Source organism: Hemicordylus capensis, chromosome 4 (assembly GCF_027244095.1).
Source record: "Hemicordylus capensis ecotype Gifberg chromosome 4, rHemCap1.1.pri, whole genome shotgun sequence".
Classification (NCBI taxonomy): Eukaryota; Metazoa; Chordata; class Lepidosauria; order Squamata; family Cordylidae; genus Hemicordylus; species Hemicordylus capensis.
Genome location: NC_069660.1, coordinates 121,696,108 through 121,768,196, shown reverse-complemented (window position 1 = coordinate 121,768,196; position 72,089 = coordinate 121,696,108). Strand labels below are relative to the sequence as shown.

Genomic DNA, 72,089 nt, shown 5'->3' with positions numbered 1-72,089 from the left:
ATTCTTGCCTTGGTCTGGGTTAACGTGCTAATGGCAGTTACCTATTTTAAACCTAGATCCAAATGATTAGATATGCTTCTGTGCTAAAGAGGCATGCCTCCAACTGGAAATGCCTCTCCTTCAGTCAACAAAATAGCTGTGGGGCCAGGGGTATAGGTATAATTTAGCAGATGGGGTCAAAGAAACTGGGCCCCCGAGCTCCTGAGGGCTCCCCCAGCTCCACCCCTCCCTATTTTCTTCATTATCTCCCTCAGTCCAAGGGGTCGCTGGAGAGAGGGGCAAACACAGGCCCCCCTCTCCCCTAGCTACATTCCTCTGTGGGGCCTGGTCTTGATTGGTACTGTGATGCATGGGAACGGGGAGGTTCACTCCTTCCCCTCACATGGTTTTTGTGCTGAAAATCATCCCTGCAAGGAATTCTGCAGAAAATAGCCACTTTGGGAGCAGACAACTGGAGAAAAGAGTGTAAGGGGGGAAAGAGTGTGAGGGGGGAAAGTTAACTTCCCACTCTCCTGTGCACTTTAGTCTCAATTAGAATTGTCCCCATGGTTGTTTGAGTGAAAGAAGAGGAATTTCTAGTTGAAAGTATGCCTCATTCACACACATTTGTGAATAAGTCTAGTTCAATCCTTAGCGACGCAGCTATGGTTCAGCAAACGGAAACTCTCTAGGTGGCCTTAGGCAAGCCATTCCCTCTCAGACCCAGCTGCAATATGGGGGAAATAGTACTCAGATTACAGGGTTTTTGTCAGTATTATACATGAAAGCACAATACAAATGCTAAGTATTATTTATTAATCTCCAGTTAACCCCTGGCCACAATTCTGCAGAGGTTTTCTAATCATTTGACAATTTCCCCTTTAAAGTCATGTGATCATTTGGTGCATTTGGAAGGGGGCTGTTAACATGAGAACTGTCGAGTTATCAATCCCTGACATCTCTAGGTAGGACTGGGAAAGACACCTGCCTGAAACCTTGGAGGAGCTGCTGCCAGTCAGTGTAGACAATAATGAGCTAGATGGACCAATGGTCTGACTCAGTATAAGGCAGCTTCCTATATTCCTGTGGTCAATAGATCTTATGTACAGAAAGACATCTTTCAAAAAAACTGCACTTGCAACTAACTTGTCCTTCATAAAGTTGAGTGATAATCCTCTTTCCATTCTGAGTGATGAAGAGTTCTGTGATGCTTAAAAGCTTGCATGCTACTACATTACTGTTGGGAGTTGGACCAAGAAATGCTATCACTTTACCTCTTCCCTGTCTCATCTTCAGGGGCCAACATGGCTGCCACTGTCTCTGGCTTTCTTCAGGCTGTGCTACCTGTCTCTGCAGCTGAATTTGCTCCTTTCATCTTTCAGTAATATAATGGCGCTGTTTTGCAACCTGCCCTGTAAATAGGTGGAATTCTACCAGGACCTTGGCTAGCCCAGGATCAGATTGCAACACTTATTTATAAGAAATTCTGTCAAGAATCAATAATAGTCTTGGGTCTCAAGTTCCTTCTTTAATAATACTTTGATATGATTTGTCACAAGCTAGCCCAGAGTCTCCACCAGATTTTATTACTTAGCTTGCAGCACAGTGTCTCATCTTTGAGTCATGAGATCAGCCATGGGGAGACCTTTAAAAAGCTATATTCTTTACTCTTTGGTTATTACAGAAAGTCTATATTACTCAATAATATCTTTTATAAGGTGTGCTGTCACATCTTCACACAGATGTTTAACCTCGATGTAGATATAGTGAATGGCCAGGGGCCATTTGGGTGACACGGACATTGTCTTTCATGATTGGATGCCAGATGTATCAACAATAATAATAACAACAACAACAAAAGTTAGGCCTTATTTTCACAGCTTGGAATTTCTGACTGGGATTTCATACCAACTGTCAACAGCAACTATGATTTTATTTAGAGTGCAAGGGTGTAACATTTTTATTACTTGGAAATATGTCAGGCTTCTCTACAGGTAATTTAGACTCATTTCCACTGCAATACGACTTCCTTAGGTTGCTAGTGTATATCTCAATAAACAGAGTTCTCCTTCGCCACTAGCGTACTTTGGCTCCCCATATATATAAGATCTCACTCCAGATCTATAATTCAAGGAGTTACAGCTGATGCTGGCATTATATAGAATGGCTTTCAATGTCATGGACTAGAGATCATTGGCTTAAAGTATAATAATTCAATTTTCTATTTAAATTTCTACATTTCCATGTGGAAATCTGCCCTTGGAATATCTACAGATCCAGATAATTAGGATTTTCTTAATCTGTTTTTATTTAATTGGGAGATGAACTTTATATCTGCGGTGATTGCGTCTAGTACAGTTAAAATAAGCATGAAATGAAACAATTTTCTTATAGCAAAGATTTCTGAAGCAAATTATTGAAATACTACCTCACTGTCTCTCCTCCCTGCCCCCCTTAAAAGATGAAAAGGAACACTACCGTCATCGTCCCCTCACAGCTCTGCCTCTCCTCTACCTCCTTCCCCTCATCAGACTCACCATGACAAAACAAGGGAAATATAGCATTTGGTTAAACCCTTTGTGATGCAATTGTTCATATGCTCCAGGCACAGCCCATATATGGGTGTGCTGTAGAGACCATGAAGAATAACTGGAGAGATACGTGGATGCTATTCAGGAGCTTCACTCATACTATGGCACACGTCATTTATTTAATATTGAATAGCTCCAAGAGTCTGTGGTATTCACAGACCTAGAAGCTCAGGTGATGCTCACATCTAGTGATGCTCACACCTAGAAGCACCAGCTGGATCTGCCCTGTCAACACCCCATCCAAGCCCCACACCCCAATTTACCCCTTCACAACAGTCATGGTAGGCAACCCTACCCCTTTCCCTGGTGGAATAGACTATAGCAGGTCACTTTGGTGGGCAGTGTCCTGCTTCCTGCAACACATGGGGAGCAACTTGCTCACAGCGACTTGCAGGGAACAGCCAAAGGAGGAGGAGCCAGAGGGACAACTATTTACCATGTATCTCTGAATGCACCGGAAGATCCCTTGGAGGTCCAGCAGCATCAAAGGAAAGACACTCAATTTCTTGCAAGCCTTTTCTGAAACCCAACTCTGTGAGGGTTGGAGAGGCAAAGAGCACAGCATCTCACCCAGACCCTCTCCGATGACTCCCTGCTCCAACTGCCTAGCCAGGGGGCAAGAAGACTGTGTAACTCTAGAATCTCAGCTCTTTTCATTTTGGTCCTTTTTACTTCAATGTTTGCAAAAGACTGCTTCCCCTATGTGAGAGATCAGATATGCCTCCCTTCACTCAGTGCAACGGCCAGAGGGAAGCTCCTTTAGTATTGTTCACCCCAAAGTAACACAGGTGTAGCTTCTATGCTCCCCTCCATCATCTGTGGAGGGGATGCCGGTATTTAGGAAAAGCCCAAGGGATCCTCTATTCACCTACAGCTCAATGGTAGAGCAGCACTTGCTGAAGAAGGCCCCAGGTTCATTCCTTTGCACCTTCTGTTAAAGGGCCTCATTTAGTGTGGGAAATCCCCTGCCAGCTAGTTAGATGGAACAGAGGTCTGGCTCAGTATGAAATGGATTAGCAGCTGGGAATCATAATCTGCCTGTGATTGATCTCTGGAAAGAGATCTTCTTCTGTCAGTGCCTTGCTCTTTCCAGGGAAACTTCCCCTTAGGCCCTTCCCCTTAAGACCCCTAGGAGTCTTACACTATTCTAGGGGTGTGCAAAACTGGTTTGAGCTCAAAACTGCCTCCCCCCTCCCAAAGGGAGGCTGGTCTGAGTTCGAACCCAACCTGGCCTGGTTTGGATTGAACTGGTATGACCTGGTTCAACTGGTTCATGATGCTTGTAAAGGGGAATCCAGTAAGGATTCTGCTTTACAAGCATTGGGGGGATCCCTAGTGACTGAATAAGGGTTCAGAAGAGTGGCAGGAGGTGGGTGGGAGGTCATCTTACCCACAGAGGATACACTACAGTGGCAGCAGGCTGGTGGCAGCTCCTTTAAGCCTCACCAGTGCTCCCCCCAATCAGTGCAGGCCATCTGGGACCCGGTTTGCATCACTACACAAATTGCATCCTCCCAGCCGGCCTGTGCTGATGGAGGGATGTGCCAGCAGGGCCTAGAGGAGCCACTGCCAACCCACCATTGCAATGGAGCCACCGTGGTTTGTTTATTTATTTATTTTTATTGATCACATGTTTATACCGCCCAAACCACGAGTTCTCTGGGAGGTTTACAAAACAATAAAAATCAATAAAAGATTAACACATCAAGATTTTAAATGTTAAAACTATTAAAACACAGTTAAAACAATGTCTAATTAAAAGTCTGGGTGAACAAATGCGTCTTGACTGCCTTTTTCAAAGTTGTCAGAGATGGGGAGGCTCTTATTTCAGCAGGAAGTGTCTCGGGTCAGCAGTGGAGAAGGTCCGTCCCCGAGTAGTCACCAGACGAGCCAGTGCCAACTGCAGACGAACCTCTCCAGATGATCTCAATGGGCGGTGTGGTTCATAGCAAAAAAGGTGCTCTCTTAAATACCCAGGGCCCAAGCTGTTTAGGACTTTATAGGTTATAACCAAAACCTTGTACTTTGCCTGGAAACCTATCGGCAGCCAGTGTAAATCTTAAGGTGACTTCCTCCCTGCCCCCGCCACACTTTTCAATCAAACCGCCCTGCTGGTTCTCATAAACCGGTTCATAGACTGGCGGTTCGGTTCAAATTTTGTTCGAATTTGAACTGCCACTGGTGGTTCTGTGCACAGTGTACACCCCTACAATATTCCAGGTGACTCAGTATATACTAAGAGATCACTTAGTGTTGTCAAAGCAAAGACTGGAATTAATTTAATTTCTGCTACTGAATTTTCTGCTTTTCTGCAGGAGTACTGAAAGTTGCAAAAATGTTGTCCTTCACTGGAGTAACATATAAGGTTTCTCCGAAGTCTTGGGCTTTGCAATCAACTTTGGAGTACTATTCTATGAAAAACTTAACACACTACATTGTTATCTGCGGGCTTCAGCTGAGAACTACCTAGACACTGAATTCAGGGTTCCTCTCCAGGATCTTTCCCTGAAGTGTGTGATCTTCCTGCACACTCCAGCCTTGTGTAAAACACTGCATCATTCAGTCCTCACAATTGCTGATGCCACTGAGCATCATTCTCTGATCAAAAAGCATGAACTCTTTTAACCAAATGGATGGAACCATATGAAACATACAACCACAACAAATATTTATATATTGCATCTCTGTATACATAGAGATGACTCTGCACTTCTTTGCTCAAAGTCAAGTCTTCAAGGTGTCTGCTAGTGAATTCTTTATTCATGTCAATGTGTCTTCTGTACATTGAGGCCATATATTCCTCCTTTTCTTTCCATTTAGCACACCTGTTAATAGGATATCACCTTTCACTGTACCGAGTTTTCCATCCCATAGCCTAATCCTGGCGCACAGTTCCCACTACTCATATTGGTACTCTAAAGAGAATATGAAACTATCAGATGCTGCAGAGCTTACAGGCACCATTTCCCTGCACTTCTTCACACGATTGATTTATGGAATTCTCTGTCATAAGTTGAGATGGTGATAGAATGGCCACTAGTTTAGATAGCTTTCAAAGGAGATTAGACACATTCATGGAGGAAACACCTCTCAACTAGTTGCGATAGCTAGATGCTCACTCGAGGTCTAGAGGCCAATGAAGGCCACTTGTTGCAGTGAGGCAACAGCATGGGATGGCCTTCATCGAGTTGGCCACAATGGGAAACAAGATGCACGACTTGATGGCCCTTTGGTCTCATCTCTCGTTCCTGCCAGGGGCAGAGCCACCATTGTGCAGAAGGGTTCAAAGAATCAGGGGCCGTCCCTGCCACCCCAGCCACACACCCTGCATTTGATGTCAGATGCAGGGGGCATGGCTTCGCTCCCAATCTGGGCCACATGGCCCCGTTTGAGAGCAATTACCGCCCAGCACTGCATTCACAGCATGGCCAGGAGCTGCTCTCCCTGCCTTTAAAGGCAGGGAGAGCATTGCTGGCTGTGCTCTGAATGTGATGCTGGCTGGAATATGCTCCCAAACGGGGCCGTGTGGTCCCATTTGGGGGTGGAGCATCTAACGTCAGATACAGGGAGTGTGGCGGGGGGCAGGTGCCAGTGGGAGGAACATGGGCCGTCAGCTAGCTTCCTCCTCCAGTGGTTCCTGTGTCACTGAGCTGTTGCTCAGATGTGGAAGCTATAGGCAGCTTAGGGTTGGTTGGATATTTGCACAGCAGTCCAGAATCTTCTTGGCCTGTAGTATCAGATGATGCAAGAGAGTTTGTCCAGTGCTACTGTTCAATGTAAAGCTCCCAAATCTGCTACAAACTCTCCATCTGGACAACTTGTTGTTAAATCCCTGTATTCCACCAGACTGCCAGGCTTCCACCTGCTTGCTTGACTTCTGACTGCCTGATTATTGCCTGCCTGTTCCAAGTACTTGCTCTGCCTTTGGTACTGAGTGCCTGAGAGAATACTAAGCAAATTTTGCTTGGCATCAGCCTGACCTCAGCCTGACAGAATCCCTGTAACCTATGAACTCCCACATAATCATACGGGCCATACAATTACTTTCTTCTTTAGAACGAGGTCCCAAATAGACCTCCCAGATTCCACACAGATCCACACCTGATTATGCTTTTTACAAAGATCTCCAAAGGTGTCAAGAAATGCAGAATTTTAAAGGAAGGAGGACCAAGAGATTTGTGCCAGGAATTGTGAAGGAATTTGCCCTCTCTCTAGAGTCCAATATCTTTTTATATGATGCCTTCTTTTTCTGTTTCGGTCTGAAATGTATACATCTCACAATACATGTGTTCCTCTCTTTAGTAAAGGGCAAAGCATATTAGAAAATAAGATTCTCTGCAAAGCAGATTTTTATTCAGCCGATTTCAAAGATGAACATATAAAGGTGAAATCTTAAATATCCATTCTGATTATCATGACACCTCTGCAGCTTATATAGCTTTAGTGTGCATTTCTGGGATACAGGCTTAGTACAAAAGTCAGAATATGGTGTTACAGAAAAGATCTGCACAATCAAAGGTGGCAGAAGGTGAAAGCTGAAGCACTCTGTGAATCTGAAAGGATTCCTTTGTTTGCTCTGTTCACAGGACTGGGCTTTTGGCAAGCAATGTTGCAGTCTGGTTTATCAGTGAAGTGAAACTGCAAGCTTTTATTGATGTGTCAGCTGATTTGACTGAGAGATTTTTTTTAAAATAATGATGCATATTTCACTTTTGTAAAAACTTTCTAGTACTTCCATAGCACAAAGAAATATAAACATATTGCATTGATTGCATTAATTCAGGATAATGGTAGACATTAACGGAAGATAGAGAGCTGGTCTTGTGGTAGCAAGCATGACTTGTCCCCTTAGCTAAGCAGGGTCTGCCCTGGTTGCATATGAAAGGGAGACTAGAAGTGTGAGCATTGTAAGATATTCCCCTCAGGGGATGGAGCTGCTCTGGGAAGAGCAAAAGGTTCCAAGTTCCCTCCCTGGCTTCTCCAAGATAGGGCTGAGAGAGATTCCTGTCTGCAACCTTGGAGAAGTTGCTGCCAGTCTGTGAAGACAATACTGAGCTAGATAGACCAATGGTCTGGTTCAGTATATGGCAGCTTCCTATGTTCCTATGTTCCTAAAAGAAAATAATGGATGGGTGACTAGATTTTCCCAGGTCTTGATTTTAACCTTACTATTGCAGATTTCTGGAATTTCCCCAGCCTACCATTAATTCCTTACCTAGTGTCAATGAAAGGTACAATGGCTACCATCTTGAAAATATGTTCAAGCATGTTCAGCCGGCTCCTGGTAATGTCCAGCTATATCCAAGATGGTGGTGACCACACATATCATTGCCAGCTGTCTCCATATGGCTGCAGAGACAATATAGCAGCAAGGATGCATCTTATTATAATAGCTTCCAAACTTCACATTTGGCTGCCCATTTATGGATGTATTTATTTATTTATTTATTCACTTATTATTAATAATATTAATATTTTACACTGCCCTTTATCCTAAGACTCCAAGGTGGTTAACAACAGGGTAAAAACAATAGTATGTCAGTTAAAAAACTTGATAAAACAAAACAAATCAGAGCTACATTAAAAAGAGGGGCAGGGAACACTCATTGGCCAAAAGCCTGTATAAAAAGAGTGGTCATCAATTTGATATATCCCTAACAACTTCCTCTTTCTGAATCTGTCCAGTGATTCTCAAGCTGTGTTGTGGAAAGCCCCGAAGTTGATCAGCTCTTCCTCGAGAAAAAGTCACTGTTAGTGGACAAGCATTCCTTTCCTGAAGCACAGCTTGTCCAGCATTACTTATCCCCCATCTGTGTGGAAAGGTTACATGAGTTCTAGGTTATACTATCAATCCAAACAGCGACTGCAACAGATCAAAGCAGCACTCCATATGAGTTGCACTCTAGAACATGTGCCAGGATCTTTTGTTACACTCAGGTTTCTTGGCAGAAGAGTTTATGTAAAAGGGGTTCCCTGGAGGTAAACTGCCTGAAAACCACTGCTCTAGTCTGTCTTTATGCAACAAAGGCTTCTGCATGCTTTCTGTTCCCTAGACTGCCCTTCTGATGTGCCTTCTCCAGATTAGCTGTCACTTAAGAATAAAACGTATAAGACAATATTTATATACCTCTTTTCAACAACAAAAGTGGTTCATTTCACACATCACAGCAACATTCATCCCTGCTTTTGGATGAACATTTTTGCTTCAGACCTTGACCAAGTCTTTGGACCTTGAGAATAGCTTCACATGCTTGGCAAGTCACCTCCTTTTCATTGATTTCAGCACCTGCCCTAGTTTTGCCTCTGCTCTGTGTTAATTAGTTCACAGTTCTGGATTCAGTCTGGGATTATGCCTATGTGGCCCTGCAAACAGTGTCATTCCCAACCTGGTACATTTCTGGAAAAGATGACCAACTTTGACATCTCCCCATCACACACACACACACACACACACACACACACACACACACACCCATTGGAGAGTATTTTAGTGTCAGGAGCCTTGGCACAAAATTCACTTATCTCTTCTGCAGAGCAGTGTGAACAATAAAGGTTTATTGCTACTGTCTGCTTTGGGTAGGTTTTTCTTATCTGTACTGATGAAACCGAACTGTTTGATGCCTAGTTAGTATACTGTCTCCCTTGTTGTTTGTCAGCAGCAAGAGGGATGGCAATCTTGTAAATTTGGCTCACCATTCAACTCTGGAATTGCTAAACTAGCTGAAAGCATGCACGTTTCACATGATTGCTTAGTCTAAGACAATTGTCATAGCAGTAAGCCATTGAAAGGTCATTTACTCAGTCAATGCTGCCTCAGTTGTAGGATCAATGAAACTGTACTTGCCTCCAGGCCCAGCTAGGTAGGATTGGTCTACCCGGGTAAGTCCAGATCAGAGAGCTGGTCTACCCGCCAACTCCAGTTAGTAGACCAGCACTCCCTGTAAAGGAGGTCTTGTGGTAGCAAGCATGGATTGTCCCCTTTGCTAAGCATGGTCTGCCTTGGTTAGCATTTGAATGGGAGATATATGTGAACACTGTAAAATATTCCCCTCAGGGGATGGGCCCTCTCTGGGAAGAACATTTGCATGCTTGCATGCAGAAGGTTCCATGTTCCCTTCCTGGTATCTCCAAGATAGGACTGAGAGAGACTCCTGCCTGCAACCTTGGAGAAGCCACTGCCACTCTCTGTGTGTAGACAATACTGAGCTAGATGAAACAATGTTCTGACTTGGTATAAGGCAGCTTCCTATGTTCCTATTTACCTGCTGAACCCAATCAGTAGACCAGCTCTCCTGGTTTTTCTCCTGCTTTTTCAAGGAGAGCTGCTCTCAGGACTTGGCATGTCTGCCTGCCTCAGAGAACTGGTCTACCTGCCGATCCCACTTAGTAGACTAAAATGGGCCTCAAAATGATGCTCAAATCACCTGAATTGATTTGGAAGATTCAAGGGTGATTCGTCAAAAACAGCTTTGGAGGACTGGTCTACCCACTAACCCCAACTGGTAGACCAGCTCTCCTTGGGGAAAACCACAATTTTGAGGCCCATTTCCTATCAAAACAGGCCTCAAAAAGGCACCTGAATCACTTGAATCAATTTGGATTGAATCTGGGTGATTCACTTCAACCCCAAATCAGGCGTTCTATTTAGAGGGCAATTTGATTCAAGGTTGAATCTGTGAATTGCCCCCAATTTGACCCAAATCAATTTGACCTTGAATCAAATCACACACCCCCTAGTTGAAACAATAGTGTGTAAGTAAATTTCAAGTCATTTCCATCTGTGCAATCATGAGGAGCATGAGGAGTTTTGCCTTATTTACTTATTCAGGACAGAACAGCAATATTAGCTGAAGAAGTTTGCCTACTCCCATGAACTCCTTGACTCCTTGAACTCTATCATCTTGACCACCAGAAAGTTTCTGGCTCTCTAGTCTGCCTACATTCCCTTACCTCCCTTATGTGTAGAACTGCCTCCCTGGATTGGTATGTAGTGCCATCTCTCCCCCTAAGACTTTTTATGTAATTCTTTAGTCCTCATTTCCAGCTGTAGCCAGCTTTATGTGTATGTACCTGCAAATAGCAGATTAGTCCTTTGCTATCTTTGTCCCTCTCTCCCTTCCTCTATAGTTTTCTCAGCTGGCGGTTTTAGATGTAAGTTCCTTAGGGATTGGGACCTCTCTCTCTCTCTCTGTTTGTTATTAAGTTATAGTAATATGCAACAATGGGAGCTGTTTCCCTCTTTCTGCTGATGTAGCACTATCCTCTGTCCTGAATCAGCAAGCTCTGAATGTGAAGGATAAAGCATTTTTGTAGTGAATAGCCTTATTCTGGGTTGAATCACCACCTTTTTCCTAAGGGCAACTCTAGTGTTGGGGAGAAGGTGAGAATGTGCTCGTCAGGGAAAAATGTTATAGGAAAGCATTTGAAATGGAAAATCTGTAAGGAAATTAGTAGCTCTGTACTTAAAAACAAAATTTTAAGGTCTACATGAGTGCCCATTGTAACTGAGTAAGAACTCTCTGTCAGGATTTGAAAGGATTTCAAAAAGTCTAAAAACTGCACCAAAACTGCCAAAGGAGAAGGTGGGAAAATTGTTACCCAGTTTGTTTCTGTTTTAATTAATTATTTAGGTATTTGTTTGATTTTTTATTAATTGAATTTTTATTTTATAAAATGGATAAGTTAGATGGATTTTGAGCCACTGTGAGCCACCTTTTAAGGACTGAATGGCAAGTATAAATAACTTAATTAATTAAAATATTTGTCATTTATTAATCTGTGTTTGGTACCAGCCTATTATATTGCAGTATGAAGTTGATCTGTTGCCAACATGACCTGAATGTGACATAACCTGAAGCTGATTTGAAGTCAGTGAAAATCTACTTCTAGGAACTAGGAATTCTGAATTTAGAACTTCGGAGGTGCACCCACTGGGCTTTTATGAAGAACATGACCGTGTAGCATTGTTCACTTTATGACCTATGGATCAAAGGCAGTTGTTACACATTTTATGCCATGAAGCAATCTACCATATAACTTGAAAAACTGACATGCAATTTTGTGATATGGTGAGATACATATGTCAGTAAGAAAAGGCTGATCTTTGCTCCATGTTCCTGTTCTCCGGATTGTGTCCTCTGCATAAAGTCAACCGCACTTTATTTATGACTACTCGCAGGCCTTTTCTGACAATCTTCAATATGAGAGCACTAACCACAAGTAGTTAGAATCTCTATTATGGAAGTACTTCTAGGCAAGGGTGTAGTTTTAAGCAGCAATCTCCTGAGGAGCTGCAAAAAACAACACCACAAACCCCAAATCCAATTTGCCAGTGTGATGATCATGCAACAAGGGGAAGAATTATACAACACTAGTAGGTGAAGCACACTGTTGACTGGGAAAAGTCATTTTCTGAAGATTACACTTATAAGCAAGTTCAATAAATTAAATATATGTAATAGAAATTTTAATTAATGTGCTTGCAAATGGAAAGCAAAAGAACAGCTTGACATTTGTAGGATTTCAACGTCAAACATTATTGATATTGATACATGATAAATTTGAATCATAATAAATTTGAAACTGAAAGAAAATGTTCGCTTCTCTTGGGCATGATGTCATTTTGGAATTATTGATCTGATTATTGAGAGTTAAAAGTCTGTTAAAATGTGATGATTATATTCAAAATTTCTTCTTAAAAATATATTTTAAAATGATTTAAACTTCCCCTGCCACCAGCATGTTCTGGTGAACAAAGTAGGAAGTATTATTTTATTGATTGATTTGATTTGATTTAATTTTTATACAGCCCTTCCAAAATGGCTCAGGGCGGTTAACAACTAAAACAAAACCATTAAAATCAGTTAACAATTAAAACAAAAATTATAAAACAGCATAAAACAATAATTAACAATTAAAACATCATAAAACAGCAATTAAACTCTCATAACAATTAAAACACCCCTGAAAATCAGGTTACAAAATTAAAACCAATTACAACTATTTAAAAACCCTGGAAGGCCAGGCCAAACAGACAGGTTTTAAGGGCTCTCCTGAAAGCCAGTAAAGAATTCAAATTGCGGATTTCTGCCAGGAGTGCATTCCGCAGCCTAGGAGGAGCTACAGAGAAGGCCCGCCTCTGAGTCGCCACCAGACAAACCGGTGTTAACTGGAGATGGACCTCCTCAGATGACCTTAATGTGCGGTGGGGATCATGCAGAAGAAGGCACTCTCTAAGATAACTCAGACCTAAGCTGTTCAGGGCTTTAAAGATAATAACCAGCACTTTGTATTTTGCCTGGAAATATATTGGCAGCCAGCGTAACTGTTTCAAAACAGGCATAAAATGGTCCCTCCGGGTTGCTCCAGAGACCAATCTGGCTGCCGCATTCTGAACTAACTGAAGTTTCCGAACTACGTACAAAGGCAGCCCCATGTAGACCGCATTGCAAAAGTCAAGCCAGGAGGGGACCAGCTGATGCACCACTGTTTTGAGGTCATCCTCTTCAAGGAATGGGCGCAGCTGTCAAATTGGCCAGAGCTGATAGAAAGCACTCCTGGCCATGGCCTCCACCTGAGATACTAGGGTGAGGCCTGGGTCCAGCAGTACCTCAAAGCTGCGCACCTGCTCCTTCCGGGGAGTTCAACCCCATCCAACACAGGAAGATCTAACCCGCCCCCCCCCCAGATTCTGAGCCCCCACAATGAGCACCTCTGTCTTGCTTGGATTCAGCTTCAATATGTTATCCCTCATCCAGCCCATTACTGCCTGTAGGCAGGCATTTAGAGAATAAGTGCCATTTCCTGAAGATGAAAAGTGGAAGTAGATTTGGGTGTCAAAAACATACTGATAAGACCCAGCACCAAAACTCCTGATAACCTCACCCAGCGGTTTCATGTAGATGTTGAAAAGCATTGGTGACAGAATAGAGCCCTGAGCGACTCCATATAACAGCTCGTGTTTTGAGGAACAACTGTCACCAAGCTCCACCATCTGGAATCTACCCGAGAGATAGAACCACTGCAAAGCAGTGCCCCCTATCCCCAACTCCCCCAGGTCATCCAGAAGGATACCATGGTCGATGGTAATGAATGCTGCTGAGAGATCCAGAAGAACCAGCAGAGTCACACTCCCTCTGTTGATTCCCCGGTGAAGGTCATCCATCAGGCTGACCAAGGCTGTCTCAACTCCATAGCCAGCTCTAAAGCCAGTTTGAAATGGGTCTAGATAATCAGTTTCCACCAAGACTGCCTGGAGCTGGTCAGCCACCGCCCTCTCAATCACCTTGCCCAACCAAGGGAGATTGGAGATTGGCCTGTAACTATCCATCGCTAAGGGGTCCAGGAAAGGCTTCTTTAAGAGTGGTCTAACGATTGCCTTCTTTAGACAAGGAGGCATCCTATCCTCCCTCAACAATGCATTTATGACATTAACTAGGCCACCTCCAACAATCTCCCTGCTAGATAGAAGCAGCAAAGTTGGGCAAGGATCCAGAGAACAGGTGGTAGGCTGCACTGCCCCAGGCAGCTTGTCCACATCCTCAGGAATCACAGATTGAAACTGATCCAATCTAATACTGCAAGAGGGATCGCTGGACACCTCCTCCATAGACCGTGAAGAAATAATGGAGTCCAAATCAGCCCGAATACAGGAGATCTTGTTCACTAGAATTTTTCTAAGAAATAAAATTTTAAAAATTTTCATCAAGCATAATCCAGTGTAAAAAGTAGTGCATTCAGCTAATTGCAGAGGCAGGATTGTGTATGCAACATTTGGTATCTCTAGGTCATAGGGAAGCATGACTTTATTTCACACCAACCAACCAACCAACTAACCAATTATTCAAAATATGTAACAGAAATAACAAGTGTAGGACAGGAATACTGCTGCATCTCCAAAAATGTATCATTTGTACTAGCTTTTTGGCTTTTCCATCAGTATATGCTCTCCAACTTGTACTCTGAGCAGGGAATAGCACAGGAAAGCTTGCTATGAATGGGGAAAGAGCTAACTCTGCAGAGACAGAGTTGACCTTCACTGGGGCAGGTTGGCTTGAGGGTCCAGTATAGTGCTACAAGTTATGTGGGCAGCAACATATATTTGAGGGTGAGCATTTTAACATTTTGTGTGAACTGGTCCATAGCTGTATCAGTGACAACTGCTGCATGGCTCAATTGAGCATCTGATAGGGAGGCAATGTAAAGCATTACCTCAAGCTTTGATCTTATCAGTTTCAATCATGTCCATAAATCTGTGTTCAGGAAAAGCATCTAACTTTGCTCTAACTTTCCCGTGAAGCCCATATTTCCCTCTAGTCCCATCAAAGTTCACTATATTAACCCAGGAGTTATAGGTTTCTACAGAAATAAATTCTTCTAGCAGTAGCAAAATGTACTTGTCAGACTTTCCACGGGTCTCTCAAAATCTCATTCTCTTGTCGAGGAGGCTCATTTTGAATGCTAACATCCAGAAGCGGCTCAACTCAGGCACCCACCAACAGAACTTTAATATTCATTGAGATATTCACTTATGACCAATCCTTGACACTTCTAGCGGGCATTTAAATCTTGTGCATTGGATAAATCCATGACAAAAGGAAGAGGCAAGGGAAGGGCACTTAAGAGAACAGAAAGGCCAGGATTTCAATTTTCAGTATAGTACTAGCTTTGAAGAGGTGGGATCAGGGCTGACTCCATTGTTAAGCAGGTTGAAGTGGGCAGCTTTGGGTGGCAAAGCATGCACCCATTTTCAGGGCGACATATTCTGCCACCTGAAGCAGCCTGCTCCACCTTGCTTAGTCATAGGGCTGGCCCTAACCCCACCGTTTTTCATGGTTACTAATTACTATGCAGGAAATCCAAAACCTTACCTTTCTGTGCACAGCAGCCCAGCAACTGACTTACCATCCCCCATGGATGGCCTGCAGAGAAAGGACAGTGAAATGGCACCACACCTTTCCTCACAGAAAACGAAGGAAGGGGCAGAGATCTGAGAGCCAGGGAGGTCTTTCACACAACCTCAGCTGGGAGGGCGGGCAGGCTGGGGGGGAGGCATGATCTCGCATGCCTTCCTTGACAACTAGCAGTGACCGACTGTGCTCTCACGGCGCTGCAAGCGGTGGCGCAGCGAAGGTGCATCAAAGGCAGGACTTCCCCCCTCCTGCATCCCAGGGTGTGCTGCACCACAAGTATGGCAGATGCATGCTCACCGCGTCTGCTCCCCCCCCCCCGGCTCTCAGTTAGAAATGGTGGCGGGCTAGGGGAAGCCTTTTAGCCGGGCAGTGATTGACCATATCAGACATTTGCTGAGGTTAAGCAAACTGCAGGTTGGCTAAACGCCCGGGTTAAAAGTTGAGTTAGGTGGGCAGGCGGCGCCGGCATGTGGTTCGATCCCAGTGCTCAACACTAGCACTAGCAGCCTAGCCCAGGCTGGGCTGCCCTAGCCTGGGCTAGGCTGCTTGTGAGAACAGACTCTCAAGGTGTAGTGGTTAGAGTGGCGACTAGGACCAGGGAGACCCAAGTTCAAATCCCTGTTCAGCCAAGAAACTCACTGGGTGACTCCAGGCCGGTCACTTATCTCTCAGCCTAACCTTCCTCACAAGGTTGTTGTGAGAATAAACATAACATGTATACTGCTCTGGCCTCCTTGGAGGAAGAGCAGTATATACATGTAGTGATAGGTAGATAGGTAGATAGGAAAAGAGTTTTAATTTTAATAGCAAAAAAAGAAAGGGGAGGGAGAGGGCATCATTTGTTACCACTTCAGGCAGCAACATTTCATAGGTTGGCACTTGATGTAATAAACAGAGAATAGATTTGCATAGGGAGAAGGGCCATGGTCATTTACTTTGATTGGCTTTTTGAACTAGACAAATAAATGAATTTCTGGTGACAAGGGACCAGTCCATTTGAGAACTGTATTTCTCTCCCCAGGAAGTTCAGTAGTGACTTTGCATTATTGGGTGGCAACAGTACATCTGGAGCTACTTTGGAAAAGGAGAGGTATCTATTGCAGAGATGTGCGGAAAGTAAATAGGTGAAAGGTCTCCAGGAAAGCATAAATTAGTCCATACTGCTAGAACTCTCCTCTGTGGACGTCAAGGAAGCAGGGGGATCAGAAGAACAGTGATTGGTGGATGGTTATATTTGGAGAAACTGTGTCCACATCTTCTGTTGGGACTGATGAGTTGCCAACTCCAATAATTTATTAAATGTGTTTTCATGTTAGCTGGTTCTTTAACATCTCTGCTTTTCAAAATGAGCTTTTCAGATATAATAGAATTTTAGCTATCATATTTGCAAAGAAAAACAGTGACCACATTTTTAGAGTTCACTGCTCAACTGTTATTCTTCAGCTGTTTTCTACAGGACAGAGAGATGTGAGAAAAGCAGTAACAAAATACTTGATTTGCACTTAAATATTCCTTTCCACTCCCACAGGAGTAGTGTGCATGAATAGTTTTTTTGCTATTTGATTTGATCTTGAATCGAATCACAAAAAATAATTGATTTGTTGCTGGCCATCACCAGCCGGATCGACAAATCAAATTGGAAATTCGCAAAAAAAATGTGACTCACGCCATAGAGAACATTGGAGAACTTGAATCACCCGATTGTTCCCCATGGGTAGGTCCTACATGCACCAAAGTGGGTTGGGTATTAGGGCATGACCCAACTTACCTACCACCCAATGCACAATCGGGCACTCAGGCAATTTTTAGTGAATTTGATAATTTGATCTGGGTCAGTAGGTCAATGACTTACACCCAACCCACTTTTTTTGTCCCTAGGACTGACCCATAGGGAATAATAGGATAAATCGAGTTCTCCATTGTTCCCTATGGGAACAAGCAGAGCTCACACATTTTGCAACCCAGCCTTGAAAAACAACATTAGGGATGTGCATGGAATTGGATGGCCTGGTTTGGTTTTAGTCCAAACTGGACCCGATTTAAACCAGGCCAGTTTGGTCTGGTACCCCTTCGAAACACGCCCCCCCCGGGTTAGGTCCAGACCAGGGGGGTGTTATGGGATAATTTTTTTTCAACGTACCCCCTCCAGAAGGCTTCTCCGAGGTGGCAGTGGGGGTGTCTGTGGAGGTTACCCTTCCCCCACCAGCTTCCATTACATCACCCATGACCCAGTTTGGGTGGTCTTTGGCCCTTTTCAGGACTTTTCCCAAGCACAGTGGCCATTTTGGAGGCCAGCATGCATGCACAAATGGCCCCTGCCTGGCTGGTGAGGGGGGGGAAGGGGGAACCTCCATGGACCCTCCCCCCACCTCAGAGAAGCCTCTTGGAGGGGGTACGTTGAAAAAAAAAGATTTTTAAAAAACTATTTAGTCTGTAGACCCTCCAGATGGCCAGGGAAAGTTCAGTCCGGGGTTGAGCCGAACTGGGTGTGGTTTGGCTCAATCCGGAATTGTTGAACCAAACCAGCTCAAAGTCAAACCGGTTCAGTCCTGAACCGGTTCAGTTTGCACATCCCTAAACAACACAGCAGAACAGAAACACATACAGTCCCAACACAGAACAGAACACCACATTTTGCCAAACACACAGTCCAAAGATGGCCAGAAAAGAATCACTGACCCAGAATTCACTGCCAGCCACAGTGCCAGCCTGCACTACAGTAGCCTTATTGGCACAAGTTGCTCTCTCACACACAATTATGACTCCATCCTCATCCTCCTCAGCAGCACCCTTAGCAGCCAGCAAGCATAGCCATAAGCTTAACTAGAAGAACATCACATTTTGACTGAGCAGAACACCTTGCAATGCAGATTGCAGAGCAGACCAGAGCAGTGAGTGAAGCACAAGTTACTCTCAAAGCCAGGCATGGAGCTCATCTCACAGCAACCACCAAGAAATTATGAGAGAGAGAGAGAGAGAGAGAGAGAGAGAGAGAGAGAGAGAGAGAGAGAGAGAGAGAGAGAGAGTGCTGAGCAGCCACTGTCCATTTCTCACCACAACAACACCATCTCACAAGGCAGGCAGGCAATGCCTGCCTGTGTCTGGATAACACACCATGGCCTTAGATTGGTGCTGGGCCCCGGCTGACAGCCAGACACATGAGTCAGGGGCACAAGTCCATATATCATCATCAGCCATGGTGGTAGCATGCGTGCGTATCTGTGTTGAAAAGGGTGATTTGAGTTTCCCCTTTGTTCCCGATGCGCAAAACAAGTAGAGCACACACATTTTGCAACCTTGCCTTGAAAAACCACACTGCAAAACATAAGCACACACAGTCCCTCTCAACACAGAACAATACATTTTGCCAAACACACAGTCCACAGATGGCCAGAAAAGAATCACTGGTCCAGAATCCACTGCCAGCCACAGTGCCTGCACTGCAGTAACATCACAAGTTGCTCTCTCACACACAGTTATGACCCCTTACAGCAGCTGCCACAGCAGCACCCTTAACAGCCAGCAAGCACAGCAATAAGCACAATTAGAATGTGTTCACTCAGCCACATTTTGACGGAATGAGTACACCTTGCAATGCAGAATGCAGAACACAGAGCTCAGCAGAACAGAGCAGTGTGTGAGACACAAGTTACTCTCAAGGCCAGACATGGAGATCATCTCTTACCATGAGAAGAAGTCTTCTTTCTTCTCTTTTTCTCCAGTGTGAGAGTACACACCATGGCCTCAGATTGGTGCTGGGCTCCAGCTAACAGCCTGACACATCATCATCACTGGCCATGGCAATAGCATGCGAGCATGTCTGTGTGTATGTGTCAGCAGCACTAATGGGCAGCCTGTGACATATCTGGCTTTGGGGTTGGCCAGGGTGGGGCAAGCTGCCAGCGGTATTGCAGTGGGTGGGGGTGACAATGAGTCACTCACCCTCCATGGCCAGCAGGAGGAGGCTGGCCTTGAGGAAGTTCAGCTGCTCCACCATGTCAGCATCTAAGTGTGAGTGATGGGGTGTCATCATGCCCCCAGCCATGGAGAACACCCTCTCACTCTGGACACTGGTTGGAAAGCATGAGAGGAACCATCCAGCAACAGTTGTCAAGTCCGGACACAAACTGAATCATCTCCACCTCCCAGCCTGCCACCAGCGCTCACAAGTTCTGCAGAACACAATGCTCTGCACTGTTGCAGGGCTCAGTGGGCTCCTCCCATACCCCTATCAAGGCTTAAAGAAAGCCCTCTGTGAACCACAGTGTGGAACGTGGGGGCAGGACCACCAGCTTACTTGACTCTGCCAGGGACACCATGCTGGTGGACAGGAAAGCAGAAGTGATGGTAGTACTGATGCTAGGAGTGGTATGCACACTAGCAGCAGGTGCCCCAGCACCCTACTCCTGGTTGTGCCCCAGCCTCCTCTCCTTCGTTCACCTAACCTTTGCAACCTAACCTTTGCAACCAGGAGGCTGGTCAGGGGTGACCAATTTGTCCTTCATCCTTGGGTCACATATGCAGGGCAAAACATGCTCTGCTGGTTTATCCAAGGGTGCTCTGAGCCGCTCCACCACTCCAGTCTTCAGCCAACTGCCAAGGCAATTGCTTCCTTAGTGGTCAGCATGGTGTGGAGCTCACCCATTGCCTTCTTGAGGAGAAGAGTGGGCAAAGCCTGGCTTAGTGTTGCTGTCCTGGCAGCAGCAGGATGGAGCCCAGCGCCTGTAGTGGGTATGTCTCACCTGGCAGCAGCCCCAGAAAGGCCCAGCACATCCCACACAACCAGGTTCGGAGTGTGTACCACACAATGGATGGACACAAACTAACCCTGCTCGGCTGCCTTTGTCATGTTGGCAGCATTGTTGGTAACCATGAACCGATTCACAGTCGAATCAGCCCCACTTTTTAAAGGGGCTGCTTCAATTTGTGAATGAATCAGTTGATTGCCCCCAATTCATGGAGAATCAATTTGCTAGCGAATTGAATTGCACATCCCTACATAGGATTAGCTTTAAGTGCATTGTGGCTGGGTGAGGAATATCTATATGGGATGGTACCTAGTTTACAAATTTGGTTTCCTGGAGAAAATCTGAAGGCACTCAGATCTGAGCCAGATAAATTTATTTGTTTATTGCATACAAGTGGGTGATCCAGAAGTGCAGAGGGGTAGCCTGGTAATATCTCTCAGTGATAAGTTGCCCTGGCAGAGACAGGTTTATAACAGTAGTGGCATGGGATTGGTTCAGAGTTGCCCTGATTGCCAGGACTAAGAAGATTCAAGAGGAACTACCTGAAGTTCTGTCCTCTAACAATAAACCCTAGCAACTCACAGAGGAGGAAATTAGTTCTTAACTTTCAGAGCTGCTGGCTAAAGCATGGCACAATGGACAAGATATATCCGTGGCCTTAGGGAGCATATAGAAGAAAATCCACTCATTTTTATTATGATATTGAAGCAGGGCTTGACAAACCTAGGTCCCAGGGAGACATGGCACCTAGAAATGTAATCGTGGTACTTAGACTAGGATATTCAGAGGCAGAGTTATTTAGCAAAAAATTTATTTGTCCCAGGAAGCCTTGTTTCTGCTCTAATTATGTGAATTGTAAAAGGGATAAAGAGAAGCTCATTTATCCTCCGTATCCAAATGTCTATCACTAAGACCAGTAATTTTGTCAAGTGTCCATTGTCTGGATCCCAAATTTTGGGGTTGACTCCTAGAGCCAAAGGAAATTGGTCAAGCTCTGTTTAAAAGCATAGTGTGGCTTTGATAATTTCAGGTTGGCCAAGGGATCTGTTATAAGCGATATCTATGAAGATGAGCCTGACTGCATATGGGTCTGTCCTTGTTATCATAATAGCATGTTTATGGCCTAGATACAGAACTGGAGTGTGCAGCCCCAAAACCACATACACAGGAAATGTGCATAAACAGGTTATTCATTTGTGGTCTGAACAGCTAGTATTCAGACAGCTAGCTCACCCATTGCCTTCTTGAGGAGAAGAGTGGGCAAAGCCTGGCTCAGTGTTGCTGTCCTGGCACACAAGCTGTTAGTGACAACAAAGAACAACCTGAGTGCCAAGACAACCTCGGAAAGCAGCGCCCAGTCCTGTATGGACCTGATTGGACAGGTCACACATTTCCAAGCCACACCTCCTTGTCAGGGTGCGGATGGTTGGATGCTCCTGCAGGCGCCAGAGCAAGAGAAAGTTGGAGTTCCATGAGTTTGGACCATCCTGAGGGATCAGGTGTTCAGGTAGACCCAGCTCAAGCTGCTTCTCCACGAGCATGTGCCTACCCTTCTCACTCCGGTGGAAGCAAGCTGCTACCTTACAACACTTCTCCACAAGAGCAGCCATGACAGCTAGCACTAGAGGGTGGGGGCATCTTGAATGAGTGGTGTAAGTGCTTGAGTCAATGTTGCCCATGCCCCCTAACTGGAGTGGGGCAAGCAATTTGTAACATCTCTCTGCAACATCCAGGCATTTGTCTGGACATGACTACGGCTAGATTGCATCCTGACACCAGGATGGAAGATACAGAACCTGGAGCATTTCTCATTCCGGTAATTTGCTCTTTGCTGAGTTCTTCACCTGGCTGTGGAATTAATAATAACATGTCCATAAAGGCCATTTCAAAGACGACTAAGCTCTAATTCCATGACAAACTATGGCCCTTTGTGTACTTTGATTGTTGTTCGTGTATGCACGTACGCACACCTCTTGCCATTTTTAATAAATTTTGTTAGAGCCATACTTCGTCAATAAAGTACACCCTGTGCATTCACGTGCATATTAATCTGCTTTGTATTTTAGAAATAATGCATTGCAATCAGCTGGACTGTACTTTCAATAAAAAGATTTTGCATGTCTTTTTATCATTTTTATTATCTCTTGGTTGAGTGGATCATTATGTAGATCGATCAAGTCATTTCATTATTATCCAAATGCACTCAACAGCTAATGAAAATATTAGTCTCTAAGAAAAATTTATCCCCAAAATAAATGTTTCTCATACCTGTTGATGAAGTCACAATTCTTTGACAATCACCCTCCAATCAATTTATACATGCATTCAAAATAATAATAATAATAATAATAATAATAATCCTGCTTTAGAAAACAAAACAAAATTCCAAAAGGAAACAAAATAAAAGTAAAAACAAAACTAAAAAGTCAAGAGCGCAGAATAGGAAAAAGTCACATACAATGGAAAGTAAAATTCAAATTCAGCAGTGGCAAGAAAAGCAATACAAATAGCAACAAATCAATGTGGACCTATTAGCTGAAATATCTGCCTGCCATTTCTTTTCTCAGAGGCCACTTCAGAGCTGCACTCACTACAGCATCATGTGTGTAGCATTGCTGGATGAGGCTTTTGCAGGGCAAATGCCACCTGTCAGCTGACCGTTGCAAGAGGGAAGTCCAACAGTGTATTCCTAACCCTCCAAATTGTATTTATTTAATAATGTGTACCCCAACTTTTTTGCAGACTCAAAGTAGCTAAGAAAAATTTAAAGGATACAATAATTAAAAAAGCAGAACACCTGCAGCAATAATAAAATTCACTGGGGAGGAAAAAAAAATCATACAAACCCAGCATATAAGATAACCAGCAACTCAGGGGTATGAGGGTATTTTGCCCACAAAATACAAATATTTCCAGCATCTTTTAAAATGTTGCCAGGGAAACTACATCTGAAAATCAGGTGGCAGGGAGTTCCAGAGAGAGTGGGCCACCATTGGAAAGGCTCACTCATGCTTTCCCACAAGTGGAACTTCAGATGGTGGCAGAACACACAAGACAACCTCACTGAAAAAAAAAAATCTTATGAGGCAGGCGGATTCAAGTGGGGAAGTTCATAATATGTGCCCTTTCATGGCCAACAGAAGGGTCTATGTAATTGGGAGGGGGTTATGCATCCCTCCACTCAGTGAGATATGAAGGATGGGGATGTGGGCTCAGACCTTTTGATCTGCATTGCTGAGATTATGGAATTCACTACCTGATGAGATCCAGCCACTTTCCTCCCTAGGCACATCCCAGTATCAAGTAAAAACTTCCAGTATGAGTGCATCATTGATGGAAATGTCTGCTGATTTTTCCGCACTGCTGCTACTTTGTGTGCTATTGTTGCTAGACTGTTGTTGCGATTTTGTTTTAACATTGCTGTTTTGGTACTTGAAGAGGGATATTTTACGTGCAGATGAGAACATTTTGTATGGCAGGAAGCCCTGAATGTCTGTCAGTGAGGATCATTGCTGCCCTCCCTTTCTCTCCTGCCCCCACCACACACTTTGTGGGGTGGCTCAGGCCTCTGATGCTGAGTTCAGCACCAGGGGGCAGAGCCATCATCCGGGGGGTGGGGCATGTATGGCATGGCCAATGGCATCTTGAATGAGTGGTGCAAGTGCTTGAGTAAATGTTGCCTATGCCCCCTAGCTGGAGTGGGGCAAGCGATTTGTAACATCTCTCTGCAACATCCAGGCATTTGTCGGGGCATGACTGCGGCTAGATTGCAGACTGTGGACAGATTGCAGACTTGTACCTTCATGATAGCAGGCAGCATTTTGGGAAAGTGCTATGCCTTACAGAATTCATGAGGCAGAACTTTTCAGTTGAATCTCTAGAAATTGGGGAAGCAATGCTGGCTGAGTTTCTGCCTGGATGCATTCCACCCAACCCAGTGTCGAGCTGAAACTCCAAGGCAAACTGTGGTTGCATGGATCCTAATTTTAGACCCAGCATAGTAAATAAGACTGTACAGAGTATTTACTAAAATAGAGACATAAGAAGCTGTCTTATATTGAGTCAGGCCATGGGTCCATCTTGCTCAGTATTGTTTACACTGACAGGCAGTAGCTCTCCAAGGGACCTTCTACATGGGAAGCAGATGCTCTGCCAATGAGCTACCGGTCTGTCCCCTAAGGGGGATATCTTGCAGCAGACAGTGCTGACATGTAGTCACCCATCCGAATGCAAACCAAGGCAAATCCTGCTTAGCAAAGGGGTCAGTTCATGCCCGCTACTGCAAGACTGGCTCTAACCCACAACTTAGTACTACTTAAAGGGCACGGGAGTTGTGGTGACCCCCTTAACTTCAGGGTCTACTCTTTTCCGAGCATGAGTGGAAACTGCAAGTCCCTTGTTTCTCATCTTAAACCAAGGGTTTTTGATATTTTACTCCAAGATTAAATGCAAGCAATGACAGACAAAATAGCTCCCCTGGCTGCCAGCACTCCAATTTGAGATCAGCATTTGAAAATATCCAAGGAGAATCTTTCTCTGCTGGAAGCAGCAGCACATCCCATTGGCTTCCAACAAGGGCAATAAGTGATGGCAGTGTATATAAATTGGCTTGAGCTGATTGAGCCTCTTGATGCATTCTGGGGAGGCGAGTGGGAGCAGGTCCTTAGAACTAGTTTGTTTATGCTAGTGTAAATTCAAATAGTTTTAAGACAAAGTTTATTAAATATGTTACAGGCCTTGAGTAATTTCATAAATCTCTTCAATCACTAATGTTTACATGATGGATTCAGCTGCCATAATTATTGTATAAGCTGTGGACCAAGCCCCTTTCAAAGTTAAACCCTTCCATAAGGCCACAGAACATGCCAGGAATTATGTCAGAGGAAAGTGTATGCTTTTAACTATAAGCCACTGTTTCAACTAATAGAAACAGCAACAGCAAAAAGAGAATGCTTATGGCTCCAATCCTACTTGGGAGTAAGACCCATTTCATTCAATTGAGCTTTCTTCCAAGTAAATACACATAGGCTTGGGCTGCATAAGTGCCATGATCTCTCTTGCTACACCTTAGCCTCAAATATAAAACTATCCATACTTAAATTGCTGCTTTGGTGTTTGAAAAAGTATTCATTTTCCTCTATAAAGCTTTACTTAATTAAATGTAATTGGATTGTTAAGATATTGTAAAAACTAATACAATTTTAAAATGCATTTTCCTCTATAAAGCTGAAGATCCTCTTACAGATCCAGGCTGTCAGGATCCCATCTGGTAGCCTACATGTCTGTGTGGACTAATGTATCTAGTAGTGAGCTAATGGAGACTGCACAGTGAAGGAAAATGAGGCAGGCTTATGCTTTCTAGAACTTTATTGTTGGAATTTACTCGTATGTATATATACATTGTCTTTGTTCTTGTCACTAACGTATTGTATGTATATCTGTGTATTGGCTTGGGGTAGAGTTTAGACTGTTCATGTCAGTCATCAGTTCTGTACACTGATTGGTCAGTTAGTATTTCATACTGGATGCTTGATCATGCTATTAGGATGATCTTTCACTCAGAGTAGGACTGTTTATGATTTGGTAATAGTTAGGTAATAAACCTTAGTAACTTTGTTCAATGAACTTAACAAGCCTCAGTTTCCACTGTTGCACTCCACTACATGGCGTTATGGGCCCAGAGTGCAGGAAATAATGAAATAGGCAAAAGTTTTAAGAACAAGAAATGGCTACTTTTGGGTCTACAAAGATGCATCCGGCTGTAGAGATGCTGAGTGATACAAAGTACAAAAGTTGGTCATTTAAAGTAAAGATGTGGCTAAATACTCATGGACTGTCTTATGTACTGGAAGAACAGAGACCATTAGAGAGCAGAAGAGAGCAGCAGGCACAGGATGCTGCAAACATGCCAGCCATGGGGCATATCCCCTTAATGATAAGTGATAAATTGATGTAACATAGAGAGGATAAGAAAACTACAAGAGAAATGTGGGGGAAATTGAAGGAGGTTTTTCAATAGAAAATGATGACCAGTCAAGTCTCTCTCATGCTAAAGTTTTGCAATGAAAGATTCAAAGATGGAGAAAAATTACAGTAGCACATAGGCTCTTTCCTGGGAGTGCTGAAAAAATTAGAAGAGCAAGAGATAAGATTGCCTGAACCAGCCAAAGTTGGGCTCTTGCTAAATACTTTGCCTAAGCATTACAACAATATTATTAACTTCCTGCAAATAAAGCAGAATTTGACTTTAAGTTTTCTACAAGAACATTTGTTGGAGTTTGAACTGTGAGAACAAACAGAAAGGGGGAAAACAGTCCAAAGTTATGCTCATAAACTTACTAATGGCAGACAATGTTTTGTGTGTGGAAGTACTTCAGATTTAAAGAGTACATCTCCTAACAGAGAACAGAAAAACCATTTCCAAGAGAAGAAGAAAGATCAGGATAAATCTCAAAAAAGCACATTTTTAAATAACAGACTTCTGTATGTAAACATGAATGTAAGTGAAAGTTGTGAATAATAGAAAGGTGTCTACTGCAAGATAAATTATTTGCAGAATTAATACAAACCAGAGCAAAAACAATGTATTTGTAGACAGTGGAGCAGCTTCACATTTCTTTAATAATCTACAGGATTTATCAGACATTGATATGAACTATATCGCTGAAATATTCATGGCAAATGGTCAGTCAATTTCTGCAGAAGGAAAAGGTACAGTTCTTCTAAAATGTAATGTTTGGGTAGGTGAAATAAATGAAGTAAGCATTCCAGATGCCTATTGTGTGCCCTGTTTGCAGAATAGTGTACTGTGTGTGAAAACAGCTACGAAAAGGGGCTGCAGAATTACTTTTAGAAGAAATAATTGTTTTGTGTTTAAAGACAACAAGCTTTATGAGGTTGATTGCAGAAGAGAGTTGGCAAATGTAGCAAGTGACTGTGTACACAAGGACTGCATAACCTTATGGCATTGTAGGATGGGCCATTGAATTAAAGATAGCATCTTCAAGCTGGAAAAGGAGCAGTTGGTGAGAGATATAAAAATAAAGCCATGCAGGGTCGAAAACAGGTTCATTGAGTGTATTAAAGTGAATGCTAGCAGAAATACATACTCTTCAAACATGGAAACTCAGTCTACTGAGTTCGTGGACTTAATCCATAGTGATCCATAGTTTGTAGACCCTTCCCAGTGAAAACACCAGGGAGAAATTTGTATTTTCTGAGTTTAATTGATGGTTTCTCTCTCTCTCTCTCTCTCTCTCTCTCTCTCTCTCTCTCTCTCTCTCTGTGTGTGTGTGTGTGTGTGTGTGTTTGCTCAAGGAGAAAAGTGCAGTATTGATGAAACAGAATATGTGAGCAGAGTCATGAACAGATTTGAGAAGAAACCTAAGATTTTGCATAAAGTAGGACCTCATTATTTGTGGGGGCTAGGTTCCTGGCCTACAAACGCAAATACCAAAGCCACAAATACAGAGTCATTACACCTATGGGAAATGGGGGGTTAGGATCCAAATCCTCAGAAACTGACCTTAAAATTACCAAATCAGCACAAAACCAGCAGAAATCAGGGTGAAGCACATAACTTTTCCTTTGGCACTTCAGATCCAATGCTCTCCCACTCCTCCAACAATGCCCCCACCCCTCAGTAATGCCCCCGCCCCCCAGTAATGCAAACAGTAATTTCCCATCATACAAGGAAGAAGCTTTTTCACCCCACAGTTGAAGTCCTGGTTGGCAGGTTGTCCAGAGAGGCATCACAGGGGAAGAGGCACTTCAGGTTAGCATGCATGGAGGAATTCCTGAACCCCACAAAGCTCAAGTTGAGCACAGACTACAGCAGCACAGACCACAGGCCTGACTGGTTTGCAGGTTGTCCAGAGAGGCATCAAAGGGTTAGAGTCACTTCAAGTAAGCACGCACAGGGGAGTTCCTTCACTCTACTGCTGGAGTTAGCAGCTCTCCATCTTAACTCTTTGGTGCCAAAGAAAAAAAAAAACAAAAAAAGTAGTGGAATTACATCACTCCACTGCTGAAGTTAGCATTGTCATCCCAGTCCTCCTCCTCCTCCTCCTCCTCCTCCTCCTCCTCCCCAAATCCAATGAAAGTGTTGGTGTCACTTTCTGAAGATGTCAGCCATTCCAACTCTTTGGCTGTGATGGTAGCAGTGGATGTAGATGCCTTGGGGAAGTAGCTGGTGATGGAGGATTGCTTGGTCTTGCTTTGCATAGTCTTGTACATATCTTTGTATGGTTGCAAAGTGGCCACCAGATGTCTCTTAATATTTATGCTCCTCTCCATGAGGGGATCAATTTCAAATACCTTGTCTAACAAGGCAGTCCCCAGCTGGAGGATCTCAGAAAGGCCCTACATGATGAAGGGCTTGGGGAACATCTGTTCCTCCTTATCCTCCTCTTCTTCCTTCCTCTTAGGAGCTGCCTACATCAGCTCATCTCGCTTTTCCACTGTAAGCTTCTCCTGGTGTGACTTGAGGAGCTCCTCCACCTCATGCACCTTGATGTCTCCCAAGCCTTCACCACCGATGGCACACACAAGGTTGGCAATGTGCTAGACCTCATCTGCAACAGAGGGATGGCTGCAGTGGGTTCAGAGGTAAATGCCCTGGGCCACAACGTCCTCAACTCTGCATTCCATGTGTGGGGCTTTATCTCTGACAGAGATGCAGTTATGTTCTCAGTGCTATAGTTCTTCCAGCAACTGCTGACCATCAGAAAGGGATTTGCCTCCATTAGATCCAACAGCCTCCCAAAGATCCAGCAGATATAGTAGGACTTAAAAGTTTCTGTGAGCCCTTGGTCCATTGGCTGGAACAAAGATATGGTGTTTGGTGGCAAAAAGGCAATCTGGAGGTCTGGTGCACAAACTGCAAGGTGTTGGGGTGGCCAGGGACATTGTTCAGCACCTGGAGGACTCTGAAGACCAAGTTCTTTGTGACCACATACCTCTGCACCTTGTGGAGAAAGCAGTGGGTCACCCAGTCCAAAAAACTGCTGCCATCACCCACGTTCTTCTGTTTGCCCTCCAGAAGACAGGAAGCTGGCTCTTGTTCTTTGCTTTTAGTGTGTGAGCGTTCTGGGCGTGGTACAAGAGCATGGGGTTGGTTAAAAAGTCCCCTACAGCATTGCCGCACACCAACAGAATGAGGCGGTCCTTGGCTGCCTTGAAGCCTGGAGCAGTTAGTTCCTCCTTACTGTTGAAGGAGTGGAATGGCATCCACTTCCAGAACAGGCCCATTTCATCAGCATTGAACACTGGCTCTGGCCTGTGCCTTCTGACCTCAACCAACTGCTGGAACTTTGCTGGGTAACATTCTGCTGCCTCATGGTCTGCCGATGGTACTTCCCCCAACAGCTTGTCATTGTGGAGGCTGTAGTGGTGCTTAAACCTCTCAACAATCCCCTGCTGGCCTGCAAACTGGACTCTTACACTGCAAAGCTCCTGTAGAGCTTCAGCACTTTCTTTCAGATTGCTGGTCCTCTCAGTGGCATATTCCGTTCCATGTGCAGCTCACATGGCTGGAACACCACCTTAAAACTCCTCGAAGTGCCGGACTCCAATCTGGCATGGATGCTTGCTTCACACTTTTTGATGGAGCTGATAGTGGACTTGATACCAAAATGGTGGCCAACGGATGCTGCATTTTCCCCACAAGCCAGCATGCCCAGAAGTTTGACCTTCTCACTCAAGGACAGCACTTTGCCACCTTTTGCTGCCGCAGCAGAGCTCTCCAGTGTGCGCTCATTTATTTTGACTGTGGTGGAATAAAATTTTAACTCAATGTTTAATGGGGAAGGGAAGATTCCAAAAGGACTTCCACAGACTTGGGAAGCCTCCACAGGAAACCAGAACAAAAGAGAGCTAAAGAAGAAAACAATGGCTCCACAATATTGCCCAAAGTTCTGAAAAATTATGGCTTTTTAGGTAACAGACACAAACACAAACACTGCCACAAACTCCCACATCCTTCTCCAAGCTGCTCTCACTACCCATATAGCACGTGTAGGAGGAGGATGACCATATATGGAAATATCCATGTGCTGAACAACTGCAGATAAGCGCACTGAACAACTACTATTCCACGCATGCCAAAACAGATACCTTTTTAAAATCATCAGATATATGAAACTGTGAATAATAGGACTGTGAATAATGAGGTCCTACTTTCCTGACAATGGCGATGAATATTGCAGAAAAGACATTGAGCAGTATTTAAAAGAACTGGGAATAAAGCATAAATGAAGCACTCCCTATTGTCCAGAACAAAATGGAGTAGCTGAGAGGAAAAACAGGACTTTAAACGTGCAGAAGCATGGAGATACTGGGGCAGCGGTGAAGCTATTAAGACAGCAACTCAAACTAGAATACCTTCTAAAATTAAAGATTTAACTCCTTTAGAACTGTGGAGCAGAATAAGTCCCAGTCAAATTTGATAAAACATCAAAGTATTCAGAAGCATAAATGTACATCCCCAAGGAGCATAAAGGGACATTGGACTGTAGAAGTGAGGAAGGAATTTTTGTGGGATATGAATCGGGCAGTAAAAATTATAGAATACACAACCCTGCCACAGACACTATCAAGTTGTGCAATGCTGCTTTCTTTGATGAGAAACAGTAATCTAATATCAATACAATGTCTAATTGTGACTTCATTTTTCCAACAAGTGCTGAACAGAAACTACAATGTCAAAATAAATAAGTAATCATAAATCTTGATGTTGCAGAGACATCTGATCAATGGGTGGTTGAACGACAATTAGAGGTGAGACATTCAAATAGGAGTAATAAAGAGATTCCACCTAAAAGATTTTCTGTTGAGGCAAAAGAGGAGAAAATACCTGAATCCATAGATTCATTATACACTACAAATGTATTATTTATTAATTACATTTATATCCTGCTTTCCCTCCAAGGAACCCAGAGCAGTGCACATGGTTATGTTTGTCCTCACAACAATCCTGTGAGGTAGGTTAGTCTGAGAGATATGTGACTAGCCCAGAGTCACCCAGTGAGTTTCATGGCTGAATGGGGATTTGAACTCAGATCTCCCCAGTCCTAGTCCAACACTCTAACCACTGCATCACGATGGACATACTTTCATATATATGCAGATGATCTGATTGTTTGTCAGGATAAGAAAGATTATAATGAGATAGTGAAGAATTTAAATAAAGAAGTCAAAATTAAAGATTTGGGTGAAATATCTTATTATCTCAGGATGCAAATCAAAAGGCAAGATGATGGAATATGTACACTCAATCAGAGGCAAAAGACAATAGATTTAATTGAGTGTCTTGGGCAAATGAGATGAGTACTCCAATGGAAGTGGGTTTCTTAAAAGAGAAGGAATCCAATGAGTCCCTGGAAAATAATTAAAACTACTGAATAGGAATTGAAAAGTTACTGTTCATTAGAACTGTATCATATCTTGATATTGCATCAGCAGTTGGAATATTGTGTAGGAAAATTAATTCACCAACAAGAAGGACTGGATTGCACTTAAAAGAACTGCACAGTATATACAGGGCACAGAAGATCTGGAATTAGCACTGCCAGCATGTGAGCAACCCAAGTTAGTAGGATACATAGATGCCAACTGGACTAATGATAGAGATGACAGCAAGTCAACTAGTGGCAATGTATTTTCCTATGGAGGAGGAACAAACTCATGGTTAAGCAAGAAACAATCTATTGTAGCTTTATCTTCATTCTAAGCTGAGTATATATCCATAGCATAAGCTTGTCAAGAGGTTATTTGGTTGCATAAACGTCTAGAAGATTTTGGAGTAGTTGCATTCACTCAAAGGCAATCAAAGTTGTATTATTCTGTCACAAAGTGAGGTTACACAGAAAAGTAAACATATTGATGTGAAATATCATTTGGTTTTTACAATTACAAGAGAAAAATATTAATATTATTACTATTATTATTACATTTTATATCCCACTCTTCCTCCAAGGAGCCCAGAGTGGTGTACTACATACTTAGGTTTCTCCTCACAACAGCCCTGTGAAGTAGGTTAGGCTGAGAGAGGAGTAACTGGCCCAGAGTCACCCAGCAAGTATCATGGCTGGATGAGGATTTTAACTCGGGTCTCCCTGGTCCTAGTCCAGCACTCTAACTACTACACCACGCTGGCTCTGGCATAATAATATAAAATATTGTGGTTCAGAAGAAATGGTTGCAGACATACTGACACAACCATTGATCATAGAACAGTTTCAAAATCTGTGGATGGCAATTAGGCCAGGCTTCTAAATTAAGGAACGAGACAATGAGAAGGGGAATGTTGGGATTTATGTGTATATCCATTGTCTTTGTTCTTGCCGCTGATGTATGTATATACCTGTGTAAATTCTTGTGGCAGAGTTTAGAATGTTTGTGTCAATTATCAGTTCTTTAGACTGATTGGTCAGTCTGTATTTCTTATTGGATGCATGAGACTGGTTTTTCCTTCCTGTTAGGATTATGTTTCACTCAGAGTAGGACTGTTGTTAATGATTTGGTAACAGTTAAGTAATAAACCTTAGTAACGTTGTTCAATAAACTTAATGAGCCTCAGTTTCTGCTCTGTTACTTTTGGCCTGGCCTGGAACACATCCTTGCTTAAGTAACATGCACCTGATCTGATCTTCAAGATCCTGCTCAGTATTCATTTCACTGAGTCCCCTGCATCCCCATTTCCACTATTTCTTCCTGGCTTCTAATCCTGGCTGCTTCTGGTTCTGGCTCTGGATTACTTTGACAATACTGACTAGGAATGAACTAGTTACAACCTCAGCTATTCTTGACCTCAACTCTGGTTCTCCCAAATCCATGCCGCCATTACTAGATGTCTTACTTCAGGGATTCTCAAACTTTGGCCCCCAAATATTGTTGAACTATAACTCCCATAATCCACCACCACAATGGCCTTTGTAGAATTGTAGTCCAGAAACATTTGGTGGCCTAAGTTAGAGAACCTCTTCTTACCCAGTTCTGAACCATGGCTCACATAACAGACTCTGCAACTTCTGTGTTGGCCCTCCTGCAGACTGGGTTCCACCAAGCTCTTTTCCTTAGTCTACCAGGATTTGTGCTTCAGTGTCTGTGACCTTGGCTGTCTACAGTCCAGCACCAATAGAGGTACTGAAAAAGGATGGATTCTAAAAAGAAGCCAAGAATTGCTGAAAGAAGCATGTCTAAATAATAGATAGCACTGCATCTCCTAAAGGCCATTTTGGGGAAGCATCCTGTCAACCTTTACCCCACGCTTCTGGTGTACTGCTTTTAGGTATACTGCATCATATAAGATTGTCTTGATTCTTTGGACTAATGCTTTTTTGCATTATTCATCCTTTTTAATAATAAATTTAGGCACCAATCCTTCTAAAGCAAGCATGTCTCTGGCTCCCTTCATAGGCAAGAAGATTAGAGATGCCCCAAAATTGCCCTAAAAGTGTTTGCAGAATATTTCTATCAGTCATAACTTCATATAGGCATTGTCATAACATTCCTCTTCCCACAATTCTTTGCAAGAACCTTACAACTTTGGAAGCTCATGTTTAGTCAGGTAGACACACACAGCCATTAACATCCAGTTCCAAGTTCTTGCAATTTCAGCTCCAGACTGATTTCAATATTCTCACACAGTCTCTGCAACCATTCTGGGTCCAGGACAAAATTTGGACTCAGCCATGTCCCTGAAATTGAACACAGATCCCCATAGATCACCACATCACAAGGTTTGGGGATATGATGGGTTCCTCATCACTTCCTCATCAGAGCAGAGGATCACCCACTACAATTCACCTTATACCTGTCTAGGGGTGTGTGTGTGTGTGAGAGAGAGAGAGAGAGGGGGGTGGGTGGGTGGGGGGGGGAGAGTTTTCATTATGTTGGAGTTCCATTACTGGAACTCCCACCTCATCTTTCTACTTATAATAGTAGACACTAGCCCCAACCCACTTGGATCATGTTCATGGCAGGAGTGGGAGAGAGACCCAAACATATTCCCCAACTTAAATCACCCTCTTAAATGACTCACTATGTGTCTGAAAGGTTTTCCCTGCTCAGGGGAATTGAAGTTGAGCAATCCCTTCAGAGGGAAAGGGTGGAACACTGTCCCCCTACACACGACCCTGATCCAAATCAGCCCTCTCTCTCCATGGCTGCTTTTGCAAGAAGTTTACTTTGGGAGTTACAGTCATGGAGCTCCAATGTAATATGTAATTTAACCCTGAGTGGGCTTAAACAAATTTATTGTGCTTCTGTATTGACCCTAGGATGCAATGCAAAAATATTGCCAGAGTTGTACAATGCATACAAGTATTAGAAACCTGGGTTCAAATCCCAATTTAGACATCAAGTTAAGTGATCATCCCTCTTGTCTAAACTATGTACCAAGGTTACTGTGAGCATAAAATGGAATAAGCCCACATATGCTGCCCTGAATCCTTTGAGGGAATACAGATATGAAAAATAGATCACTAAGTGGCTAAAGACAAGCTGAGAACAACAAGTGGAGTTTGAAGGCTGACTTTCCTTCTTCAAAACAACTGGACACCATTGTGTCATAGCGTTGCTACGTGTTCATAATTGGCCTGGATACATCCAACATGGTGACTTAATTTGCTAACACTAGGCTAGTATATGTTATTTCCTAAATAAATATTATACTGAAGGGTTGTTTTTGTGTGTGTGGTATAATAATAATAATAATAATAATAATAATAATAATAATGGGAAGGACTCGATGTCTGGATAAAACAAACCAGCCAATAACACCTGTCTGACTGTGTAAACAAGAAATAATAATAATAATATACTGCTTTGAATAATAATAATAATAATAATAATAATAATAATAATAATAATAATATACTGCTTTTCCAGTTGAACAGAAAGGAAATTGCCCGAACACCAGAGGCACAAAAGACCAGCTGCTGATTGACAAAATGATTTTAGAAAACTGCAAGAGAAGAAAAACAAATCTAAGTGTTTCATGGATTGACTACAAGAAAGCCTTTGATTCATTGCCTCACACATGGATACTAAAATGTTTAGAAACAACTTGTGTCAGCAAAAATATTCAGATATTTATAAAAAATGCAATGAGCATGTGGAGTACACAGTTAACAATCAATGGCGAGACACTTGGACAGGTTAGCATTAGAAGAGGCATTTTCCAAGGGGACTCACTATCCCCTCTGTTGTTTGTAATCGCCATGACCCCACTTTCACAAATACTAAACAAAACAGGCCTCGGATACCAAACATCTAAAACATCAAGTCAAATCAACCATCTGCTGTACATGGACAATCTGAAGTTGTATGGAAAGTCCCAGTAAGAAATTGAATCACTGCTAAACACTGTCCGTATATTGAGTAGCGATATAGCAATGGAGTTTGGACTAGACAAGTGTGTTGTATTAATAATGAAAAGAGGGAAAATAACAAAAACAGAAGGAATAGAACTGCCCAATGGAAGCAAGATCAAGAACCTGGAAGAGAAAGAACATTACAAATACTTGGGCATTCTCCAGGCTGATAACATCGCACACGCTGAAGTTAAAAGAAAAATTGGAAGTGAATACATCAGGAGAGTTAGAAAAATCCTCAAGTCCAAACTCAATGGCGGGAACACCATACAAGCCATAAACACCTGGGCTATACCTGTTATTAGATACACTGCAGGAATAATAGACTGGACACAGGCAGAGCTAGAGACGCTGGATCGTAAGACCAGGAAAATCATGACCATCAATCATGCTCTGCACCCCCGCAGTGATGTAGATAGGCTACACCTCCCTCGCAGCTCAGGTGGAAGAGGAATGCTGCAAGTCCATCAAACAGTACAGGAGGAGACAAGAGGCCTTGAAGAAGATATCAAGGACAGTGAAGAAGATGCACTTAAAATGGTCAATAACGTGAAACTATTCAACACCAATGAAACAAAGCAGGCCTACAAGAAAGAACAAGTCAAGAACCGAGCAGAAAAATGGAAAAACAAGCCACTGCATGGTCAATATTTGCACAATATAAGTGGAAAATCAGACATCACCAAGACCTGGCAATGGCTTAAGAATGGTTACTTGAAGAAAGAAACAGAGGGTTTAATACTGGCTGCACAAGAACAGGCACTAAGAACAAATGCAATAAGAGCAAACGGTGAAAAATCCACAACAAACAGCAAGTGCCGCCTTTGTAAAGAAGCAGATGAAACAGTGGACCACCTAATCAGCTGTTGTAAAAAGATCACATAGACTGACTACAAACAAAGGCATGACAAGGTAGCAGGGATGATACACTGGAACATCTGCAAAAAATACAAGCTACCTGTAGCCAAACATTGGTGGGACCATAAAACTGAAAAAGTTGAAGAAAATGAAGATGTAAAAATATTATGGGACTTCCGACTACAAACAGACAAACATCTCCCACACAATACACCAGATATAACTGTAGTTGAGAAGAAAGAAAAAAAAGTCAAAATAATCGACATAGCAATACCAGGGGATAGCAGAATAGAAGAAAAAGAAATAGAAAAAATCACCAAATACAAAGATCTACAAATTGAAATTGAAAGGCTGTGGCAGAAAAAGGCCAAAATAATCCCAGTGGTAATTGGTGCCCTGGGTGCAGTTCCAAAAGACCTTGAAGAGCACCTCAACACCATAGGGGCCACAGAAATCACCATCAGCCAATTACAAAAAGCAGCTTTACTGGGAACAGCCTATATTCTGCGACGATATCTATAACAACAGCAACAACACTGACAATAAAATCCAGCCATTCTAGGTCCTTGGGAAGGACTCAACGTCTGGATAAAACAAACCAGTCAATAACACCTGTCTGACTGTGTAAATAAATATTAATAATAATATACTGCTTTTCAGCAAACAATTCTATTATGTAGCACTGAGGCTCCATGATTCTCCGTGAGAGTGTTTTCATCCTGTGAGCTTTTCAGAGGAACCTCACCCACCCAGTATATGATTTTCCTGTATCATAGCCTAGCCGGTGATCTTGAAATGCATCTACAGGGCCACAAACCTTTGCAAGCCCAGTGGTTCATGTAATATGTACCCCCCTACCCCATTTAGTACAGATGTCCCCTTCTGGAATACTTTAATTAACACTTTAATTAAAGCTAAATTATAATGAAAACACTAGAAAATTATGTTTTTTATCAACATCAGTGCAAAATGAGTTCCTCCTGGATGATATTTCTTACAATGAAGACTAAAAGGAATAGGACTAATGAGGCCATCAATTCAGATTTACCATAACTTCAAGACCATGTCACTTACTTATCTGTTCTCTAGCACAAAGCATCCACTTTTACAGCACATTTTTGCTGCATTTATTATGTCTGCAGGGCAAACAAGAAAGGGTGAATGGATCACCTTTCAGATAGCATATTCTTGGGTTCAGATATCTGAAAGTTAAACAGTGCAGACCAAAGGTAAAACTAGTAATGAGCTGTCACAGATCTTTGATGCTGATAACTTAATAACAAGAAATAACAATGCTGTCATATGTTACTAGACTTGATGCATAATTGACTTTGGTGCTGAATGTAATGGTATGCTCCATAGGTTACATGAACTGGGACACTTTCCCAACAACAGCATTTCAGGTCTTCTGTCTAAAGTGTCAGTAACTTTTCATGACTTTTATTGCTACTTGGAAAATCTACAGCGATAGTTTTTGCATAGAATTTAACTGAAAATACATGAAAATACATGAATGTTTTCTTCAACTTTATCTTCAATTCCCTGGAATGAATCTTGTAGCTGATATTTAGAGGAAAATTATGTTAAATGTCCTCAGTTCCCATGCATGCTCCATGTTCTGTACTGTAGTGTAATATTTCTTTTTCATTCTCAGTATTTTCAATGTTTTATGTAAGAAAGTGCTTCTGTAGACTAGTAGCAGTTTTAGGGGGTTTCAACAGCTTTTAAATATTATATCATAATCAACCCTTCTGTTCTGATAGCGTAAGAGCTACATCACGGTCCTATCCACAAGTCATACCTGCTAGGTGAGATAGAATATCTATATATTTATTTCTCTAAGACATACCCGTGGCTAATCCCATGTGTGGCAGCTCGTGCAAGAGTTTGTGAGCAGCTGCCAGACAGCCACGGGTATGGGGCGAGAAAATGGCGATGGCGGTGAAGGGGGCAGGCGGGCAGGGAAAGCATCAGCCAGTGAGGGAAACCACCGCCAGCGGGCGGGGAGGGAAAGTGCTGGCAGGCGGGGATGGAAAGCAGACTGAGAGAGGGAGGAAAGGAGCATGGACTGGGGCTGAAGGGAGGGGGAAAGGAGCATGGACTGGGGCTGAAGGGGGGGGAAGGAGCACAGACAGGGGCTGAAGTGCGGAGAGGATCATGGACAGGGGCTGAAGGGAGGGGGGAAAGAGCACGGACTGGGGCTGAAGTGGGGGAAAGAGAACAGATTGGGGCTGAAGGACGAGAGGAGAACAGACTGGAGTTGAACAGAGGAGGGAAAGAAGATGGGGAGGAGAGACACGGAGAACTAGGGGCACAGATGTTATGTACAAAATAAGCTAGTGTGTGTGTGTGTGTGTGTGTGTGTGTGTGTGTATTCTCTAAGGTGTACCCGTGGCTAATCCTGTGCGTGGCAGCTCTCATGTGGGGATTCCATATGCAGATGGGGGGAGGAGCCTGTGAGCACAGAAGCACCATGGTGATTGGGCAGTGGGGATTCCATATGCAGATAGGGAGCATGAGCATGTGATGGTTAAGGGCAGTTGGAATGCAACTGTTACTAGTTGGAAGATGTTCTTGATTGTAGAGGAGAGGGAGATAGATATAGATATAGATATAGATATAGATATAGATATAGATATAGATATAGATATAGATATAGATATAGATATAGATATAGATGGATAGTGAGCAGGGGTCTGTGAAGAGAGGGGTTGTGAGGGAGGAAAGAGTCCCTTCAGGAGAAGGAGGCTGCCGTTGTGTGAATTCTATGAGAAAACAAGATATGTTAACTCAGGAAGGGAGAGAGAAAGAGAGAAAGAAGAAAAAGGGAGGAGAAAGGCAGAGGGGAAGAGGGAGTGGGGGAGAGAGAAAGAGAGAAAAAGAAGGGAGGGGAAGAGAGAAAGAAGGAAGGGCAAAGGATGGACCCGAGCCTGTCAGCAGCCTGAGGGGAATGAGTGGCCGGGGTGGTGGTAGCAGCAAGGAAGGGCCCAGTCAACCACTGCTGCTGTTTGGGGCTACCAAGGCCATTGTCAGAGGGCAGGCAGGCAGGCAAGGGACGGGCCCAGGCCTGGGCCTGGGCCTGTCAGCGGCTTGAGGGGAATGAGTGGCCATGGCAGTGGCAGCAGTGAGGAAGGGCCCGGTTAACCGCTGCTGCTGCTGCTCCTATGGGGAGGAGCAGGAGCAGGCTGAGGGTGGGGAGGTATCTGGGGATAAGGGGGCTGCAGCTTGGCCAATAGGCACCAGCAACTCTGCAGCTGCAACCAAGATGGGTGAGGGGGATGGAGTAAAGGGATGGAGGAGTGACCAAAAGGGGTGAGGGGGATGGAAGCAATGGGATGATGGAGGAGGAGGAGGAGAGGAGGAGGAGGAGTACGGCTCAGGTGAGGGTGGAGAGATCTCTGAGGTGGTGGGGCTGTGGCAGGGGGTGAGGGTTACAATCAATTATTAGCACACAGATGCTCTGCACAGGTTAAGCTAGTTGTTACTAAATCCTCATGCACCTGTGACACAGAATATTGGGGGGGGGGCTGTAGCTCAGTGTTAGAGCATCTGCCTTGCAGGCAGAAGGTCCCAGGTTCAATCTCTGTCATCCCCAGGCAGGGTTGGGGGAAAGCTCCTGCCTGCAACCTTGGAGAACTGCTTCCAGTTAGTGTGGGAAGTACTGAATTCAATGGACAAATGGTCTGACTCATTATAAAGCAGCTTCCTATATTCATAGGTTTCACTGCTATAATGAATGAACATCTCAGTGGTATGATGCACTGGCAGAACACCACCAGCACAGGAGACAAAAATGGATGGAACTGGCGTATGGGAAGAAAAGAGTAAAGTGTCCTTGTGTTGCTCAGCACTCAGTTGATGATGGTGTAATTATGCCATTAAAAATGGGTGATGCAAGTAAAACGGTGGGAAACTTTGGTGAAAGGGAGCACTTTGAACATGCGGTGAGAAAGGCTAACAGTATAGGAAAAGTAGATCAACAGAGTGTTAGTTCTCATACCCTTTAATGGTAGTCTGTCTCCAGACGCAAACATCCACCAAGAATCTCAACTCCATTGCTGCAACAGGGACAACAAAGTACTCTAGCATAGGTAAGCATGGCAGGGAAACAAACCAAGAAGACTCAGGCAATCCCAGCCACAAAGTGGGACTCTCTCTCTCCTCTAAAGTACTCCAAGATGCACTTAAATACCCATGGCCCCAGAGAACATCCTGAAAAACACTGCAATATGTGTACTACAACCAAATGTAAAGACGACTAAACTAATGACAACGGGTACAGCCTTTTAGGATCGACCATCAACGGTAAAAGATCCAGCAGTCAAGAAATACGCTACAGACTAGCACTTGGTAAGGTTGCAATGAAGGCCTTGGAAAGGATATTTAGATTCCATGACTTGTCTACACCTACAAAGACTAGAATCGTTCAGACAATGGTTTTTTCCATGACTCTCTATGGATGCGAAAGCTGGACTTTGAAGAAGCAAGATAGAAGAAGCATTGACACTTTTGAACTTTGGTGCTGGAGAAGACTTTTGAGGATATCATGGACAGCCAGGAAAACAAACAAATGGATCACAGAACAAATCAATCCAGAATTTTCACTCAAGGCACAAATGACCAGGCTCAAAACTATCATACTTTGAACACATTATGCAAAGATCCAGATCCCTTGAGAAGTCTATAATGCTGAGAAAAATTGAAGGAAAGAGAAGAAAAGGACCACCAGCAGCAAGGTGGATGGAATTGATTACAACAGCAATGAATGCACCACTGAGAGACCTTAAAGGCCAAGTTGAAGACAGATCATCCTGGAGAGAATCTATCGATGTGGTCGCTAAGAGATGACACTGACTTGATGGCACTTTTTATCTATCTATCTATCTATCTATCTATCTATCTATCTATCTATCTATCTATCTATCTATCTATCTATCTATCTATTATTGCAAGACTTTTGTTTCCCTCATATAGATACAAATAGCAAAGTGTTGTGTGCAGTGTTCAAACCATGGTGCATGTACTGCCTAATATAGCAGCAAGACTTAAACTCTTCTCTGGGAAGTCTATTGCCTATAGGTTACCTGCAGGCCTCCTATCCACTAGGGCATACCATGGCTGCTCCAGTGAGCCTTCCCTGATACCATGGCTGCTCCAGAGTGAACCTGCTTCACGTTATGTGTGGGAGAAGTGTAGAATGGGGTCAGGAATACCATGATGTTCTGGGCATTGCTGTATGTTGATTGGTGCTTTTCCTGCCTAGGTAATGTGGATGTATTATCAGCAAGTGGAAAGCAGTGCTGTGGAAGTCACTTTCATTATTGCCATGCCAACATATTTCTACTATAATTATTGTGCCTTCTACCTTGATTCCAGGAGCACAGGATCATGCCTTGCCTATATCACACTGGCCAGTGATGATGGCAACAACTTTATAATTGTGGGAGGCTCATAATGTCAAACATCCATAGAACCATAGAGTTAGGAAGGACCATGGAGGTCTTCTAACCCAGTTCCCTGCTCAGTGTAGGAATCTGTTACAGAATCCCTTACAGATGGTCATCCAGCCTCTGCTTGAAAACTTCTAGAGGAGAGCCCTCAGCCCACCCTGCGTGAGGCAAACTGTTCCACTGCCAAACAACTCTTACCATTAGGAAATTTCTTTTAATGTCTAGCCTAAATCTGCTTCCTTGAAATTTCAACCCATGCTAAGCATACCCAGTACCTTCCACACACTGGGTATGTTCAACGAAACGCAGCTCCTTCAGCTTCTGTTCAAATCAACCAAACTTGGTTTCCAGACCCCTCTCACCATGTTTCACCTCCTCTGAACCCATTTTAGTATATGCCTCGGAACTCATTATAAGTTGAGCCAAAACTCTACCAAAACTTAGGCCTGGGTTGTAAGGGAAGTGTTCCCCACACCAAGGCCAAAGTTGTCCACAAACCTGGACTAGAAGCAGTGGGTTAAAATTACAAGGAAGAAGAATCAAGCTAGACATCAGAGAAATAGTTGGCTCTGGTTGTGACAATCACATATGCTGCGAAATGGCCCATCCTATCCTCATGTGGATACACCCCAAGAAGGAACTGAGGACTTCATTATTACCCAGGACAAAACCATGCATGCACATAAACGGAGAATGAGCTTTGGCCAATAGGCATATTGTTATGCAACATATGGCCACTCCCCTGTCATGCAGGCATCATCCACTTTTGAGTGCAGTATTGGCAAATACTTAGTGTATTCTATGTGGGGAATATTCATTTCTGAGGTAAATTTGTACCTGAGGCTGATAGGAATTTTAGTCCATTTTCCTGCCTGGGTTGAATAATGAAATATGAAAACATGTTTCAGCTTTGTAAACAGCATATTACAGTGGAGAAAAACAATTCTGTTTTAGGTCATGCCCTAGTTAAGTGCTAAAATAAATAGGTATTGATTTTGTGATACAGCCTATTTCTGTAGAGACTAGCAGAGGCGGTGTGGGCTGAGGCTGTACTATACATTCTGTTGCCATACTTCATAGGGCAAAGAGCTGACAATTGTTTTACTTCTTAAATGCAAGAGTTAAGGTTCTTGGGTGGGTGGGGGAGGCCTTCATATAGCATACATTCTAAAGTATGCTATTTATTTTCATGCTATTTACAATAAGTATTAATTGCATGTATTTTGCCACATCTAAATACACTTCATCAAATGTCTCATTTCCACTATTTTTAATATTCTGTTTCTGTGACTTATTCCACTCTAAATTTGTTTTGCTGGGTATCTTTCATTTTGAAGGGCAAACCTTAGTGTTCTAGGGTTGCCTCTTAGCCCAGAATCTCCCCTTTGAAACATCAAGGATGGGACTAGTTCTCACTTTCCTTTTAGTACTTGAAAGCACATACAGAACAGTCACATGATGTCAAGTGTGAAAAGCATGCCTGTGTGGAATTAAGCGAGGGTCTTTTAAAAATCTCAGAAGCAGTGGCCAAGAACACCTCAGGCTTAATGCTGCACAACCCATGTGCCATACTAAATGTAGAAGCAGTTCACAATCTTAACTAGAAAGGAAGAGAGGACAAGTAGTGTGCGTAAATGCAAATGTACTGAGTTGTATCATAAGTTTTGCAAGGAGGGGCGATTGCCATCCTTCTGTGCTGCATGCCATCCTGTTCTGCGGGAACTCTAATCTTCAAGATTCTTTTTTCAGGGGAATGCAGTGGAAATGGAGAGAATCAATGAAAACCAACCTTCTATTTGCATTAAAAAACTACAATGAGGCTATTCACACACATGTGGAAAACTGGGCTAAGGGTGCCCAGCCCAGTTTTGCATGCGCATGTGAACCACTGGGATCAGGCCCAATCCCAGCGGCACCATTATGGCAACCCCGCCTACAGAGCCACCCTTCCAAACAAGGTTAAGGGAGCGAGTGCTCCATTAACCTCATTTTTTGGTCATGTGTCCAAAACATGCAGCCGAGGGGAGGGGAGGGGGAAATCCTCATAATGCACTGCACACTCACACAGTGCATTATTAGAGCTCCAGAGGGTGGGGTGACACAGGAGGGCACAGCCAACACCCCAACCCTCAGAGCTGCCGGCAGCAGCTGATGCTTGTGTGGGTGGATGATCCACCCGCCCAAAAATGGCAGAATGCTCATTTGCAGGGAGGTAAGCTCTTTCGGGTGTACTCCCTGCAAACCCAGTAGCCCTTTCTCACTGCTCAATGAGAATGGGCTATATTAAATGTTTTAGGGATAGGGTCCCCATGTTGCCATTTGCTTCTGAAAGGTCTCCTTTGAAAACATGCAGAATACGATTACTACTACCAATGCTACTAGAGCAGTGTTCTTCATTGTAAGGCCTGGAGCCAGTGATGGCCAGCCCCCATAAACCCCAAGTGTGGCTCCCTGACGAAAGAATTATTGAGCCTTTATGAAGTTTGGGCCAAAGCTGAATACTCTGCATAGTCCCCCTGGCAGCATGCAGAAGACGACCATTCTCACTGTGCAGGCTGCGCTTTGCCCAGTGCTGTGGGGGTCAAATATCTGGGTATTTCCTTCCATAAGTCTCTTGCATGGAAGGCACACTTTACCACTCTTTTAGCAACTGCTGCTACTGTTGTTCAGTGGGGGCCATTCTGAATTTTTTCATTTCTAAAGAAGGGCATTTAATAACTCCAGCACGCAAAATATTCCCGGGTGTTGATGTCACAGATGTTGTAGGGTGTTGCGATTTGGGGGTGGGATGTGCAGGTTATTGCCCAGTTGGAAATAGTTATTGCCCAGAACAATTTCCTAAGGAAGATTTTGGTCCTTTCCTAGGGCACTCCTGCTGCCTATCTAAGAATGGAGGTAGGACTACCTTCAGTCTCTGTTAGAGTCCATCTTGCATTGCTAAGGTATTTCAAGAAGTTAGACAGCCTCCTGGAACACCATCTAGTCAAATTCTGGTATTCACATTTTGTGGGCGGGAATCAATGGACCAAACTTCTTTCTCATATCCTACAGTTGTACTCCCTGCCTCTGGTGGGGGAACTTAGATCTTGGAGCAGAGAAAACATTAGAGATTGGCTCCTTGAATGGGATGCCAATAGAGATGCTATGTGGTACAGTTCAAAGCTTTCACTTTGGTACTACTCTTATAAGAGACTCAGAAGTTTCTCACAGTATCTGGTTAACCTTACCCGTGCATCAGTGGGAAAAGCTTTTACCATTTTATGCAACCAAACTATCCCCACAGTATATCTTGAAGGGAGATTCTCCAAACTCGTAGCAGAACAGCGCCTTTGCCCTTGTGGCACTGGCCAAGTGGAGAACAATACCCACTTGTCCCATTAGTCCCTGATTCTGATAGCAGTCTGGCCTTTAAAAAGAAAGCCATGGCAAGTTTATCTATCTATATCTATATCTATATCTGTCTTTGTTTCATCCCATTCTCCTTGCAGTGAGTCTAGATTTAGGGCTCACAAATGAAGTTGGACTGCTGTTTTTATATTCCGGTTTTTAAAAGAATTCGACAGAATGCAGTGAATTATGGAAGCATCTAGATGATGTTACATCTAGCTGAACTCCACTAGTGGAAACTGGTAGAAGAAAGGAATGGGGTCAGAGGCAACCCCAAAGAGTACATTTCCATGAAAAATACAAGACTAAATGTTCAGGTGCCAGAATGAAGTGCAGGTATTTTTGTACCCACACATTTCTAGCTTTTAAAAATGTTGCTGGCAGGTTGCCAGCCTTAAATCAGACATCTAATACTTGTAAGGTGGCAGCTGATAGAGGGTTTCAGCAACTTTTCAATTTTAACTTTACTTTTAAGGCTCCTGCAGGAAGTCTGTCTTCTCTGACAGCACAAATGCACTGGCGACATTTTCCTCTTTACACTTGATCACACCTGTTGACACTTATGTGCATTAACAAATCAACTAATGGACTTCTTTCCCTTTTACTTTTTTTTTCATTTGCATTAGTGCCGGGATTTCTATGCATAGAAAATGAAGATAACACAGTCTGTGCCTTGGATAGGTGGTTTTTATTATGTGACATATTAATTCCTGTTCTTATTGTTAGACAGTGTGTACATCTGTCATGAGAAGCATTCCGTAAAACCTTTGGGCAGTTAATTTGTAAATTGAAAGCCTTTAGATTGTTACACACACACACACACACACACACACACACACACACACACACTTACTTCTGCACACAAACTGTACTTTTCAGTAATGCCCAAAGCACCCTAGCTGAACACATGGCACCAATTGCAGCTATACTCTAGGGCCCATTTCCTTCCTGCATCAAAAATTGGTTTGGATGTGATGAAATACTGCTTTACTATGGATTCATAGACTGTTTTCCCATAAGGTGCCTTGATGCACAATGAACTTGAGGCTAATGTGACTGTGTCATAGACATATCCAGGTGCAGCATAATAGCATAATAGAAGCTGCTGCAGCCTTCGGATATGCAATGGGCCAGCTTTCCGAGGGCTGATCTGGGATGGACCTGACTTTTTAAAAAAGCAGCTAATTTGGGATTCTTTGGAACTCTGTGCCACCTGAACGCCAGATAGTATGTTTGCTGGCAATATTTAAATGGGGATTTAAACAATGCTTTTCCAGCAAACCTTTCCCATCACCTTCTGAGTTGCATTTGCCATCTGATGGTTTTTAACAGTTTTTATCTCTTTTTCTCTTTCTAATGATGTTTTAGTGGTGCTGGTGTTTGTTTGTATTTTTGAATTACTGTATTGTTGCCTTTTAACTGTGATTGCTAGCCACCTTGAATTCTGCTGGAAAGGGAGGGATATACATTTTAAAGTACATTTTATTATTTAAATCTGGGCTTGATTTGGCTCAGCCCTATTAGTTCATTTGAAGTTTGGCCCCCACTCCAAACTCCAGGGCCAGGACCTAAGCCCATAACTTGGCCTCTACAGTAGGTGCATCTGAAACAGATGCAGACAAAGAAGCTATTCTCACAACCAGCAGGAGCCCTTAGCCCAGTTCCTGTTCGTTGTGAGAACCTCCCAGCGCGCCTCCTGGCGGCAGCTTGGCAGCAAGCCCGATATGGATCCCACTACTTAACCCGGGCAAGCCCACTAAAAAAAAGAAAAGAAAGGATTAGGAGATCATGAGTCTGCCACGGCTGCTTGCAGCCATGGCGAGCACACTTGGAGAGAAATGCACTCCCAGAAATGCACCGCACACTCATTTTCAGACAGGTTCAGGGGTCTATTCATAAAGGGGAATTCAGTGAGGATTCATCTTTATGAGTAAAGGGGTAGGAGAGGGGCTTCCTAGAGCTAGAGGGTGTGGGAGGGGAGTCAAGGCTACTTGCTTTAATCAGCCTTGGTGGTGTCAGGGGTATCATCGGGGATGGCTCCTCTCCACACCCACTGGCCTCCTCCAGAATAGCCCAGACTGGCTGTGGCCTGGTTCAGGCCTTCTCTGGCCCAGTTCGGGCCTCTGCGCACACACGGAGGCCATTTTAGGAACCTAAAGGGGGTTGATGGGCCAGGGGGCTTCCTAAAGCTAGAGGGTGCAGGAAGGGAGTCAGGGCTAGTCACTTTAATCAGAGGGGGTGGCAGCGGCTCCCACCCATCCAAGCCAGTCTCCTCCAGAGTAGCATGGGCTGGCAGGGGTGACTAAAAGGAGGTCCTTTCTGTCGGGGTGGCAGGGGTGACTTTTGTCCTTTCAGTCAGGCCGGCAGGGGTGACTGAAAGGAGGTCATTTTAGTGACCTCCTTTAGGACACTGAAATAGCCTCTCTGTGTGTGTGGAGTGGAGGCCCAAACTGTGATGGAGAAGGCCTGAACCAGGCCACAGCTTGTTCATACTGCTGCTCCTGCCACCAATTAAAATAAGTAGCCCTGACTCCTCTCCCACACCCTTTAGCTCTAGGAAGCCCCACTGCCCCTTTACTCATAAAGAGGAATCCTCACAGGATTTCCCTTTATGAGTAGGCCCCCCAACCAGTCTGAATTTGTCTGGTTCGAACCATTGCTGGTCCAGTTCAAACTCAGACTTGCACTCCCTTTGGGTGGGGGGATGGTCTGGTTTGAACCCAGACCACTCAAACTGCCCTGGTTCAAGTCGAACCCATGTTTGAACTGGACCAGTTTGCATACCCCTAACTTGAATGCCATTGTAGAATGGTATTGCTCTCTGTAATAGGAAGATCTTTTACATTCTTGGCTTCAAGAACGTTGCAGCTGTTCTTTCTTCATAAAACAAGGAGAAGAGTGGCTATGTGATCAAACAGGGAGATTTGAAAATGGGTAGCCTGCTGATAAAACAGCAGAATTAATGTCCATTATTTGAAGGTAATTGTTGGTACGGGTATAGCAGGACAAGGGCAAGCTTTTGCCCTACATGCCCAAGCTATTAGGGACATGGTCCTCACTGGCAGGGGGCAGGGAGTGAAAATGGGGGCAAACAACTTTGTGTGTTACCCATCCATACCTCTGTACAGTGCAGCGTATGAATCAGAGAATTAGGGTGCCTCAGAATATGTTTCAGTGTTGAACCCCACCTCTCATGCTATTTTAATCAAGCATGGGCTTTGTGTACACAGTGATCCATCATCTTAACGTGTGGTTACAGCACGTTTGGCAAATATACTAGGGTCAGATCAGGGTTAATTTGGGCTATGTGAATGTCACGCACACACACACACACACACACACACACACACACACACACACAACACATCCAAATGCCTCTGGAGTGGGCCAGAAAACAGAAGTTGAAATCTTCCTATGGTTATTGTCAAAAGAGATAAGATACTCAAAAACAGACCTAGTTTCCCTCTAACGCCCTAAAGAGACTTTTCCCCTAAGCAGTTTGTTTTTCTAAATACCATTTAATGAAACATGTCCATTCTATTGCAAAATAGTGGAGTGTTTTTCTTTCTTTTTTGTTCATCCTTTGTCTCCAAGTACATTTTCATTGCCCTGTTTACCAAAAAAAAAGTTTAGTTCACACAACCAAGATTTAGGGACAGTGAAAAACCAGCAATGCCATAAAATTTGCAAAAATAAAAGAATTCACACTTGTAACTGGTGGACTTGTACCTTTCCCCCCTTTAGCATCAAGTGCCTGTGTGGTACAGTGGCGAAGGCTCAAATTACATGCCAGCTATTTTAAAATCTGAGTATGTCCCTGTCAAGTGTGCTGTGCAGCTTCCTGGGCTCCCTCATTTGTAAGCCAGCAGCGGTGGAAGCAATAGGTCTCTTCTCCCTCGCTTCCACTGGCTCTCTTTCCTGTGCTTTCCTGAGGGAAGGAGAACCAATGGATTCAAGGGATGAAGAATGCTGCTGCCGCCGCCACCACTGCTGCCACCATCAGCAGCTTAATGCAGAGGCAGCATGGAGAAGTCTAGACAGCTTCCCTCCAAGTGAGCGGTGCAATGCTTTACGGAGAGTAGAGAGCAGGATGGGGCAGGGCCAAGGAGGGGTGGACTGTCTGGACCCCACACAACAATGAGGGTGGGAGGCAGCAGGGGCAAATTCTGCTCCTCCTACCGCAGTGTTCCCTCTAACAGGGATTCCCAGATGTTGTTGACTACAACTCCCAGATTCGCCAGCTGCAGTGGCTTTTGCTTGGGGATTATGGGAGTTGTAGTCAACAACGTCTGGAAATCCCTGTTAGAGGGAACACTGCCCCCAGGGTGCATCTGAGATGACTGCCTCAGTTCACATCATGAGGGAGCCATCCTTGCTCTGAAGCAGCTCACTGTCTAACTCACCATTTTGTGGCAGACTCCAGCTGATAGATTCCAAGGCTCTGGCACCTAGATCCTGTAAACATAAAGGCTGATCATCCTTGCTGTAATCCAGCCAACAATTCTGTCACACAGATATTAACTATCCTCATAATACAGATGGGGGCCTGAGGCAATTATGGTTTGCCTTTGGCCACCTGATGAGATCTGAACTGGAGATGTTTCAGCATACAATTCACACTGTTAACATCAATGCCAACTAATATCATTACAGGCATGTGGGCTTATTGGTCAAATACAAAAATAACCCGCAAGGGGGATTGAGATAACTAATATTATCAAGGTGTTGAGAAATGCTCAGGATCATACGAATAATGCTAAAGGAAATTGTCATCCATGGATATTCATTAAGAAGGGTTTCTCATACCATTAATTTGTTAACAATTCTTTATTTCTTAATCCAGATCCTTAAAGCATCAGAATCTGTGAAAGCCAGGTGAGAGGGTGCCCCCCCCTTTTGCATAGCTCAGTGCATAATGAACTCAGGAAAGTTGGAGTTTATGTCCCTGAACATATTGTAAGATCAGTGGGCAAGATCAGGTTTAAATATAGATTAAAAACCACAGGATATTAAGTATTGAGGACTATTTTACCATGTGGATTGGATAGCTAAAACTAAATATACAGAAGAGGTAATTTAAATGTGGGGGGGGGGAGTCAGTTTCAAGGTGGTCTCACCCACAGAACACATAAAATGATGGGAAACGCTAGGAGCTAAACAGAATGCATGGGGATCAAGTTGGGCAAACTGTATGTATAATGTATCTCATTTTCTAAAGATTTTAAAGAAGCTACTAGTTTGCTAACAAATTTATGGAACAATATTCAGCCCAGAAACCTGGGATAAAAATAGTCATGCTAGCCAAACCCCTTCTTTAGGTGGAGCAAATTTTCCAGTGCTACAAAAATATTGTATTTGTCTGAAGCCAGGGAATGGAATGAATACTTTATAAATGGATCCCAGCCCAGCTGGATGGTCTTAGAAAAAGCACATGCTTCATTTTTTCATTTGTTCTCATTAATGAAGGGGAATTGAACAGGCTACTTGGATCTAAATCTTTTGCTGAAAACACCTCTTAAGTGGATTTGGAAACGTAAATAAAATGGAAAAGAAAATATCAGGAAAAAGGTCACCTTCGTTTTCATAGATCAGTTGGAAGAAAACTCATTTCATTTAAAAATATTGAATCAATGAGGCTATTCTCACGGTCATGCAAAATCGGGCTAAGAGAGCCTAGCCTGATTTTGCATGCGTGTGAGAACCACCGGGCTCGCAGCCAAGCCTGGTCTCACAAAAGCGGGTCACCCGCTAACCCCGGCTTTCTGATCATGAGTTGCTATGGCATGGTGCTGCGCCACGGCAACTCACGAGTAGACCCCTGACCGAAAAGCAGCCTCCCTGCTCAGGGGTCTCTCCAGCATGCCCTGCACACTCACACAGCACATGCTGGAGCTTCCGGGGGCCCCGCGGCCCCCGATCCTCCCAGTCCCCGCTGGCTCTGTAATGGAGCCGGCAGTCGTGTGAGCGGCTGCTTTGGCTGCCCAGAGCAGACTGCCTGCTCATGTGCGAGGAGAGTGGGCTAATCTCACTCTCCCTGCTAATCCACCCCAGGCTCTTCTCACTGATCATGAGAGGAACCTCAATAAGTCTTCTAGAAGCTGAAATAGATATTCATAAATTTTCAGCATTAAACAAAATTTCCATTATCACAATTAGAATTTTGATGTGTTTTAATATGGCATCAAAGAGGACTTTCAGCCTCAACTAAGTACCCCTGTTTTCCCGAAAATAAGACAGTGTCTTATATTAATTTTAGTCCCAAAATTGCACTAGGGCAATTAGCGGTACATCAGAAATTACTGCTAGGTCTTACTTTCGGGGAAACAGGGTATGTGCATAACCCCACTGATAAATCTCACTAGCCGTATAATATATTCAAAGAGGTACAGTCAAGTAATACCTTTATTAAGACCAATCCGAAAGACTCAATTTCTGAGGCAAGCTTTTTAGTTCTCCAGAACTCTTTATCAGGCAGGGTCAAAACAAAGAATATGTAGATGAGTTTCTGGGCATGGTAAAACAACCTTGCAATTCATAGGTTATATCAGGGGCTTGTGCACTTCAGTTGGCGCTGAGGGAGTAACAGAATAACTGCTGGACTTTATGTTTTCTAAGAATGGGGGAACAGTCACTATGGTCTCTTAGTTGTCCTAGAAGCCCTGGGTGCGTCCTGAGATTGTGCCTAACACTACTGGGGCTGGTCAACATGAGTCTCCTTAATTCTAGGGATGTGGTCATGACCCAGGCCAGGCAGGTACCATTTGTGTATGAGCGGGGGCCTCCGAAATGGCCACCATGCTGGGGCAAAGACCCAGAAAGGGCTGAAGACTACCCAAACCGGGCAATGGCAGCAATAACAGAGGCCGGCAAAGGGAGGGGGGACCTCTGTGGACTACCACCACCCCTGCCACCTAGGAGAAGCCCGCTGGAGGAAATAAGTTAGGGGGGAAATACTTTTATTTAACAATTTGGTCTGTGAACCCCACCACCACCAAACTGAATCAGGGGGAGTTAGAGGGGGTGTCAGACTGAACTGGCCCGGTCCAGTTCAGGTCTGGTTCAGACTCGAACTGAACTGGGCCAGCTGGTTACGGGCACACCCCTACTTAATTCCTCTGGTACTCCACTTCAAGATTTTTATAAGCTGCAGACTTACAGGGCTATTTCATTCACTATGCCTCTCCACCCCACCCCTCTATTTGGCTTTGATTTTTTTTTCCCCTAATGGATTTTTAAAATCTTATATTCTGTTTGCTTCTTGAATTTTATTGGATGTTGTACTGAAACAGGAACTTTCAAACTGTGACTTGAAATTTTAGGAGACATTAGGTAGAACTCTCTCTATAACCAAAGGTGTGACTATGAATCTGTGCTATTCATATACTGTACTATCCATATAGTGTATGTACTGAAGAAACCATTCTGCTTTTATATTTCCGGCTTGTTTTGATGATGAGTTATCCTTACTTGCTTTCCATGATTTCATTGGTTTGCTGGATGGGTTGTCAAGTGGTTAATCAGAGACTAGCTGAGTTGGAAATAAGAAAATCAGGGAAAGGGGCAACACAAGAGTGATTCTGATGGTATATTTTATGTTAACTAAATATGTAATGGAATGATACTGTGAATATGCATACTGTACACATAATGTTTACATTTGTGTTTGGTCACATGGTTACTTCAAAAAGTCCTCTTCTGAAGACTTTGTTTCTTCTTGAGATCTACGGCTATGCAAACAATAGCATGGTGTGTGTGTGTGTGTGTGTGTGTGTGTGTGTGTGTGTGTGTGTGTATGAGAGAAACAGAGAGGGAGAGAGAGTGAGCACCGGGTTGTAGGCAGCCACTGGAGGAAATGTCAAAGCTTGAAGTTGGACCCAGGTGAGAACCAAGAGTGAGGGGACAGACCAGGAGTTGGAGTTAGAATGCAAGTCAGGAGTTAATTCTGAAACCAATGTTCAAAGCTGTGCATACAAACCAAGAACCAGGATCAGGAGACAAGTCATTAGTCAGAATTGAAGTGAAGGGTCAATGCCATGCAAACAAGAACCAGAAACTAAAGACAAGCCAAAAGCAAGGATCAAACTAAGCAGGATCAAAGAGAACTTGAAACGGAGGCAAAACCTGAGTCCAAGATGGAAACCTTTACTGTGTATCCTTACTGTCCTGAAAGGAGCCAATGGCTGGTCAGGGTAAGACAAGGGCCTGATAACTCTATGTCTGGCAAGGTTGCTGCAGTCCAGCTGGCTGCCAGGCATAGCAGCAGTGTGTAGATTTTCAGATTCCAAGTCTTAAAACACAGGGAATTCTTATTCTACTACTACCACTACACTGAATACTCCTAACTGTGTGTGAGAGTAAGAAGTTAAGATTCAATACCAGTTTTAAAAAATGAATTCAGACAGAGCAAGATCTGAAGTTCAAGCTGAAACAAATATTCAGAAAACCAGCTACAGTACATATTGAATGTGTAATGTCATATTTGAAATTCATTTTTAGATTCTGAATGTGATTATTTTTCATCAACAGTTAAAATGCTTGTACTTCTTAGAATCTCCTGACTTGTTTGGGGGAGCAAAAGATGGAATCTGAGACAGTTAAATGTCAGAGTGATTTACACATAGTGGACCAAATCCTGCCAAATGTCAGTTCCCAGGAAGCACTTTTTCCTGGCACAATCTTCTAATTCCCTGCCTTCCATGTCTTGCAAACCAGGTTGCTGAGCAGCACTTCCTTCTGACATTTGCCACCCAACTTACAAATCTTGTTTGCAGATGTTGGGTGGCAGAGGGAAGTGCTGCTCAGCAACCTGATGCTGGTGGGTTGGCATGACATGGAAGGTGGAGAACTAAGGGCTTGTCCTGGGAGAGAGCATTTGCTGGGAACCAGTGGTTGCCATCACATGTGAAGCCGCCCACTGTGTCAGAGAGTATCAAGCTCAGGGTTGGACTGCAGCTGGCAATCTAATTCCCGTGCAGGCAGACCCAGATCAAAAGGGCCAGAGGCAGAGGATGTGGCTGAGGATGAGCAGATGATAAACGTATTGGATAAGGCAGACAGATCCAATCAGGCACAGCCCAAGATCTTTAGGCACCCCTGATAATTTGTTGCCTGAGGCGACTGCCTTAGTTTGCCTCATTGTGAGGCCAGCCCTGACCAAAGGGCTAGTGGAAGAAGACATGGTTGAGGATAGGGTGATCAGAGCCAACATTAGGAGTTGGCATTGCTGGGTAGCTGTTGATGGCCCACAGCCCTGATCCCTTAGAACCTTTGTGCCCACACCCATCATGTTGTGATGGAAGGGTAACTCTCTCTGGGCTTACCCAGGTCACCTGGGCTGAAGGGCAGCAGTACCATTTCTGGCCATTACATTAGTGGTGCTGAAGTGCAGTAGAGATCAGGCCAACAACTCCCTTTGCCTGGGAGCCTCCTTGGCACAGAGAATGGGGCATCTGAGACCTGTTGCTAGAGTTCCTAGTTTGAGACCACCAGTGCCTTACTTACCATCACATTCAAAATATCATTATCTGTCAAATACATTGGGTAATCATCACATGCTAGTTGTCAAATACTAGATATGATATATCTTCACATGTCACCTATCAAATAATGATAATGCTAAATCAAATGTTGGATGTTAAGGGCAGCTATAAAATATTTGCTGATTCTTTGGCAAATATGTCCATATTCAGAGAATATCCAGTGAATATTTGACATTAATTGTTTTTAGAAGATAATATTTGAGAGGAAATTAATTTCCACTCTAGTGCAAGTACATAGCGAGCCAACAAGCTGATGCAGAAACATATGGAGCTGAACAGCCGGAGATTCACTGTCATTTAAATAACAGTCAAATGCTAGGGATGTGCGAGCCAGCTCAATTTGAACAATGGTTCGAATTGAACTGGCTTGGTTCAGCCAGTCTGAGTTCCCCATTACTGGTAAAGATCAGCAGCAGGAGCACCAGGGGTGGTGGCTCCCCTTCACCCCTGCTGGCCTTCCCCAGAGTGGCCCAGGCCAGCAACGGCCCAGTTCAGGCCTTCTCTGGCCCAGTTCAGGCCTCCATGCACAGAGGCCTCACTGGATTCCTTTTTACCAGTAGACCTCCGAACCGGTTTGACTGGAACCAAATCAATCAATCAGTCAGTCTTTATTAAGGTCATAGACCAGCATAAAGTATAGGGGTGATTACATGTTAAAAGTGAGAGCAGATAAAATGTGATTACATATGGAACGGTACTTAAGGTAAATATTAATACTCAAAATACTAGGAATAGTAGGAAGTACACCAGCACCATGAGGGCATAAAAGTCTGAAAAGTAATAAAGGCCATAAAAGGCATATAAAGGGGGACATAAAAATGGATGTTAAAAGATTAAAAGACATGAGAGGACAGAAATACATAAACACTTAAGTAATAAAACTGCCAGTGTGGTGTAGTGGTTAGAGTGTTGGACTAGGACCGGGGAGACCCGAGTTCAAATCCCCATTCAGTCATGATACCAGCTGGGTGACTCTGGGCCAGTCACTTCTCTCTCAGCCTAGCCCACAGGGTTGTTGTGAGGAGAAACTCAAGTATGTAGTACACTGCTCTGGGTTCCTTGGAGGAAGAGTGGGCTATAAATGTAATAATAATAATAATAATAATAATAATAATAATAATAGCCAGACTACAAGTCTACTTGGAGCAGTAAAAGGGGGGAGGAGCTTAAGTCTTTCTACGGAATCAGTATTGAGTGAGCAATTGTAGAGCCCTCCTGAGTCACCGAGGGTCAGATTGAGGCTGATAGGACTCACTGCCTACCATCCGCTGATGAATGCTGATCTCAGCTGCACAGTACCTGTCAACAATATATGTAATGGCAGGCTTAGAGTCAGAGAACAGCAAGGAGTTGTAGAACAGGCTCTAAAGACCTGGATACTTGTATAGCAATGGAAGGATAAGGGAGGCGCGGATGTCTCTAGAGAACAAACAGTAGAGGAGAACATGCTTAGTAGTTTTGATCTGCCCTGAGCCACAAGGGCATAGGAACCAAATCGAACCAGCAAATCCAGCTCTGTGCACACCCCTAACAAAAGTATGGTTTGTTCACCACGATTAACACAATATGTTTGACTTCTTACTAAAATTATCAGTCCAAAAAGATGGAAAACTAATATGATGACAAAATAGTCAGTAAGGACAATTTGGACATGACCTCATCCTAATATACACCAGTGGTTCCCAAATGGTTGATTGTGTACCCCTGGAAATACATGAGCGCTTTCCTTGAGGTACCTTATAATTTGTTCAAGTCAGCCTATGTTTGTTCTAGTCCTCTCTTTTGAAATGAAGCATCATTAAGAGATTTATTTATTCCCACCCCCGCCGTTGAGTGTACTTGCATTTGTTTGAGATCTTGGGAGGGTTTGGGAACTTATTCTGCAAGTTGGTGGTTCTCATCAAAGCCTGGGAACTACTGACTTGTACAATAACAAATATTGTATTCAACACTTTTTATTCCCTCAAATTCTCCTACCTGTGAAACATGATATACCCGTATTTTACGGACTATAAGACGCTATGGACTATAAGACGCACCTTAATTTTAATCCAGTTTTTCAGAGTTTTAACATATTAAACTGTTAAAACATATAAGACGCTCCTGAATTTTGGCGGATATTTTTCAAGGAAAAAAGTGAGTCTTATAGTCCATAAAATACAGTACTTGCAACAACAACAACAACAACAATTCTGTAGGTTAATCCAAACAGCACAATCACAAGTGCAATATCTACAGACTCCATTCTAGCTATAATCACACAAACAACAAAGTTGGTGTGTCTGTCTTAGTAGCTCAAGAGATGAATGAGTATGCACATTCACATTACACTGTTTGTAGATGTATGTGAATGTATATTCCATTGACTGCTTGCATTGCAAATGGAGATCATGTCAGATGCTGACACATGGATCCAATTCAAATGTATATCTGCCCTCAGTCTCTACACAAATGTTTTTTGAACCACAAAAGAAACCATGTGGAGGCCTGCTTCCACATGTGGATTTCTCTAGCTGCATCGGAGCAATCCTATCACTGCAAAAGTTGAACAGCATCAACAAATATATGAAGTTGCCTTATATCTGCCATTGCTCCATCAAGCTCAGCACAGTCTGCACTGACTGGCAGCCGCTCTGCAGCGTTTCGGGGTGGGGTGGGGGCTGCTTTTCAGCTCTACCGGAAGGTTAGAGGAATTAAACCTGGGACCCTCTGCATGCAAAGCATGGGCTGCAGCAGTGAGTGCCTACAGCCCCTTTCCCAAAAGATGTAAGAAACTGCCCAGAAAAGATGAAAATACGAATGTATTTTATTAACATTCAAGAAAATGAATTGCAGAACTGGTTTTGTCTTCTGCTTCCTTTCCTTCTTTTTATTTTGTGATTAGTGAAACTATGCAGACTCCAGGGAGAAGTGTTAGAAGTGGTTTAAGTGACCTGGACAAATGCTAGCCTTGTGGTTCTTCAAAGAGTGCCAACTGGCATAATTTATTCAAATAATCCTGTTATTTCACAGTTTGGGCTGAGCGTTGGTGGCTTTATTTTCTTTGTACTGGACTATCCAATTACAGCTCAAATACTTGCACTCCACTGCAGTTTTTGATTCAAGAGCAAAATGAATAGTCAAGAAAAACTAGTGGATAGTTTAAGATCAATCTATCATAAGCTAATATTTTTGAAGAACAAGTCCTGACCACCTAGGGTTATTAAAGATCCCATGGCATTTTCCGTATGATTATTCACAGTGTCCTTTCCAAAATCCAATTTAGATAATTGCCTTCTGTCTACATAAATTCCCTTTGCAATGTCATTTGGGATATGATGTTTTTCCTAGCACTAATTGTTGTAGTGTGGGCTGTTAAAAGCTGTCACATTCTATCCCAGAGGTGGATGCAATTTAAGTCTAGGAGCAAAACAGAAAGAAGGAATACACTATTTGATCCCACATAAATTCATAAATTGCATATTGCATATAGACTAGAAACTTCTTGCTCTGGGTATAAGCAGTTGTGTAATGTGTGTGTGTGTGTATATATATATATATATATATATGAAATTATTTTTAATCCACACCTGCCAAAGGCTAGCCAACTGACTCACTATAAAAATTGTACAATGAAACGTTAATGTTTTCTTTTTAAAAAATTCTGATTATGTGGACCTTTCGCAGATAAGAACATAAGAATTGCTTTGTTGGCTCTAATCCCATATATTGTTTCCCTCAGCAGCCAGCCAAATGCCTCTGGAAGCTCATAAGCAGTGATGGCCATTTCCTATCAGCTGGTAAACAAAGAGTTATACATAGAGGTTCCACCAAGCTAACAGTAGTTTGTGGACCTATCCATGAATCTGACTAATTCCTCATCTGGGTTAGTGTCAACCACCATTTCTTATGCTGGTGAACAGCGCAGGTTAAGAATGGGCCTATTCAGATAATAGTTTTGAATATTATCAAAATAATAGTTATTTAATAATATAGAATATTATTAAAATAATAGTTTTAATCATGTCAGGGGACATGATTAAAAGGGGGATGTGCCAAGAGTGCACCCATTGTGACATCTTTTGCAGACATCCTGGCGTGTTCCTTAATTGTGTGCATGTAGCACAGGTAGGACTGACAATATACATGTGCTCCAAATACATGCATCCCAGGTTTAAACTAATATTTGGAGCTCATGTAGCATGGCGGTTCAAATTATTTGTGCCCCCTCCTTTAATTGTGTGGACTGGCTCTGGTGGGCAAAGTACTGTCTGAAAGTACTGCTCTGTGTTTTCTGAAGTGAGGAAGTACTTTTTATTTTCTGTCTTTCAACCTGTCCTTGGTTCAAACTCTTTTAAATAACTTGGCAGTGCTTCTAATAATGTTAATATAATTTGTGAAATGGTGAGATGCATAGTGTAAAACTATTTCTGCAGTCTAACTCCTTCCAGTGCTATATGTACAATGTATTGCATAGGCTAATAATTGTAACTGAATATAAAAGTAATTTTTTTCTTGAGAAAGCTGCTTTTATAATCCAGTGTCTGGACACCTCTCTTTTCTCATCTGTGTTGGTAACTAAAAAGTCATGGCTGTTGTTAGATGGTCTCTATAATGTGGTCTTCTCAAGGCTGATCCACCCAACTTGTTTAATGCTCCAAGATGTGGATAGAAGAATTAACCCACATGAAGATGTGCTAATTCCACAGTGTGATCATTGTCTCATTAAAACAAAATATAATATAAAACATTAAAATTCATACAAAGATAATAGATAAAAACAATCTATCTAATATCTATCATAATGCTGCTACATATATTCAATCCATATCACAACCATTAGTCAAACTACTTTATGGCTATGTGGTGTCATAGGTACAAACTGATCTCTATATGTGATTGCCTGTAGGATCACCATTGTGATTTTACCGGTGTTTCATCAAGAGTCCATTCAGAGTGATCCAACCAACCTAACCTGATTCTGTATTCATACAGCCTAGCACCTGTAGTCCTGATACTGTCTAAGAACTGTAGACCAGCTCTGTCAACAAGTGAAATGTACCTTAAGTAGGAACATAGGCAGCTGCTATATACCGATTAGACCACTGGTTCATCTAGCTCAGTATTTGGTCATTGACCATAAATAAAGTAAGTAAAGTCTAGCTCAGTATTGTCTACACAGACTGACAGCGGCTTCTCCAAGATAGCAGGCAGGAGTCTCTCTCAGTCCTATCTTGGAGATGCCAGGGAGGGAACTTGGAACCTTCAGATGGGGAGGCAAAGCCATTTTCTTCCTGTTCTATAGTTTTCTAATGACATTATAAAAGGTGACATTAGAGCCTCTGGAGAAATACCCCTTGGAGCAGCCCCTGACCTCTTAGGTTCTTGGCCTGCCCCTGAACTTGAATGTGTCCTTCACACATCTTACTGTTTACTGTCTGGCATTCAAAAGGTATTTGAACATTGTAAAAGCCATGTATGGTATGCTACCATGGGCAGTGACACCCTGAATGAATGTCTGAGATAAGTAAAGGACTGGATGAGGGTGAACAAGCTGAAGCTCAATCCAGACAAGATCTTTAGTTTGTACAAGAAGTGGATGAAACCAAATCCTCTAGCTGGGAAACTGAGACAACTTTAATTTGGAAACCTATATGTTCAGCAAGTTGGATGAATCTGAGAGGAGAAAAAAAAAGTCTTCAAACAAGAAAGCAACTTTTGTGTATCTTGGGCTTTTTTTTTTTTAAATGTTTCTGCAGTTTGCTAGGCTCATAAGCCTAGGGCAAGTTTAATTAAAGTCAATGAAGCAGTTTAAAGTGAAGAAAAAATTAGGACAGCAAGAAAAACACAGTGATTGCTTCCTAATTATGCGGAGGTCTTTCTCAAGAATTGGCTCCTTTTAAAAACTGAATGAGGCATCTGGAAAGGGGCACTTCCAGAGCAACAAAAATTATTTGCACAATTAAAACAACTCCCCATGAATGTGGAGGGTGGTTTGTATCCTGACTGCTGTTGGTTGTCAACAGCTGAGCAAAAATAATGACTGCAATATTTGCAGTATATTTGCCTTTTGGAATTAACTGTAATTAATGTCAGTACTTGTACATATTAATTTATCACCCATCTAGTCATGCCAGAAACAGGGGCATGAAGGAGCCAGTACAGTACAGTGGTAGGGTTTTCAGTTTGGACAATGCACAATGATCCACATTCAAATCTTCACTCAGCCTTGGACCTCATGAGGTGGTTCTGAATACGTTTTGTGAGAACACAATGGGGAACACCTTGTATGGGACCCAAAACTCTCCAGAGAAATGGTGGGATAAAAATGAAGTAAAAGTTCAGAAATATTTATAGTTCTGGGAATTATCCCAGTTAGAGATGTGCAAAAAATATGCCTGTCTTATAGAAATTCATTTGGCTTCCCTTGAAAATTCTCAGATGTTTCTCCTTACAAAAACCCTTGAAATTAATTTCAAATTTCACTTTTTAAAAATTTCTACACCAGGTCTTCTTTAGGGCACATATTATATCCTGTTCTTCAAGAAGTGGTCTGAACCATATATAGTGTATTGCCAGCAAGGAAGAATCAAAGGCTATGAGCAAGGCATGAGGGGAAAATGTGCTGGGAAAGTTAAATTCTGTGATCTGTATAAATAATACAGATTAAGCATATTTGAATATCTATGCTTAGTTTGTGTAACTTATTCTGCTTTGCCAACCATGGGAAGAGGCAAAAAAACCCAAATAACTACGGAGGACTCTAAAACTTCTCTTACTGACTCCTGAAAATCCACCTCAGTCACCCTCTTGGCATCTACAATTTTACAAGACATTGTGAATTCTGACACATTTTGTAGCATAGGTTTGCAATCATAAGGTCTAGAAACGTGCTCTTGTTGAAAACGAAAGCTGAGATTCTGAAGAAACCAAATTCTGCATGCTATTTCACACTCAGACATTGAATGGGGGATACATTTAGAGACTGTTCTCACAAGCAGCCAAGCCCAGGTTTAGGCAGCCAAGCCTGGGCTTGGCTGCCTGTGAGAACCGCCGGGATCCACATGGATCCTGGCTGTGTGGTAGCACGAAACCCAGCCCCACAGCCCGGCTCTTAGCCAAGGTTGAGGGCACAAATATGCCCTTAACCCAGTTGCTGGGACATGACAGTCCTTCAAGTCTATGCCCCAACGACTGATGCAGAAGAAGAGGAAGCTGATGAGTTTTACGCTCAAGTTCAGTCTGGAACTGACAGAACATGCAAGCAAGATAGGATGCTGGTGGTTGGAGACTGGAATGGCAAAGTTGGAAATGGTAAGGAGGAAAACACAATCTGCCTATATGACCCAGGAAACAGAAATGAAGCAGAAGAATGACTTATTTGTTTCTGCCAAGCCAATGATCTCTTCATTGCTAACACATTCTTCAAACAACCAAAGTGGCACCTATACACATGGACATCACCAGATGGGGTCGCACAGAAATCAAATTGATTACAGTATTGGTGAAAGGAGCTCAGCTATAACAGCAAAGACGTGGCTGGGGGCTGATTGTAGAACAGATCATGAACGGCTCATGTGCAAGTTCCAAGTCAAGCTTAAGTGGAAAAACAAAGCTATCCAGTTTCCATGAGATAATCTTGAGAATGTATCCACCATTTTAAAGGAGAGCATAAGGAACTGCTGAAGTTCTGAACCTCATTGCTAGGGAACCAGAGGAACTGTGGAATGAAATCAAAGAAGTTGTTAAGGATGAATGTGAAAAAAGTCTGTCAAAGACCAAGAAACAGAAGAAGGAAAAATGGATGTAAGAACAGTTGGTGGAAATTGCCAAGAGGAGAGAAGCCAAAGTCAAGAAAGATAAAGACCTCAGGAAGGAACTTAATAGAGAATTTCAGAAAGCTGTTAGAAGAGACTAGGAGCAGTACTACAATGACATCTGTAAAGACCTAGAGGATGGAAATAGACATGGAAAAACAAGAAAAAATTTCCAAAAGATCTGTGAACTCAGGAGGTGTTCCCACCTCAAATTAGTATGTTAAGGGATGCCAAAGGACAGATAGTAACTGATTCAGAGAAGATCAAACAGAGATGGAAGGAGTATACTGCAAGTCTGTACAGCAGGGATGTCAACATCTAAGATACTCTAGAAGATATTCCCTACTTGCAAGATTCTCTAGTACAGGAAGATGAAGTTAGATCAGCACTCTGGTCATTACCAAGTTGGAAGGCTACAGGAATTGATGGAATAGCTACAGAAATATGGCAGGCAACAGGAGAAAAATCAGTCAAGGCTCTAACCAAACTATGCCAGCAAATCTGGAGAATGACACAGTGGCCAACAGATTGGAAGAGTTCAGTATACATACCCATACCAAAGAAAGGAGACTCAACAGATTGTCAAGGAGCACTGTGAAAAAATGGGACTATGACTTAATGTAAAGAAGACTGAACTAATGACAACAGGTATAGCAACCAGCCTCAGAACTGATAATGAAGACAAGGGATGTGCAAATTGATTTGGGTACAAAATGATTTTCACCCAAATCTACCTGTTTGGGGCAATTTGTGGACAAAACAAATTGCCCCTGTGCTAGCTGGCCAGATTCGGGTCCAAAACAAATCACCCAGATTTTAGACTTGAAAAGTTTGTAGATTCAGACCTCCATTTTGTGGCAATCTCTCCTGCTGTCTCCATTTTGTGTCAGGAAATCTTTTTGAAAATCCTGCCCTCCCAAGCTTCAGATTGGTGACTTACAGTGTGCAACGACTGGCTGGTGATTCACCACTGGTTCTAGATTGGCCCATTTACATTCAAATCTTGTGTTGCCAGGGGTGACTGACCCCACTTTGGCTAGGGGAAGGGTCAAAGAAGGGATAAGGATGGGGGAAGTTCGAAGAAGGGATTTTCAAATGTATTTAAGGAGGCAGCCAGCCACCATTCTGCCTATCCGCCTTGTGGGAGAAGAGAGAGAGAGAAGCTTTGCCTTGCCTTGCCTGGCCTGGCCTGGCCTGCTGCCTGGAGTGAATTCTCTGCTTTTTATTCCTGCTTTACTGATTGAGGGAAAGAGAAGAGATTTTTTTTCACCCCCTTCCTTCTGCAGAAAGAATAACTGCCTGCACCTGCTGTCTGTGCAAACTGATTTGGGTACAAAATGATTTGTACCTGAATCTACCTGTTTCAGGAGATTTATGGACAAAACAAATCACCCCCATGCTAGCTGGCCAGATTTGGACCCAAAACAAATTTGGGGTGATTCGATTGGGGTACAAATCAAATCAAAAAATTGATTTGTGCACACCCCTAATGAAGACATTGAAGTGGTGGATAGCTTCTGCCTTCTAGGATTGACCATCAACAGTAAAGGATCCAGCAGTCAAGAAATACGTTGCAGACTAGCACTTGGTAGGGTTGCAATGAAGGCCTTGGAAATGATATTTAGATGCCACATGTCTATACCTACAAAAATTAGAATCATTCGGACAATGGTTTTCCCCATGACACTCTGTGGATGTGAAAGCTGGACTTTGAAGAAGCAAGATAGAAAAAGTATTGATGCTTTTGAACTTTGGTGCTGAAGAAGGGTGCCACGGGTGGCTCCACAGGAGTGGTGGCCCAAGTTCTTTGGACCTGTCCACACAATGGTGGCTCCACCTCTGGAGTCAGCCCTGCCTCCCAAGACAGGAGTGCCTACTGAACATTGCATCACAAATAAGTGTTTGCAGGGTTATAAACAATGGCAGGCAAATTTTCCAAAACAAGTGTTTCTATTAGTATTACTGATAATTATGTAAACAGGGATGTAGAACTAGCAGAGAATCTGAGAAAATATTTTGAGAAATTGTACAAGCAAGGCAGTTACTATGGACTAATTACTCTAATTTTGTAACCCCAGAAGCTATTGAGAAATTCCTGTATCATGCTTATTCCTTTTCTCATTACCAGCAGGATCTACTCAACTGCAAGGTGTTCCAGTCCCAGGACTGCAGTTAAAGCAATGCTTCTAGGCAAGTATAGCATGATGATTCCACCTTGTGATGATCTTCCAAAAATACTAGAGGTATATCAAGACAATCAGGAGGCTGCCATTCTCATTCCTGTGTGTTCGTTGTCTACCAGATCAGTGGCTCAGTCCTCCTCAGGAATCATAGTTCACATTAATATAGGAATTTCTCCATGTGTTGGTGCACAGTTAGTAGTGTGGGGAATTAGACTGGTAGAAACAACTATGATGTAACTCTAGTTTTATCATGCCAACATCACACCTTCCACACTTCGGGCTGTGGGAATTTTGCACAGCCTGGAATTTGCCACATCTGCAGGGTCAAAGAGGATTGTGCAAGGGCACAGCACAGGATTGTACCATGAGTTGCCCCATTTTGTTTGTTTGTTTGTCTGTCATATTGGTATGCTGCCCCAAACTTCCATCTCTGGGCAGAAATTTAATTTTTTTACGCAGAAAGTACTTTGGAGGGTCAAAATATTTTCCCCAAATTTCATAACCTACTCACCTTTTAAAATGTTTGGGTTTCTGCCATTTGTTTACCCAGTCTGTCACACCTTAGATGCCATTTTTTCTGGCTGGAAGGAACTCTAACCAATTGGGTATATGAAGAGAATGTGATGATATCACAATAACATGCTCATTATTCAGCAATGTTACCTGGATTGCCCACATTGGAGATCTTAGCCAATCAGGGATCAGGTAATAGATGGGATGACATCATGGTGCTACATAGCCAATAAAATCTGCTATGTTCAGATGCCAGTGAGGGCAAATAAAGCCCAGTAAGAATAAGAACAATGCATCTTGAGCATGAAAGCATTTTGGCACTTTCAACCACCAAAAGTCTCAAAAGAATCATCAGAAGCATCCACAGTACTTTTAAACACTGACAAAAATGTCTTTGAGAAATCCTCTCCTCTCAGCTCAGCTCTAGGACCACACGGCAAGCCTGCAAAAGCCCTTCTGTTCACACACTTATCCAGCTACATGGATAATGCCACATGAAAGCAGCTCCCATAGGGCCACATAAGTATCTGACGAGGGCCTCTTCCCTGTGAGGACTACCTATGCCTTGTAAAATTTAGCATCCTGAAATTAAGGTATTCTTTCCAGCTTTATTCCTTTCCCCCTCCCTTCTCTTTTTTATGCCCACCATACACGTCACTGAACCATTTTGAAGGGGCATACATTGTACAATGCCAGTTGTCTTTCTAATAAAAATCTGCTTTTTGTAGCTGCCTGTAAGTCCCTTTTGTTGAGTGCTACACATTAAATAAAGCATGTAATATAACTTTTAGTATACTTACCCCCTTTCTTTTCTTAGGGAAGATTTATTTAGTCTTCAAAATCCTTCTATCAAGGTTGTGGGCTTATGACCACCCAGGGGCCATCTTAAATTATGGCAGGTACATTAGGTCCTGTGCTTGTGAAACTCTGAATTGTCCCATCATTCTTCATTGCAGATCTAATGGGCATATTCCAGGTTGTGTGAAGCAAGAGCCTGCCTTGGAAAGCAGCAGTAAACTAAGCATGAGCTTTGAGGGACTTCTTGCTGGAGTTCACGGCAGGAGTGAAACATTTACTGATGTACTGAAGCACGCCTGCAAAAGTTGCTTGGAAAAAAGTAAGTACACTTGAGTAACTAACTAAATGCTCATAGCATCCATGGCTGCAAATTAAAGATCGTTGCAAAAGGCTCAGAGAAACAATTGGAGTATTTCAAATTTCCCTTTGCAAGAAAAAAAAATGTGTTGCTGATTATGCAGCAGCAAATTTGTGGTGTGCATGCTATGCTATTATTATACAGTTTTGAAATACATGATCTCATGCCTCTCCCACCACTCCCCTATGACCGCAGGCACAGGACAAATTATAGTCGGTTAATGAACCAGCCGATCTGTGTATTTATGATTCTCACTTTAATCAATGTGTGATCCCAGTCCTTATTTGCTGTTCCCTATTCAAATTTAGCTGCAAATCAAAGATTATTCATTCTTTAATAACAATGGGAAGTTAGAGGTGCAAATCCTAGATACCTTTGACCATACAGCACATCCTTGCACATCACTAACTCAATATGCACACTCATTCAGTCATGCTGCTGCGGCTACTGCTTTGAGAACAGGGTTTCAAGCAGAATAAAAACATGGCTTTGGGTTTGCCTATAAAACCCTTAACCTCTTGGGCACAGGGTATTTAAGAGAGTGCCTTCTTTGTTATGAACCCTGCCCCCTATTACAATCTTCTGGAGAGGTCTGGTTATGGTTGCCGCCAGCTTGTTTGGTGGTGACTCGGGACCTGACGTCCTCTGTGGCTGCTCCAGGGCTTTGGAATATGCTCCCTGTTTAAATAAGAGCATCTCCTTCTCTGTTTGCTTTTAGGAAGACCTTAAAAACACACCATTTTTTTTTGGTTGGCTTTTAACTGAAATTAATTTTAAACAGTTTAATTTTTTTTAATCAGACTCGTTTTACTGTATTTTGTGAAATATAAACTATTTTTACTGTTTTATATTGAGGCGAGTCTCACAATCGGTGAGACCTCCCCGCAGACGATCATTCCTGCAGCCCTGGGTGGCTGGATCGGCTGCCCACACGGCTGCCGGCTCCATCATGGAGCCAGTGGGGGCTTTGGGGATCACGGGCCGTGCGGCCCCCAGACGTTCCAGAACGCCCCATGGGAGAGCACATGGCATCCTGGAGCAACCCCAAGATTAAAAAGACGGGGTTAGCAGACCACTCACTCCACTAACCTCGGCTAAGGGGAGGAGGAGTTAGGAGAGTTTGCTGCCGGGAGTCACGCGGCTCTAGTGGCAGCAGACAATCAGCAAAAAGCGGGCTAGGCTCCCTTAGCCGCTTTTTGCTGATCGTGAGAATCTCCTCATTGTGTTTTAAATTGTGTACAGTGTCTAGAGATGTACATATCAGGCTACTGCATGATTCAATCAATCAATCAATCAATAAAATGTTTTTATTTAGTTTGCTTTGAGGCCAGTTGTCAGGGGGGAAATGAGGTTTGCGGGTCTTGGATGATAGGTAGCTTTTGCATTGGACTCTTCCTCCAGACCCTTTAAATCAGAGCTGCACAACTTCAGCTCTGCTGGACTACAGCTCCCATGATCTTCAGCCACAGTGACCAATAATGATGGGAGTTGTAGTCCAACATCTGCAGGAGGGCCAAAGGTTGTGTAGTCTTGCTCTACATCCTACTGACTCCTGAACTCAACCTTACAAAGAACATTCCCCTTGGATCAGACACTTGGCCTTGGCCCTTGGATCCAACACTGTATCTGCTCTGGGTTCCAGGAGCTTCCTATGTACCAGCTTCTTCTTCCTCCTCCTCCTCCTCCTCGAATTGGTAATTCTGTTTGGATCGTATTTGCATTGCCAACTGAATGTGCAAAGGGATCTAGGAAGGAGTCTAAAGTAACTTTGCAGATACATTTGGGAATTCAATGCAATTTCAGAGCACATTAAATTGTTACAGGATCTTAGAGGAAGTATTTTGGGTGTGTTAGTGGTTAATCTGACCTAAAGAGCCACTGGCAATAGAGGCTTATAATGAAGCTCTTGCTAAAAATTTCTGGTTGGGTGGCAAAATTCTTCCTGAGCTTGGTTAGATAGGATTGCACAGGCTTTTCTCTCCTAAGTTTCAGAAATAATATTTTTACTTGGCCAGAGATCCCTAAACCGTGCCCCGCCCCCTTGCAGTGGTGCTAGAGATGCAAGGTAATATTTATTTCAGTGCTGATAGTTAGGAAGGAGAACACAGGTGAATTCTGGACTTTTTGAGATTGACTTTTCAAGCCCCTAAAGTTTTCCTGTTATCCAAACTTGCAGAAGTTTGCCAGCACCTCTGTTAGTTTCTTCAAACATGAACATAACTTTATTTAACAAACTACGGCCATACACCTGAGTTTGCACATCCCTGTTCCTTCTCCTCAAGCCTTCATTCCCTGTATGACAGCTTCCCTCTCTTAAAATGATAGGCACCCCTCCTTGGAGATAACTCTCTGTATACGACATTATAAAGGGTGGGGAGCTGGATGGTGAATGTTTGGAGGGTGCTTTGTGCTGCAGGCAGTTTGAGAAATTTACTGAGGGTGAAGTGGGATGGACAACAGAGGAGTAACAGGAGAGCTTAAAAACATTTTGGTGTCATGAAAAAGATCCCTTAGCTGTAAACACTCCAATCCTGTTCCTCTTTTTATGCTTCTTGAAATGTGTTAATAGTCTACTCTGTGTGTGTGTGTGGGGGGGGGGTTATTTGTTGTATGCTGCTTTTGGGGGGTGGGAATAGCCTATACATTCTAGTTCAAAACAAACAAACATGTTCAGTTAGTTTAAGTCTATTTTTACATCAATCTTTACAAAAGTCTCAGTGGAACCCAAGCTAAACCCTCAAATCAATGGGGACAACATTTAGCTTAGAATTCTCTCAGATATGAATCTTCGAACAAGCAGTTTTAGAATTCTCTTTGCAAAGCACATTGTAATGCTACATTGAAGATGAAATTCTATGAATGTGGTGCCTGTGCTTGGTTACATCTTGTACATCAGCGGCAATGACCTTCAGAGCATGATTGCTGAAGTTTGACAGTGTTCATAATCTAGGAAGATAAAGACGTCCATGTTCAAAGAATCAATCCAGAGAAAGAATGGTATAAATATTCACAATATTCAGTCTCAGTGTAGTGTCCTGTCTGCCCTAAGGCCCTGTGTGTGGCTGCCCCATATTGGAATCTTCTATGTTGCAGCAGATTCCTAGGTCACTGAAATCCTGGACACGCACTGCCCTAGGGGACCACTCATTGGCCTTTCCCACAGCAGGAAGTATAAATGGCTTCTAGGCTGAGATAGGCCTTGCCTCAGTAATGAGGTTCTTGTGTGGACTTGCTGTGTCTTCTGTCTGCTTGGTGAGACTCTGGCTTGTTTTGACTCCTGATTACTTGTTTGACCCGCTTGCTCCTGATGTTTGATTTTGCTTGATTTCTGGCTTGTTTCTGGCTCCCAATTTCTGTTCTGATCCTGTGGCTTTAACTAATACTTAGCTTGACCTCCAATGTGTTCCTGGCTTATGTCTGACCCTCTGGTGCCTGGTGACTACTTGAATTGACCCTAGATGTGTTCTTGGATTCTGTCTTCATCCTCCTAGCTCCTGAATACCTGCCTGTTGTGATCTCTGGTGAGCTCCTGACTCCCCCAATCCTGGCTTGTGTCCCTTAGAGACAGCTTGAACCCTGCTAGTATTAAATTCTTAAAGGCCCTTGAATACTTTATTTGTCCTATCTCATTACAAGGTTTGATGAGGAATGCTGAAGAAGATGTAGCAAGTGCCATCTTGATTTTTAAACAGCAGCGAAGGACAGAATAGGGAATACAGACAAGAGTTCAAAGACCCTGGGTGCTGTCTTACTGGTCTCAAGATTTCTGATGAATGGTACCAGCCTGCTGTAGCCTGTCCCTGATATGCATAGCAAAGAAAGATGGACTGCCCATGTAGACAAATGTGGGCTGTAAAGGGGGCCAGAGGATACAGGTGATCTGGTAACTCAGAAAGGAGAGGTTATCTTGATAATTCAAACAACACTGGGAATAGGTTTGGAGCCATTATAGGGCCAGGCAGAGGCAAATCTGAAAAATCTGACCTTTGAAGATACTTTTATTCCCATGTGTAGCCAGTGGGTACCACCTCAATATGCCCCAAACTTTCTGCAACCCCAGAAGGAAAGAATGTCAGACACTCAGCTTCCCAATTCCTAACAGGTTCCATGTCTTAGACTTCTCATATAACACTTTTAAGCTGTTGTTAAATTACGTTAAATTTTTGTGTTTATTGTGTTGGAAACAACTTGATGTTATTAATGCACATATGTCAACTTCACCAAAAGGTGTTTCATAATAATGAGCATGGAGTGTAGACTTGAGAATATAACTGAAGGATCGCCACCCCCCACCCCAAGCATGGCTTATTGTGTTGCATTTATGTGTGACAAGCTCACTGCTGATAGCCTGTTTTTCTGAAAATGCTCTTCAGAGCTTAGAAACTGGATCTGTATGACTTTGAATATGCCTAGTGGGAATGTACCTGGTATGTTCATTTATTCCTACAGTGCTGGTATCGACTATACATATTAGCTTGGTGGAACAAGAACTTTTGAATTTTGGTAGGGAAGCTAATAACTCTGCTATAATATGTTATGACTTTAAATCCAGACAATTCTGGAAACATTGTCTTAATCAAGGTGGTGACAAAATAAGCCACCACCATGCTTTGGCCAGCAAAATCCCCTATGATGTGAGGGTGAACATGTTTCGGATAAACCAGAAGGGGACAGAGTAGAGCCAGGAGTTGAGCAGAAGGAAACACAGGACAACTTGCCAAATAGGTCAAATGATGGTAAGGGGGATAGCACACATCAAAACCAGGTGAGGGACTCGGCATATAGGTGTCTATATACCAGTGCCAGAAGCCTCCGAGCCAAGATGGGTGAGCTGGAATACTTGGTTACTAATGAAAAAAAAGATATAGTGGGTGTAACAGAAACCTGGTGGAATGATGAGAACCAGTGGGACACAATTATTCCTGGATATAAACTCTATAGAAGGGACAGGGAGGGGAAGATTGGGGGAGTAGTCTATCCAACTGTATATCAAACAAGGGATAGATTCCAATAAACTAGAAAACCTAGTTGGACTGGAATTCTCCACAGAATCATTATGGGTATCATTACGAGGACTGAAAGGTAATGTGTTACTAGGGACGTGCTATCACCCACTGGCTCAAAATGCTGAGAGTGACCTGGAGTTGGAGAAGCAAATAAGACTGGTGTCAAAGAGAGGCAGAGCAGTAATAATGGGTGACTTTGTCATATTGACTGGGTAAATTCACATCCAGGTGATGAAAGAGAGGCCAAATTTCTAGACGTGCTAAATGACTGTGCCTTAGAACAGTTAGTCACGGAACCAACCAGAGAAATGGTGACCTTGGATTTAATCCTGAGTGGTGTCCAGGACCTGGTGCAAGATGTCAGAGTTGCAGAACCATTGGGTAGCAGTGACCATAGTGTGATCCAATCCAGCATATATGCAAGTGGAGAATTGTCAAGGAAGTCCAACACAGATGCGTTGGACTTCAGAAGAAGAAACTTCTCAATAATGAGGGGACTGATAAGAAGGAAGTTGAAAGTCAGGAGGGTCAAATCACTCCAGAAAGCATGGAACTTATTTAAAACCACAATACTAGATGCACAGTTGGAATGTATACC

The 72,089-nt window shown here is 43.1% G+C and overlaps 1 long non-coding RNA gene across 1 annotated transcript; it reads right to left on the bottom strand.

The window, feature by feature from the left end:
• Positions 1-48,832: 48,832 nt before the first annotated feature.
• On the bottom strand, positions 48,833-65,418 carry LOC128322916 (uncharacterized). Its single transcript, XR_008306069.1, has 3 exons — positions 65,328-65,418; positions 49,702-49,753; positions 48,833-48,907 (listed from the first exon to the last, which is right to left on the bottom strand). It is a non-coding gene; the product is annotated as an uncharacterized LOC128322916 (long non-coding RNA).
• Positions 65,419-72,089: the final 6,671 nt, after the last annotated feature.